The 71857-nt window shown below is 43.9% G+C and overlaps 1 protein-coding gene across 2 annotated transcripts; it reads left to right on the top strand.

Moving 5' to 3' along the window:
- The first annotated feature begins 35999 nt into the window (after positions 1–35999).
- On the top strand, positions 36000–42180 carry EOMES (eomesodermin). 2 transcript variants are annotated; one of them, XM_039242716.1, is made up of 6 exons: positions 36000–36880; positions 37911–38065; positions 38733–38854; positions 39286–39444; positions 39530–39591; positions 40341–42180. In XM_039242716.1, the coding sequence occupies exons 1-6, from the start codon at positions 36000–36002 to the stop codon at positions 41077–41079; spliced, it is 2118 nt and encodes a 705-aa protein (XP_039098647.1). In that variant the 3' UTR covers positions 41080–42180. The 2 variants fall into 2 exon arrangements, with proteins under 2 accessions (XP_039098647.1, XP_039098648.1); XM_039242717.1 differs by having other exon boundaries at positions 40398–42180.
- The last annotated feature ends 29677 nt before the right edge of the window (positions 42181–71857 follow it).

Here is a 71857-nt window from a genome sequence, read left to right on the forward strand (position 1 = left end):
TGAGATTGTGACCTGAAACAAAGTCAAGAGCCAGACAATCAGCCTACTGATCCACCCGGGGCCCCTCAAGCTCAGTACTCTTGCCCTCTCGAGCAGGCAACAGACATGTTCAGTGCCCAGTTTGTCTCCACGTCCCTGAAGGTCACAGCTCTGTATGCAGCTACTGATGCACACCACTCCCTACTCTCCCCCCATACAGTCCCCAGTTGGGAATCCAGTTAACAATGCCCTTATCTTTAGCTGCTCTTTTCTTCCTGTAGATCCAGATTCACCTAGTCCTGAGCTGCAGAGCTAATGAAACATAACTGCCAAGAAACCTAAATATACCTAAAATACACCTAAAAGCACAAAGTACTCACTTTCTTGACCCAAATTGAAAGAAGCCAAGGAATAAGAATCTGGGAGCCCCGGAGGTCTAGTAGCTCCTTGTGGCACTGGAGAAAGAAAACATCTTCTGTTTACTCATTTAGTTTTTTATAGTAGTTCTGCTGGGCACCCCTGAGTGGCTCAGTGGGGTCAGCATCTGACTTTGGCTCAGGTCATGATCTCACAGTTCATGAGTTAGAGCCCGGTGTCGGGCTCTGTGCTGACAGCTCAGAGCCTGGAGCCTGCTTTGGGTTCTGCCTCCCTTTCTCTCTGCCCCCCACCCCTGCTCCTCCTTGCTAGCCTGTCTTTCAGTTTATCTATTTCTTATTTACTCAGTAAATCCTGCAAACTTCTTCCATACAGGATTTAAGGCAAAAGAAAACACAGCAATTATTGTAGTTCTAAGTAGTTGGAGGAAGAATTGGGGTCTGGATGCACACGCACCACGTGGAAGGGAAGCTGGAACAGGTTCCCCCCACCATGTGGAAATGAGAAACTGGCAAGCCAGTTGAAGGGGGTGGGTAGGGAGTGTGGGGAGATGTTAGTCACCAAATCTCCATAAGTCATAGTTGGTAGGGGCAGCAGACCTGGAGTCATTAAAAAGAAACCAGAGCCAAGTGGATCAAACTCTTGGCACACCACAGGCTGAAGCAGAGAGGACCACGGAGCAGAGATGGAAGTCCTAGGTTCATGGGAGCAGAACGAGGCAAGGCTACCGGAAAAGGAGGGGGTGTCGTTACTTCCAGAGCTTCACAGACCAGACAAGAAATAAGAGATGCGCACCTGCCTTCATTACAGAGTTGACTTTTCCACCAAGAAGTCAGGCTTTTCTGCTCAGACAAGGCCAGGTGAAGGGTTTGTGTAGGAACAGCGGGGGTGCTGATCAAGCTTTCCTGAGCAGGAGAGAAGTGCCTGGTGGGATCACAAACAACGAAAACAGGAAAACGTTCTAAGAGACAGTTAACAAAGGTAAACGTTCAATGATGTCCTCTGAGTAGGTTTATAATGAGATGAATGGACAGCAAGCAAGAGCTGCAGGAAATGTCTGCTGAGTGGGTTTTGCATGGAGGTTGCAGTTTCCACAGTGAAGAATGATGAGCATCGTACAAGGAGAAAAGAACAGAACAATAAGGAGAAGAGTAGGAATTCAGATCTGCAGTCGAGGGAAACAAGAAGAAAGCATCCTGAGACCGTCATTACCCATCTCGGGATGGGAGGAGTGGGGAGAGGGGGAAAAGCACATTCAGATCCTTTCTGACATATGGCTGAGAAGGGAATCACCTTCATATGCTCTTCGTTCACCAGAAGTCTTTTTTCTTTGAGAACATATATATGCGGCTCTGTTGCCCCCCACTACCTCCTCCACTGTCCCTTCTCAGCCCACCCATGGCCTCTATCCAGGTCTGCTCAATAACAGAAGGAAGAGGAGGCTTCAGGAGGCAGCCCAGCCCTTTGATCTTCCAGAGACAGCACTGAGCCTCACTCCCCTGGGTGCCCATCACCTCTTCCTGCTCATTCAGAACGTTTCATTGATCTTTAACTACTACTTCCCTGTGAGAAAAATAGAGTGAATGTCTTACCATTTCCTAGATGTCAGAGCTAAGGCCCTGAGAAATTAAGCAGTTTGACACAAATGTACCCAATACATCAGTGATTCCCAAGAAGTGCAGAGCAACCGCCATATAAGATCCCAATATATTGCCCTTCTATGGAGCAACCACCATATGAAATCCCAATATATTGCCCTTCTACGGGACTACTTTTCCATAAAGAATGGTTCAGTGTCTCAGACAAAGCTCTGCTAATTCATACAAGATGGATGAGGGCAGTAAGAGCTTTACCAATAAGCTGAAAAGGGAAATCATAAATATACTGTCTGAAAGGGGAAGAAATAGCGGCAAAAACGACATGTTTGGAAAAAGAAAGAAAAAACTGGGACATGGAATTTTTCAAACAAAATAAAATATTCAGTGTCTTAATTAGATAAGATTTTGAAAGCATCCAAGTATTAATAGCACTCCGAAGCTGAGGAAAATAAATTAGGAGAGAGGGAAAGGAGGGTATAAATGTTTACCTAAGTCTGCTGAGAGCATAATTACTACCTGGAAATACCTGTGTTCATTTATTTATACTCTCCCGTTTCCAAAAACAATTTAAGGCAACTTGGAAGAAAGTATAAAATACATTAAGATAAAATAAATTGAAAACACATGAAAAAATAAAACTGGGAAGAGAAGTAGGGTAGTAAGATAGAGAAAGGGGAGAGGTTGGTATCCAAAACACCGGCCGTGTGAGGGAATGTTACAGAGTGGTTAGGAGCATTTTGCTGTCACAAAACTGGGTCTGTGTTCTTCCCCTGCTATTCTGTGACCTTGAACAAGTCCACTTAACAAGTCTCAGTTTCCTCCTCAAGAAGAAGGAGATTGAAAAGAGCACTTACTACCCAGTTCTATGAGGGATACAGAGAAAATTTTTCCTAGGGTGCTTATCACATCGTCTACCAAACAGCCTGGAAAATAAGGCCTATTGTAACCCACTCACATGGTAAAGGAAGCCCCCGCGTCCGATCTAAGCTTTCTTTATTTTTTTTTAAATAGTTTATTGTCAAGTTGGTTTCCATCCAATCTAAGCTTTCTAACAGCCACCAAGATTATAGGATTTACAGTAGACACTGTACGTTAAAACAAAGCCATTGGTACAGAAAAGTATAAAAGTTTTTTCCTGAATCTAAATCTAGACAAAGAGCTTTCTCCTATGGACCTTAACAAAGAAACACAATGAGTTACATGACCTTATGATACACACAACAATGAGCTACAGAGGTGGTTTTTTAAAAAATCTCACTTATTACGAACTCCGGTTTTATGCTGAAGCACAACTAAAAGACGGCAGTGCTTCAGAGACTCTGTAATATGTGATTCAGCTACCATGTTCTCCAACTGTCCTTTTGATACTGGGGACAGATTTTAGAGTTTCAAAAGAAATTTCCTTTCATGTTTTGTTTTGTTTTGTTTTGTTTTGTTTTGTTTTGTTTTGTTTTGTCATAGGGGCCCTGGCCTCTGATCTATGCTTAGGTTTCTGGATATGATATCGCTATGGTCAGATACAAAATCTTGTGGGAAGAGAATACAAAAATATGTGTATTTTAGGTGGTAATCCATAGCTTGCATCAGATTCTCAGTGGAGTCTGTGACCCCATACATCCAGACCCGCTTTCCTAGAGGATGGATAGAATATATTTGCTGCAAGTAGATATAATTCAATTAGTCTGGTCAACTCATATGGATAGAAAAAGCTGTGAAATAAAAGCACTTGATAGAGAGTCTGAACTGGGAATCCAAAAGCTCACTAGACTTAGCAAAATTGAGGCAGTGTATTGAATGAATGAATGTGCTGATAAAGGGTGGTTAACCAATGCAGAAAATGGAAAACTTACAGAGTCGTAGAAAATACATTTGGCAAACACTGAGGCCATGTTTATTACTGTAGAGTAATATTAAAAAATACTTAAGTTGGCTCTTACTTATATGTTACAAATAATTCTAGTGTTGCTGATGCAATTTCAAAAATTCTAAGGATTCCCAATTGAGTAGCAAAGACATATAGTATGTCACTTACACGTCCTTTTTTCCTTTCGCACTTCCGTCAGGCCATAAAGAAATCATCTTCACAATAAAGCCTTTCCTCACCTAAAATACAGCTACCTACCCATCTGACATTTTGTAGCCTTCTTAATTTTTTTCCTGACAATTTATTATTTTCTAATATCCTATGTATTTTACATTTCATCAAGATGAAACTCTTTCCCAATTAGAATAAATTCCATAAGGGCAGAAGTTTGTGCATTGTGACATTGTTGGTAATAGCTAAAATTGGAAACATCTTAGATTTCTATCAGTGGGAGAATGGAATAAATGTTGGCATGCCTATATTTGGAAACTATTTGGAAATATTGGAACTATTTCCAGATTGGAAAATATTTTACAAGAAAAACATTAAATTAGATCTAGAATACTAACAGAAAACGCTGTTTAAGAGTTAATGTTAAATGGAGGGGCACCTACCTCGGTGGCTCAGTTGGTTGAGTGTCTGACTTGGGCTCAGGTCATGATCTCGCAGTTCATGAGTTTGAGCCCCATGTCAGGTCTGTGCTGACAGCTCATAGCCTGACGCCTGCTTCAGATTCTGTCTCCCTCTCTCTCTGTCCCTCCCCTGCTCGCAGGCGCTTTCTCTCTCTCTCCTTCTCAAAATAAATATATGAAATTATAAAAAATAGTGTTTTAAAAATAGGGGATTTTCATGTGGGATTTTTATGCGGGGTAGTTAAAGAACCTTCACTTTGTGTGTACTATTTACATTTTTACAAAAACAAATTCACTTATATAATTTAAAATAGGCAAATACCTTACTTGCTGTAAATTCCAACAAAGGAGTGTTTAGGTGGCTCAGTCGGTTGAGTGGTGGACTCTTGATTTCCATTCAGGTCATGATCCCAGGGTCGTGGTATCAGCCCCTCATCAGGCTCCACAGCATGGAGACTGCTTAATATTCTCTCTCTCCCTCTGCTCCTCTCCCCGCTCTCTCTCTTTCAAAAAAAAAAAAAATCCTACAGAATCTGTCTATTTGTGTATGTATCTATGTTGATTATTTCTTACATATACAATCTGATCCCAGAGCTGGTAAGAAGTTTGTCCTTTTCTAAATCCCCACTTTGGGATGGGTTCTAAATCATACTTCACTCAACACTTTCTTATCTTGAAATACTTTTATTTACAGGTACATCTTAGGAGTACGGTGTAGTGAATATTACTTCACTTCTCAGGAAAATCAATTACTCCCCAGTAAAAATATAAATTGTGGGTTAACTCAGAAAGTGGTTGAAATCCCAAATGCAGTACCGACCATGGCTCACTCAGCCTCTGGCTCTCCTATTCCTGCCCCTTCTCTACAGCCTGGTGTCCTTCCAGTGGCAGGAGAATTCCAGGTGGCTTCTCCTGCATGGTGGCCACCTAGTTACCTCCTCTTCTTCCTACTCCTCTGGGATCCTTCCTTAATCATGCAGATCATGGCGTCGGTCTCATGGACTTCCATAATACCTGGCAATTTCCATGCCCTCAGCACTTACAACATTGAGGGGCCAGAACAACTTGTACTGAAGCACCTACTACGTGCCTTGTGCAGGACACCACACAAGAGGCTGTGGATAAAGCAGTAAATTAAGGAGATGTGTTTCCAGCCCTCATGGAGTTCACAGTGTGAGATGATTCTATCCTTGTTTGTTTCTCTTTTGATCCACTCCTCCAAATATTTTCCTCTCGCATCCAACCCAGTAACTCCATTTTAATTCATATTCCCAACAAATGTGCGATTAGATTTAAGTTTATTGGAAAAATGGGGCACCTGGGTGGTTCAGTCAGTTTTGACCGTCCAACTTCAGCTCAGGTCATGATCACAGTTTGTGGGTTTGAGCCCCACGTCAGGCTCTGTGCTGACAGCTCAGAGCCCGGAGCCTGCTCCAGATTCTGTGTCTCCCTCTCTCTGCCCCTTCCCTGCTCACACTGTCTCTCTCTCAAAAATTTTTTAAAAGTGTATTTAAGTGTATTGAAAATTTGATAAATAAATAAATGAAACCAAAAAAGCAAGAAAGCAAAGGAGGAAAAAATGATTTTTGCACTGGGTGAGAGCAATATAATATAATACTCTTTTCTAAAAGAAAAATAAATCTTGGCTTCACTCTTTGTGGTTTGGTAATTTTCTGGTCACAGTTGCCTCTTGGAGTTAACTATCTCTGGGTTACCTCAACAACCCGCTGCTTGGTGTTTCTGGCATTACCAATCTGTTACCCTCATTCCTCACAGTAAAGTCTCTTGGGGCTCCTGGCTGGCTCAGTCGGAATGTGGGACTCTTCACCTCGGGGATGTAGGTTCAAGCTCCATGTTGGATATAGAGCTTCTTTAAAAAAAAAAAAAAGTTAAAAAAAATTCTCTCTACCAACATGACCGTTGCAGTTTCTGTCTCCTCGTTTGGACCCTAAATACTATTCCAAAAAATATTTTTATACCTGAGTGAATTGAACTTAATCTCTCCGTCACTCATTTTGCCTTACATTTCTCCCACCCTTTGTCGACAAAATTAAATGTAAGCCGCCGCAGTCATCTCTTCCTGCCCTTTCTCTGGAGAAATTGCTCAAGGCAGCAATGCTTATGGAGCAAGTGAAGGAAGCCACAGAGCAAAGTGTGGGGGGGACACGTCACACAGAACCAAGACCTCGTCTTCAATCTCTAAATAGTTCCAACCCCTGAAACCATCAAACATTATTCCAGTTTTGTTCTAAAAAGTAGGCTCTTTAAGGAGAGAACTTCAATGACGTCATCCACTCAGAATAAAGCCTCGTCCCAGGCTGCTCCTTAAAGAAAATTCTCACCTACTCTTCGCTTTCCTGTTTGCGTTGCCAAAGTGATGGAAATGCAGTTTTGCTTGTTGATGCACAAGGACCGAAAGTAGTTTGAGTTAATACCAGGAGGGATTCTGATTCATAGCAGAAAACGCAGGCAATCTACAATAGGTGATATTACAGCTCCCTTTACTGCACAGGTACAGCTAACGGGAGGATCCCAATGTCAAGTTTGACATTGACCATTCTTTGCCTGCTTCCCCGAATGCAATCTCACTTATATAATATGGAAGTAAGTTTGATTTTGTTTTAAACCAGCATCTGATAGCTTAGCTATTAAAACGCCATCAGGCAGGAAATTGAAGCTAAGAATTCTAACAAGTGGCTTGTTAGCAGAAAATGTCCTGACTGAACTAAGGAGCAGGCTTGTCACTTTTTACCCCATCCTCTGAGGATAATAAGTAAGGAGGACAAAATGAGTGCAGCCCTCCTGGGTCCCCCTTTAAGAGTTTAAAAGCAAAATATTGATTTTGAGTTACCCTGCTTCAACTCAGCTTTGCTCTCATGGTATTTTTATTCCCTTGTAGATTCCTGGGTCCATTTGTTGCAGACTTTAAAAGTAAATCACTGGTGAATCTGGTGGTGTGTCCATGTAACATTTCTGCACCTAAAAATATGGTCAATTGACACCTTAAAGGTTTCTGAGCAGCTCTAACTCTTAGTGACATCTCTGGCTGCATCCTCTGGACGCTCAGAACAGATAAAGTGGATGCATTGATTTTAGTTGTATAAAACCCTTGACAAAAATCTCTTTGTGGCCATCTCTGCAGTCTCTTGATGATTTATAAAGGATTTGCTTATGACACAAATGTGATCCTTCCACTCTTTTCCATTTTGTTTTTCAACCAGGTCCACAGTGAATTTCCCGAGGCCAGTAGACCAACAGCAGAAAATGCAACCCAGTGCTAGTGGTGGAAGCTTTACTCATTTGTATTAAGAGATAACACTAGAATTGTGATTCAGAGTATCTATCAATATTATTGTCAATAGACCCTTCGACTGGACCACTTAGGATTGGTAAATTCTGGCTACTATTTTAAAATGAGCTTTCTTCTGCTGTATACAAAGATGTGTTGACTAAATTCAGACTAGTGGGAGCTGTGATGGGGGTTGGGGAAGCATATCAATGTGCATTCTAAATGAATTTAGACACTCTTGAGTTTCTTGGGTTGGGATAAAAATTACATTCTTGGGCGCCTGGGTGGCTCAGTTGGTTGAGCGTCTGACTTTCGATTCCGGGTCATGGGATCAAACCTGGTGTTGGGCTCTGCACTGAGTGTGGAGCCTGCTTGGGATGCTCTCGCTCTCTCCTTCCGCCCCTCATGCCACTTGCACTCTCTTTCTCTTTAAAATAAAACTTCTTTAAAAGGAGTTTGCATCAGGGGCATCTGGGTGGCTCAGTTGGTTGAGCGTCCAGCTTCAGCTCAGGTTGTGATCTCACCATTTGTGAGTTTGAGCCCCATGTCCGGCTCTGTGCTGACAGCTCAGAGCCTGGAGTCTGCTTTGGATTCTGTGTCTCCCTCCCTCTGCCCCTCCCCCACTTGCACTCTATCTCTCTAAAAAATAAATAAATATTTTTAAAACTTTAAGAGTTTAAAACAGAAGTCTGAATTCTGAATCTTCATTTAAACTTCTCAAAATTCCCTGACTTTATGAACAGTGGCATGTGCATCCTAAGGAATGAATGTCATTCATTCTTGGCTCGCTCCTCCCATGCAGAACCATTTCTAGCCAACAAAATGGATTGCAGCTTCTCCATCTGCAAAGGGAGGTTTGGGAAGTCTCCAAAATGGACCGGTATTAAATCCCACATGTGGAAGATTGCTCCTGGCTGTACCAGAGAGATGCCAGGCAAAGTTCATTTTATTTTCACTCCAGCTTTTTATACCTCTGGATTTCCCTCTATACAATGAGTGTCACCACTTACCCCTGAGACAAATGTGTCTCCACAGAGATGCCGCTAATGTCTTCACAAAGGTGACAATCCATGTGTTCAATAACATGTATTGAGACATCGTGATAACGAGATGAACAAGACACAGATCATGGTGAGACATAAGCAAAGAAGTCAATGATCGAAATGCAAAAGAGGTGAGGAAAAAGACAGAGGGGACTCCTCATTCAGCTGTGGGTGAGGGCTGGAGCATCAGAAGAAGCTACCAAATGAGGAGACAGTCAAACCAGAGGCTCACCAAATGTAAACAATGTGCACTGTGGTGCTAGGGCCACCATAATGACGTACCACAAACCAGGTGGCTTGGAACAATAGAAATTCATGGCCTCACAGTTCTGGAAGCTGCAAGGTGCCAGCATGGCTGTGCTCCCTCTGCGGGGGGGTGGGGGGGGTGGCTAGAGGGAGGGAACTGGGGGAGGCGCTGTCTGAGTCTGTCTCCTCACTTCTGGTGGTTCTTGTGGCTACATCACTCAATCTTCATGCAGTGCTCTGGCTGTGTGTGTGTGTGTACACGTGCACGTGTATGTGTGTGCATGAGCACATGTGTGTCCAAATTTCCCCTTTGTCCAAGGACACCAGTCATACTGGATTCGGGGCCATTGTCCTCAGGTATGGTTTCATATCTTAACTACATCTACAGTGAATCTATTTTCAAATAAAGTCACATTCTGAAGGTTGTGGGGTTAGGACTTGCACACATTAATGGGGGTGGGAGATACATTTCAACCTGTAATAGAGGGGGGAAACCAACGAGGCCAGGCAAGTTCCTGTTCAGTCAGTGAGGGAAGATTCTAAGATGAAGTTGAAGTGTATGCTGGTAAGAGTGGAAGGGCACCGGGAGAGAGCTAGGCGGTCAGATCACAGAGCGCCCTGGGGGCCGACCAAACACTTGGACTCTTATCCTGAAGATCATGGGAAGCACTGAATCAGAGGCATCACACCATCAGATGTGCACTTTAAAGTAGTTCTCTGCCATCACAACGCTTATGAACTGAAAGGGGCAAGATTGAGACAGGGAGGGTCCCTTTCACAGAAGTGGAGGGCAAGAATAGCAACTCACGACTGTTAGGAAATATTTCCTTAGTCTATTTCATTAATAACTATTACCTCATTAAAGCTAATTCCCTAGAAATTGGCTACCCTTGTAATCAGACTCACTGAGGTCCCACCAAATGCCTGGTATGTTATGGTACTAGGTTATGGGAATATATATCAGAGATTGACATAGGTATCTGTAGCGTAGGTTTCTCGTAAGTATCTAAGTCAAAATTATGAAGCACATAAGCATGTTGAGGAAGCAGTGCTACTTGAACTAAACAAAGAAAACAAAATAGATTAGAGGGAAAATAAAGGTCAACACCAGAGTAGTACATGTGGCTAAAAGTGAAAATTTTAGCAAAGCCTTCTGGAGGAAGTGGTACTTTGTACGGGTCTTAAAAAATAAGGAAAATTTAGATAAAATCAGAATGAGCAGGGTTGATGTTTTCATCTCTCATTTCAAAACAAGTTATCACTTTCATCAACCACCAGGAGATGAACTAAGAACTCCTTAACAATGATACGATCAGAGCAGAAGAATAATAGCAGGTACACATTGCAAAATGCTTTATGTAAAAGATGCTTTAAATTTTTTTAACTCCACGTGGGAAGATCTACACAGTATTAAATGCCTTGATTCTAACTTTAACACTTCAACATTAGGAACTGGCAATTCTGGGGAGATGACAAGAAATCTTCTTCCAGAAATACATACAGCATTGAATGTCAGCCTGGCAAGTAATCCGTGTCAGTGTCCTTCTGAGCCGTCCTAACTTGTTCAGAATCCAGAAAGAAAAGTGATTCATTTTTGCCCTTTAGGAAACAGGAGCAATTTTCATTTTGTGAAATCTTGGCAGCAGTTTCCTCTTCACAATAGGCGAGGGGGAAAAAAGCTGCATTAGGTGCCATCTGTCAAATATAAACCCTTCAAAACTAGCGGTGACACCAGAATAAAAAAAACGTGGTGTAAATGTGGACAATTTGTCTTACGTGCATAATCCTGTTAAGAGAGGCTGGCTTCACGTGGTTTATGATCCCTCTTTTTTAGTGACATTAAAAAACATCATAGCCTTCTATGTATCCTATTACATCCTTTGAGGGGTTATTAAGATTAACATGCTTTGATAACTTTGTAACTACTTCCTGATACATGCCATAAGCCTCACCAAAATACTAGTTAAACATTGGGAGCTAAAACACAATGGTGTGGACCGCAATATGGTTTCTTTCTTCACAATGTACCCCTAGGGGAAAACCAATATATCAGAATATGGTTTTAGTTATAAGCCATAGAACCCCAACTAAATATGGCATAAAAATTAGCCAGTATGTTAAACAAAGAGAAGTTATATTTAGGCCTCCTGCTCTCCTGTTAAAATGTGTTGGCTATGGAAACTTCCCTCTGCCCCAGGATGAAAACTCAGGCACTCAGACAATCCTGTGATTTTCCTAATAACTATGGGAGGGAGGGAGGGAGGGAGGCAGGAAGGAAGGAAGGAAGGAAGGAGGGAGGAGGAGAGAAACAGAGAGAAAGGAAAGAAAAAAGAGAAAGAGGAAAGAAAGATAAAGAAAAATCCTGTGATTTTTCTAATAACTCTGGAAGGAAAGGAGGAAGGAAGGAAAAAACTTCAAAAAAATTTATAAAATTTGAAAGTGATTTAAAAAAATTTTTTTTAGTGTTTACTTATTTTTGAGAGAGAGAGACAGAGTACGAGCTGGGGAGGGGCAGAGAGAGACACAGGATCTGAAGCAGGCTCCAGGCTCTGAGCTGTCAGCACAGAGCCTGATGCCGGGCTCCAACCCACAACTTGTCAGATCATGACCCAAGCTGACATTGGACGCTTAACCGACTGACCCACCCAGGCGCCCCTAAAATTTGAAAGTGATTTTAAGACAAAACATTCTCCTTTCCTAATTCTGAAGGCTTCTGGAGACAAGAAGTTGGGGAAGGAGGCCTGAACCTGCTCTTTCTTGCCCTTCACCCCATCTGTCCTTCCTCATGCCCCTGATCAGGGTTGCCGACTCACTACGAAAGGCAAAGCAGCTGGGAGAGAAGATGGTGACAAGGAGCAGAAAGATGTCACCGAACTGGTCCTGTCCTTGCCGTACCATGACGTGATCCAGCCAATGATGAAAGTTGATTCTCTTTCTTGGGAGCTTCCATAGTTCGTTTAGAGGCCACCAGTGGGAGCACACACTTCAAGGGTGAAGCATTTTCTCTCTTCGGCCATTCTCCCCTCTGCTGTTTGGAATTTTCCAGCAGTCCACTCCACACTCAGTTGTGGCATCATTGCCCCTACAGGTGGCCCTCCTCCGGGACAGAATTTAAAATGTCTCTCCCTTACCTTTTCCCTTCTCTTCTTACATCCAATCCTTGGGAAAGTCTCACTCTCTCTTCAGCACAGTTTCTAACATGCACCTTCAAAGATTTCAACTGAGGGGAGAGAGAGTTGTCACAGATGGACCTGAGTGAACCTTTCAGAGATGATGATCTTGAAGATGTTACTATTTACTGACCACTCACTAGTGCCCATTACCTTTAAAAACACTTTTTCTGAATGAACTCTGAATCTTCACAATAAACCTATGCAGTAGGAATTATTAATTACCTCTGGGAAACTGAGGCACAGAGAAAGTATAAAATTTGCTGAGCCACCCAGCCAGTAAATGATGCTGCATATTGAAATCTCTTTTTATTGCATTCTGTTCTCATAATTAGGTTTCCTGACTGCCTTTGGCCGCCACTCGTGCACACACCCTGTGCCAGTCCTCAGAGATGTCTTCCCAAGAGAAAAGAATTCCTAACCCCATGTTCAAACCTTAAGCAGATGTATCTTCTATATCCATGTGAAACCAAGTGGTACGGTGTCGACCCAACTCTTGCTTTCCCCAGAGCTATGCCAATTCACTCTCCAGACATCTGGCCAACACCCAGGAAAAAAAACAGAAGGCAATCCAATGAGGTCACAGGAAGAAACCCAGATGGTCTTGCTTCATTCCCACCTTGAATTTTTCTTATTATTCTTTCTGTCTTAGCTTGTTCTTTGAGAGTTAGGGAAGCAAGTAGGCTTGGCTCTTTCAGCTGGATCGTGGGCTGTCATCTTGGACAAAGTCATCCTGGCTAATAGATAAACCAAGGACTACAAGACCCCAAGCCCACAACCTCTCGGGCCAACTAGGTAATGTCCAACAGGAAACACTGGAAAACAATCAATTCCCATTTTATTCACATGAGTGAGGATTTGGTCAACTCTATAATATAAATATCTGAGGGCTGGGGTGCCTGGGTGGCTCTGTCAGTTGAGTGACCGACTTGGGCTCAGGTCATGATCTCGCGGTCTGGTCCATGAGTTTGAGCCCCGCGTCAGGCTCTGTGCCGACAGCTCAAAGCCTGGAGTCTGCTTAGGATTCTGTGCCTCCCTCTCTCTCTGCTCCTTCCTGACTCACACTCTGTGTCTCTGTCTCTCAAAAATGAATAAACATTAAAAAATAATTTTTTTAGGGGCGCCTGGGCGGCTCAGTCGGTTAAGCGTCAGACTTCAGCTCAGGTCATGATCTCACGGTTTGTGGGTTCGAGCCCCACATCGGACTCTGCTGACAGCTAGCTCAGAGCCTGGAGCCTGTTTTGAATTCTGTGTCTCCCTCTCTCTCTGACCCTCCCCTGCTCACACTGTCTCTCTCTCTCTCTCTCAGAAATAGATAAAAACATTAAAAAACAAACTTTTTAAAAATATGTGTGTTTTCAGCCATATGTTTGTGGAACATTAGAGCATTTCATCTGCAAAACCCACTAACCTGGAGATCATCAGCTATCTGATGAGAACAAATAAAGGTTGTTATGTTCTGTATAAAGATAAAAAACCTTCAGTCTCTTTTGCATGTGTCACTGGCAGATGTGAAGACAAGTCAAATCATAAGCAAATTCAGCTAGTCAGAACTTAGGCACTCCTTAATGCTGGAGATGTCTCCTGTACCTCAGTAATTGATTCATCCCAGCTATCAATTTATGAAGCTATCTGTAGGAGTTGCAAAGGCTCATTTTAAGCAAAACGAATGTATTAAAATGTGTATCACAAAAGATTAGTGTTCAATAACAAAGTTGTTAGTAACTGACTATAAGAAGGTTTTATCCATTTTAACCATCCAGTCTAAATGAATAGTTGATTTTTAAAAAGAAATGCAAATGGCAAAAGAACATAAACACTCAGCCTCATGCCTTAATTAATTTTTAAATGCAAATCAAGGCAACATACCATTGTTTAAGCTATCAGACTGAAATAACACCTTTCTCAAAGTTATGTATCCCTTTCCTGATTTTACATACATTTTACATAGATGCTCACTTTTAAATGATAAAGTCAGAAATGCGGAGAATTTCAAATCCGCAGATATTTCCACTGGATGGGCTGGAGAGGAAGTCTTGAAAAGGCCAGAAGGGTCACTGCAACAAACCTGAGTTTGTGGTGAAAGATACTAACATTGTTGTGGTCCTTGATTCCTATGGGTAAGTTTGGTTCCTAAAGGATTAAGGCCATTTACACCACCACAGTTGATCGTTTCAGCAGTGTTTATTGTTTTAAAAATGTTCATTAGGCAAAAAAGGGACTGTGAGTTTGCTTTTGTTGGTCTTGTTTTGAGTTGTGTGAATTACCAGTAATTTACATCTTTGTTTTCGAGAAGAGAAGCGGTCTTCCTTTGTGAGCATTTTTCTTCACTGTCACTTATATTCTTCCCTCATTTGACATACCATATTTGCTATGAGCATTTCTGACTCTACTGTTCTATTTCATTCTGGCTCGATGCTTTTTGAATTGTACCTTTTCTATAGCCAAATTTGTCTCTCTTTTCCTCAGTAATTATAAAAACATCTTTGCTAAGATTAGAAAATTAAGTTCACTCCAAAAACATGATATTTGGGGGTGTTTCTTATCTTAAAATTTTGTCACTTTAAAGTCACTGGGAATTAATTTTGAGATGTTACTGAAGGTATAGATTTAAAATGGAATTTCCAGGGACTCCTGAGTGGCTCAGTCAGTTAAGCGTCTGACTTCGGTTGAGGTCATGGTCTCATGGTTTATGAGTTCAAGCCCCGCCTCGACAGCCTGGAGTCTGCTTAGGGTTCTGTGTCTCCCTCTCTCTTGTGCTCTGTCTCTCTCTCAAAAATAAATAAACATTTAAAAAAAGTCTTTAATAAAAAAAATAAATAGATAAAATGAAATGAAGTTTCCTGTCCCTCACAATTGCTGAGCTGAGCCTTAAATATCATTTAAGGAAGAATTGTTCTATGTATTCATTTGTGGTGGCTGTTTCATCATATATTATTATATCCTAAAATTCCTGCAGATTTCATCAGAACTTTGCACAGAATCTAGTTCAAGTTCCATCTGTGGTCACTGTCCCACCCCAAACCCACATATTTGTCATTTACCTAATCAACAAGTCCCACGGTCTCTAATCCAAAGCATCTTGTAATCTGCTTGGTACCCACATTTACGGTAACACCTGGAGCTCAGGCTGCCAGCATCTTTGCTTGGACCAGTGCACAGGCCCTGAATTCTTTTCTATATGGCAGCCAGAGTAATAGTTTGAAAATATAGATCTTGTTTATAATCTTCGGCTGCTTATAACGCCTCTTACAGCAATTACACTAAAATGTAAAATGCTTATTGGGGGACCACAAGTTCTTGGATGATCTGGTCCTGACCACCTTTCTTGTCCCGTCTTACATCATGGTCTAGACACAGCCTCCAGAACCGTCTCCTTCCAGGTTAAGAATACCACACACTGGTTCTCACCTTGCAGCTGCTGCACATCCTGTCCCCGCCGTCCCTATGCTGAGAATACACTGCCTCCTGATTCAGGCAGTGGTTCATCATTTGGGGCTTACTGAGGGTGGGCTTCCCCGAGCCCCAATCCAGAGTAGCTCTCCCATCGGCTTTTCACACCACCCCCTTTACTTTCTCCCTCACTCATATCAGGATCTGCAATTGCCTTTCCTATTTGTTTTCCATCTCCTCTTTTATAAATACCTTGAAAGAAAAGATCTTGTGTGTCTTCTTCATTCCCATAAACTTAGCACTTAGAATAGTGAGTGTTACACAGTAAGTGTTCAGTAACTATTTCTTGAGCAGGTGGATGGCTGGGTGGATGGATAAACGGTCAATCAAGAGTCCCCTGGCGCCCTTCCCTGGCACCTCCATCCTTAGATTAATGTCTTGTGCAGTGACTTAGTGTTTATCACCCAAGTATGCGTTTCACCCTTTCCTGTTCCTTACAGCCTCATGTTTGTGAGGCTGTCTGTGTGTGTGTGTGTGTGTGTGTGTGTGTGTGTGTGTGATCCCCTCGTCCAGGAGCTGGCCCCATGTCTCTAGGCATAGAGATTGGTCCAGTGATGAGCAGGATAGGATACCTAATTCAGGCGTGAGACGAGAGGAGAAGCAGAGGTGGGGGGGAGGGAGGGGGCTTCTGGGAAAGTATCTGACTTTCTCTTCCTGGTTGTTGAGATATGATTTAGACTTGATGTAATCTCACTGAGAATCTCAGCCAGCTTTCTTTTATAGCAAAGGCAACAATAAAAGTAAGAAGTTAGGGGTGCCTGGGTGGCTCAGTCGCTTCAGCCTCCGACTTCCACTCAGGTCATGATCTCACGGTTCGTGGGTTTGAGCCCCGAGTCGGGCTCCGTGCTGACAGCTCAGAGCCTGGAGCCTGTTTCAGATTCTGTGTCTCCCTCTCTCTCTGAGCCTTCCCTGCTCATGCTGTCTCTTTCTCTCTCTCTCAGAAATAAATAAAACATTAAAAAATAATAATAAAAGGAAGAAGTTAACAAAAGTAGATGAAGATATACATGAATACATGGTTTTTCTTTTCCTAAAATATTAATTTAAATGTTTAGTTCGCTTATTTCCTCTTTTTCATTTTGTTTTGTTTTTTAATTTTTTTAATGTTTTCTTTATTTCTGAGAGAGAGAGAGAGAGCAGGGGAGGGTCAGAGAGAGAGGGGAAGACACAGAATCTGAAGAAGCAGGCTCCAGGCCCTGAGCTGTCAGCACAGAGCCCCACGCGAAGCCCAAACCCATGAACCACGAGATCATGACCTGAGCTGAAGTCGGATACTTAACCGACTGAGCCACCCAGGCTCCCCTCATTTTGTTTTATAAAATCATTTAAAGCTGGAGCCTCATAGATATTTGTCAAGCTAATTCTAATATTCATATGGAAATGTAAAGGACCTGGAACAGCTCTAGTTTGGGTTGTATCTTATTAGTGTGCGCATGTTTTCATTACTCTTTTAAATACACATTAATTCTATTCTTAATTCCTCCTTTAGTTCCAATATTGTTAGGAAAGAATGACTGCTTAGTTTCTGTGAATTCCAAAGTGGTTAGAGTTTTAAACATTCAAATTTATATTGCCAATTTATAAATTTTTTGGCAACAAAGCATATGGTAATGCAATTTCAACTAGTTTGGAGGCTAAAAGAAAGTTTGAAGTTTATTTTTTGAAAAAAATTATTTAAATTATTTTAAACATTTACTTATTTTTGAGAGACTGAGCAAGACAGAGCATGAGCAAAGGAAGGGCAGAGAGAGAGGGAGACAGAATCTGAAGCAAGCTCCAGGCTCTAAGCTCCAGGCTCTGTCAGCACAGAGCCCAATGCAGGGCTCAAACCCACAAACCATGAGATCATGGCTTGAGTTGAAGTTGGACACTTAACCGACTAAGCTACCCAAGAGCCTCGAAAAAAAAATTGTTTAATAAAATTTCTTCAAATTCTTGAAATGTCCTGCCCCATTGCTCTAAAAGTAAATACCAGCTTGAGTTTCAATCATCTAATTGCTGTATTTTGCCCTTTGTCTATTGTGAAGCTAAGAATAAAAACCACATCTTTACTCCATAGTTCTCTATGCCCTGGTGCCATCATGTCTTTGTAGAGAGAGAAGAGATAGGAGGTTAGTGGCTATTCTTTTTTTTTTTTTTTTAATATTTTTATTTATTTCTAGGAGAGAGAGAGACAGTGTGAGCAGGGGAGGGTCAGAGAGAGAGGGAGATACAGACTCTGAAACAGGCTCCAGGCTCTGAGCTGGCAGTCAGCACAGAGCCTGACGCGGGGCTCGAACCCACAAACCGCGAGATCATGACCTAAGCAAAAGTCGGATGCTTAACCGACTAAGCCGCCCAGGCGCCCCAGTTAGTGGCTATTCTTAATGAAGAAGAAATGGCTTCACTTCCCAAGCTGTCACACTCTGTCACACAAGTATCTGAGAATTTTCAACAGAAAAATAATTGGCCACTTTCCTCATGTTCAGAAAGGGGAACTCTGAGAAGAATGGCACCATTTTCATAAATATGGGACACACACTATCTTCTTCCTTACAGCCAATTGCTACAGATCATGTTGTATTAATGAGTATTCTATGAACTCCTAAATATAAGAAGGTAATTGAAAGTATACTAATGTCCTTCTTAATCAGTGTTGCTTCCTGTTTTTACTAGCACAGCCAGAGAGACTGAAGTGACGTCCATATCTTGTCTTGGGAATCACAAGTTCAAGTATTGCATTCAGCAATGGTAATACTAGATCTATAAAGACCAAGGTGTGCAAAAATCGATACGTAACAGTCAATCCATAAGTAATCACTTTCATTGAATTCAAACACCCACCCTATCTAAGTAGCATCTTAAAAATAAAAACGTTTTCTTCCATATTAAATTGTCTTCTTTTTGCTGTTGCCATTGTTTGATTCATTTTGTATTACCAGTAACCTTTGTAAGTTCACATAATAATAATAATAATAGTAACAATGTTAAAGAATTAGTAGTTTCAACAATCCTCAAAGACATAAATCTAACTTTGTAAATCTTGGCATCTTCAGGGTTAGCATGGAGCTGGGTACCTACTCAGTCCTTCAGAAATTTGGGCTAAATGAGGGTACCTGGCACTGAAAAAATGCTGTAATCATAGAAAAAGAACTATGTTGTCCAAGATAAGTCACATATCTGGAGGCAATTGGTAAGATTCCCTGACTTATTTGATACTCCACTAAAGTGTTTCTCTCCCTTCTGGAAGCTCATTTAATCAAACTAGATAGTTCATTGCTGCTAACAGTGTGTTTATAATCCCACTGAAGATGGAGGAGAACAGAAATAAGGGGGAAGGAGAAAAGAAAAGAAAAACAAGGAGACGATACAGAAATAACAAAATTATTCCACTGTATCTCTCTTATTGCTTTTTGCTCATAACGAGCCATCTAGGAAGTGGATTTGGGTCCTGGAGGGAGGGTCTATACCAGATGTTCAGACATCCCACAGTCCGCATTCAGTCACATGTTTTCTTGGCTCTAGGCAAACACTTTCTGGATTTTAAGATATTTAAATGGTTTTCAAATTTTTAAATCCAGAAAAATCAGAATACCTAAATTTGGACTTTTTTTAAAATGTTTATTTATTTTTGAGAGAGAGAGCACAAGTCAGTCAGGGAGGGGCAGAGACAGAGGGAGACACAGAATCCAAAGCAGGCTCCAGACTCTGAGCTGTCAGCACAGAGCCCGATGTGGGGCTTGAACAAACAGTGAGATCATGACCTGAGTGAAAGTTGGACGCTCAACCAACCAAGCCACCCAGGCGCCCCTAATTCTGACTTTTCTTGAATAAAAATCAGAGGAACTGACAAAGTTGGTCTCCAGGTCTTCAGATGGCAGTGGGCTGGAGCTGAATCATGACTATCCCTTTGGATGGGAGCAGGTGTACTCCAGCGTGCCATAGGCCCCCACCCTTCACCTCCAGTTCTGTCTGCAATGTCTCATGTCAGCTACATTTATGATGCTTGGTTTCAGAAAGCCGGTCAAGCACGGTGGCTCCAGGCGTGGGCTCTGGACCAGTTTGCCTGGGTTTGAATGCAGACCCCACCATTTTTGACCAGTGCTTATCCTGTGGGAAGTTACCTGATCTTTCTGGACTTCAGTCCCATATTTGCGGAATGAGATGATAACTGTTAACCAACTTTGTGAGGAGAATTAAATGATTTTGTACATGAGATACTTAGAACAGTGCCCCCACACACTACAAGCTCACCAAAGTAAACATCAATCATGGTCACCATCCTGACTGAGCTGTGTTTTCTTGTGGTAAGCTTAAGAAAACACTCAGGGGCACCTAGGTGGCTCAGTCGGTTGAGCCTCCGACTCTTGATTTTGGCCGAGGTTGTGATCCCAGGGTCGTGAGATGGAGCCCTGAGTCGGCTGTGCAGAGCTTGGAGTCTGTTTAAGATTCTCTCTCTCTGCTTCTGTCCCTCTCCTTGGTGCTCTCTCACTCTCTCTCTAAAAAAAAATTAAGTTAAATTAAATAAATAAAACTAAAAAACTAATGAATAAATAAATAATCCAGAGACAGAAAGATCTGCGACACTTTAAAAGAGAACTTGGTGAATCAACCCTGGGCTGTTACAAAACAGAAGCAGTAAGTCAAACAGAAGATGGCCCAAGGAAACCTCAGAACATCTCAAATGGAGCCCTCCTCCCATCCATCACCAGTAGGAAGAAGCTTCTTAGTCTAAAGAAGTGCTAAGGTATACAAATGAAGGTTTCAGAGATTTAAGGTATCATTCACCGTACATCAAATTCACCCCAGAGGCTCTCATAAAAAAGGCACAACTCCAGAAATTCTGATTCAGTCAGTGCTGAATAAGAAAGGATTTGGCAATACAAAAGGTTACTTATTATAGTATTGTTAGATAGCAAATGACTGGAAAAAACTAAATGGCCATTAGTGGGGGAATGTATAAATAATCATGATATAGTTTCTTCCAACCTGCTAAAAAATGAGGAAGTTCTTTATGTACTGATATAAAATCATTTTCAACATGTATTGTGAAGAGGCAGGAAAAAAGCATGATGCATAACAGTGCTATAATATGCTACCATTGGGGAAAAATATAAACATGCCTCTATTTGAATAACATATCTCCAGAAGCAACCATGAGAAACTGAGGATGTTGGTTGTGTCTGGGAAGAGCAGCCAAGCGTCTGGGAAAGAAAAGGAAATTTTTTTTCTCAAATTTTAAACCTATAAATCTATTGCTTATTTTAAATGATCAATGTCTTAGAAAATAAAATGAAAGAGAGAAAGGAAGAGAGGGAGGGAGGAAGGGAGGGAGGTTGGAAAGATGATCAGATCATAGGAAAATAGCACCTGCAAAGTTTTCCTGAGAAAATCTGTAGAATAACACAATCCAATCATGCAAGAGATTGGAAACGCAGAGGGCAGTGCATACAAAGACTGGAAATGAGCTCAGAATCCATTTAATTATAAATGATGGCAAATCATTATAACAATTGCAATTATAAAACAAATGTTAAATGCTCTCAGTTCCTGAAGGGAAAACAACATAATGTCAAATTTACAAGAATATAGGTATAACGTAGACATAATGGACTGGTGCCTACATCCCAAAGCCCGCTGTCAGAAATTCAAGATAGGAGGCAGTGACTGCATTCATTCACTCACCTGATCAATTTCTATGTATCGAACGTGTGTAGAGGATGAAATAGACAAGTACCCACTCTGTGGTGATACTTCCATTCCCCCGGTTGTCCCCATTCCCGATAGTCTATAAAAGCAGTTCTATTTCTTAGGCATAAAAAGCCATAAATATATTGTTTAAAGTCCTCATTAAGATGGTCACTAATGGGGGCGCCTGGGTGGCTTAGTCGGTTAAGCATCCGACTTTCTCTTAGGTCATGATCTCACGGTTCGTGGGTTCGGGCCCCGCGTCTGGCTCTGTGCTGACTGCCGGCTCAGAGCCTGGAGCCTGTTTCAGTCTGTGACTCCCTCTCTCTCTGACCTTCCCCTGCTCACACTGTCTCTCTCTCTCCTAGATATAAATAAAACATTTAAAAAAAATTTTAAAAAAAGATGGTCACTAATGATAGGGTTTTTTCTTTTTTTCCTGAAATACTACTGAAGTATGGAGAGGGAGAAAAAGAAGCAAAAAACATAGACTACATCATATACCAAAAAGGAGAAAACAAAAAAGGCAGCAAGCAAGAAGTAAAATCATAAAATAAAATAACAGAATTAAGGCTAAACATAAAACATGACAATATTACTATACAACGAGATGGCTATATTGTATAGCTATACTCTTTGGTATAACTCTGCTAAAATGCTTGAAAATTTAAGTACTAAATAGATGAGGGGAAATAAAAATAAAAAAGCTTTAAAGGGCATTTCCAGGTCCCTTTCATTTCAGGGGACAGTTCTTATTAAACTGATACTCGTATTTAAGTTGACCCATGGAGAATAAACAAAATCCCTAACTTATTTTTACCAAGTTAGCATATTATTGCAATCAAAACCTAATAAGGACAACACAGGCCAATTTCTCTTTTAAATATTTATGCCAGGGTTGCCTGGCCTGCTCATTTGGTAGAACATTTATTTATTTATAAATAAATAAATAAATATTTATGCAAAATTCCCAAATAATAGATTAACATGAAGAGTCTAGCAATGCATTATGGATATAAAATATGAGCATAGCCAGTTTACTCTGGGAACACAGGAGTATTAAATATTGGAATATCTCTTAGTAAAATTCACCATAAGGATAGATTTAAATAGTAAAATAGTAAAAGTAAACTAATCATCATAGAAACCAGAGTCTCCGGGGATCTGGGGGGGTGGGGGGGGTGGGGAAAGTCACTGATGACAAAGGAGCACTTCAGAATTTTTCAGGGTGATAGAAACGTCCCCTATCTCCCCCAACTATGGCCTTAGTTACACAAATGTACACATTTGTTACAAGTTACCAAACTACACTCTTCTAACATGGGTGAATTTTTATTGTATATAAAGTATACCTTAATAAACTTGACTTTAAAAATAATTCCCTGGATGGGCTAAACAGGCAAGGGGCATTAAGGGGAACACTTGTTGGGATGAGCACTGGATATTGCATGTAGGCAGTGAATCACTGGATTCTACTCCTGAAATCATTATTGCGCTGTATGCTAACTAACTTGGATGGAAAGTATTAAACAAACAAATGAATAAATAATTTAAAAAATAAGTTGCTTGAAGGGCATCTGAGTGGTTCAGTCGGTTAAGCGTCTGACTCTTGATTTCAGCTCAGGTCAGGATCTCACAGTTCTTCAGATCAAGCCCTGCATCGGGTCCAAGCTAGCAGCACATAGCCTGCTTGGGATTCTCTCTTCCTCTCTTTCTCTCTGCCCCTCCACCCCTCAAAATAAGTAAATAAACTTAAAAAAAGAAAGATACTCGCTTTTCTGTGTAGAATATATCATCATAAACTAAGCTGTATGATAAAATAGGGAGAAATATTTGCAACACTTCACAAAATAGGGTATATATGATATCTAAAGACCTTTACTAAAATATGATGCACAAATTCATTAATCATTTCACAAATGCAAATTAATATGTTCCCTTACCAGAATGACAAAGACTAGAAGAGTAAGTAATAGCTGGTGTTGGTGAGGATGAGGAGAAATAAATGCTCTCAAACATTTTTATTGGGAATGTAACAACTTACACACAAAAATCCTATTAATGCATATCAAAATTATATAAAATATATTTGAACTAGGGGCGCCTGGGTGGGTGGGTTAAGTGCCCGACTCTGGCTCAGGTCATGATCTCACAGTTCGTGAATTTGAGCCCTGTGTCGGGTTCTGCGCTGACAGCTCACAGCCTGGAGCCTGCTTCAGATTCTGTGTCTCCCTCCCCTGCTCATGCTCTGTCTCTCTCCATCTATCAAAAATAAATAAACACGTTAAAAAATAGAAGTTCAAATAATACTGGATTTCTTAACGAGGATGTTGGTTATACAAGTGTATTCAATTTGGGAAATTTTATTGAGCTGTGTTTTTGGGAAATGTGTGCTTTTCATTGTGCACTATACTTGAGTTTATTTAAAAAATATGGCCTGAAATATGTAGATTATCATTTCTTTATAAGTTGTTTTAATGGATAACATGAATGCTTTTGGCTGTATAGTGTTGTTTGGCCAGGTGAGTCTTTTCTACCCCTACACGGTTATAAAACTGAGGACCAGGGGCCCCTAGGGGGCTCAGTTGGTTGAGTGTTTGACTCTTAATTTCAGTTCTCTCTCTCTCTGCCCATCCCCCATTTGTTCATGTGTGCGTTCTCCCTCTCTCTCTCTCTCTCTGTCTCTCTCTCTCTTCCTTTCAAAAATAAGTAAACTCTGGGGCGCCTGGGTGGCTTAGTCGGTTAAGCGTCCGACTTTCGCTTGGGTCATGATCTCGCGGTTCGTGGGTTCGAGCCCCGCGTCGGGCTCTGTGCTGACTGCCAGCTCAGAGCCTGGAGCCTGTTTCAGTCTGTGACTCCCTCTCTCTCTGACCCTCCCCTGCTCATGCTGTCTCTATCTCTCTCCTAGAAATAAATAAAACATTAAAAAAAAAAATAAGTAAACTTTAACCTTAAAAAAAAAAAGCCCCTAAGTCCAAATGAAATGGAGATCCCACTCTCCCACTTAACTGGGCTCTGAAGTCCTCTCTCCCTCCCTCACCCCTATCTATTCTCCTTTTAACCCTTCTGAGTTTCAGTGGATTCAACTGGAAAATCTTCTCAGCTCTTTGTGGTGATTAAAACCATTGTGAGTTTACATCCTATTTCTTCAACTTGGTAGTGGTCTGACTTAAAAGTAAGTTACCTTTCAGTACCTCAGTTTTCTCATTGATAAAATGTTGTTAACAAAACTAGTTCCTAGCTCATCCAATTGTTGTGAGGATGAAATGAACTAAAATAGGTAAAGCATCAGGGCACATGGATGTTACAGTCAGTTAAGCACCTGACTCTCGATTTCTGCCCAGGTCATGATCTCATAGTTCATGGTTTCAAGACCCGAGTTGGGCTCTGAGCTGAGGCAGTAGGGCCTGCTTGGGATTCTCTCCCTCTGCCCCTTTCCCACTATCTCTCTCTCTCTCAAAAAGAAAGAAAGAAAGAAAGAAAGAAAGAAAGAAAGAAAGAAAGAAAGAAAGAAAGAAAGAAAGAAAGAAAGAAGAAAGAAAGAAAAGATGTAAAGCATTGGGAGTCGGGAGCTCACTGGATAAGGCTGGTTTGCATAAATTCTAGGACACACCTTTTAATCTCTGGAAATCCAAAGGCATTCTACAACCAACGATGTTTTAAAAATCACTGTTGGTCAGGTGACAGTTGTGACATGGCTGTCATTGCCTGGGTTTCCAGCTTTTATTTCCTTTTATGTATGTACGAGTGAAATATGAAAATAACACTTTGCCTATAAAAGCAGTTCTTTAAAAAAATTTTTAATCCAAAGACAATTCATCTTTATTAAATGTTTTGATCTTCATATGAGAATATGTGTTCTTTTTTTAAAAATTGTTTTAGGTTTATTTATTATTGAGACAGAGAAACAGAACATGAGTGGGGGAGGGGCAGAGAGAGACGGAGACACAGAGTCTGCAGCAGGCTCCAGGCTCCAAGCTGTCAGCACAGAGCCCGACTCGGGGCTTGAACCCACAAACCGTGAGATCATGACCTAAGCCAAGGTTGGATGCTTAACCAACTGAGCCACCCAGGCGCCCCTATGTGCTCTTTTTAAATGTTTGTTTACTTATTTATTTTGATAGAGAGGGAATGAGAGTGTGTGTGCCGGGAAGGGCAAAAAGAGAGAGAATCCCAAGCTGGCTTCTTGTCAGCGTGGACGGAGCTCAACCTGAGGCTCAATGTCAGGAACTGTGAGATCATGACCTGAGCTGAAATCGACAGTCAGCATTTAACTGACTGAGCCACCCAGATACCCCTACAAAAGCTGTTCTTTCAACAAGCACAAAATAAAAATTTCAGAAGCTCGCTTTTTCTTTCTTAGTGACAACCAAAATAATGTCAATAGATGTCATCTTAGATTTCATGAAATGTCCTCATGAAATATGTCATGAAGAAGCATTTAGTCATTATTCTATTTTAAAAATATGTCCATCCTTTATTTGATTTTTAAGTTATGTTTTAAAATCAATCACTTTAAATGAGGTATTTTCCAGTGATCTTTAAAGCTTCCCTAGGACCTGGGTATTTGAAAGACTTCCCAAGGATGCAGAGCACTGTGACCAGATGCTCAGCAATCAGTTGCTTCCCCCATCTCCATTTCCAATCCCGGAGCACCAGCAAGCACAGGAGAAGGAAACAGGGTGTTCCTTCAGGTCTTCTCCCCCCTTCCCTTCCGAGTTCAAATGTCAATTCTTCAGAAAGACCACCATCAACCCCCAACTCCTAAACCCAGTGGTTCTCCAACTTTGCCACATATTGAAATCATTTAGAAAACTTTCAGTAATACCGATGTGTGGGTCTCACTCTCAGATTCTCTGATTTAATCCTTCCTGGGATGCTTCTGGAGAATTGGGATTTTTTAAGAATTCTCCCAGGTGATTCTGCCAAGATTGGAAACCACTCCATCACCCTGTTTGGTGATTTTCTGGAAATTTCTTTAAAAAAAAATTTAGGGGCACCTGGGTGGCTCAGTCGGTTAAGCCTCGACTCGGGCTCAGGTCATGATCTCACAGTTCGGTTGGTTCGAGCCCCATGTAGGGCTCTGTGCTGACAGCTGGCTCAAAGCCTGGAGCCTGCTTCAGATTCTGTGTCTCCCTCTCTCTGATCCTCCCCTGCTCATGCTGTCTCTCTCTCTCTCTCTCCCTCTCTCAGAAATAAATAAAACATTAAAAAATTTTTTAATTAAAATTTTTTTTTAATTTTAATGTTTATTTATTTTTGAAGGAGAGAGACACAGAGGGTGAGTGGGGGAGAAGCAGAGAGAGAGGGAGACACAGAATCTGAAGGAGGCTCCAGGCAGTCAACACAGCCTGATGCGGGGCTCCAACTCACAAACCTGAGCTGAAGTCAGACGCTTAACCGACTGAGCCACCCAGGTGCCCCTCTGAAATTTTCTTAATTGCTTACTGATGTTGGCATCTTCCACCAGCTTCGGAAGACTTGGAAGTTTATCCTTGTCAACATTGTTCAGGCTTGCACCCGAGCACCCTGCTAGAGCTGAGCTTCATAGCGTGCCTTCTAAGGAGAAGCATAGAGAGCTTGCCCCTAAGCCTCAGGAAAAGTAGGAAGTAATTCAGATTAGGTCCTTCCTTGGGCCTTAGGCAACAGGCGATTTCTGGCCCGCGTCGGGCCAACGTCATCCCCGCCCTCAGCAGCCCAGCTAAGCGGGATGTTAATAGGACCGACGGTCCCCTCCGGGTCCTCCTCTTTGATCAGCGTCGGGACTGTCTAGCAGATCGCTCCCCCCGCCCCGAGCCCCCGGAGCACCGGGCGGGGTCCGAGAGCTTGTTTACCGGCTTCTGGGGTCTGAGAGTGCAAACGATGAGGGGTCTCAGAGGCAAGAAAACTCCCCCAGCTAGGCGCTGGCTGGGTTCCGCGCGCGCGGAGCAAGGGGGCGCTGCGCCCCCGAGGTGCACATCTCTCCTCCCGCCGCGCTTCCCGGGGCGCAGAGCCTCCGAGGGGATCTCGGCGTGGGAAAGCCTCCCCAACACCAGTAGAGCGTATTTAAGCCTTTCGGGCCCGTTGTGCCCCGGGATGTGTGGAGCTAGCAAAAACTCTGACCTCTCCAGGAACTAACCTGAAGGGTATTTTAAGTGAAAAAAGCAAGCTGTTGCGCACGAAAGCATGCAGATGGAGATGCATACACATACCTGCTGGTGCAAACATGTAATAAGCCCCGGAAATACACACAAGATATTAGTCGTGGTTGCCGTGAGGTCGAGGCGCGAGACGCTACAACCTGGTGGTTTTCTGAGTTTTTAAAAAGCCTTATGCAAGTGTTTATATATATATATATAGTATTACGTATTGTATGGTGTTGTATATAACGTATTCTGTTGTTGTGAAAGAATACATTTATTATATATAACACCATACAATATGTTATCTAATACACATATGCATTTGTCTCTAGTTGGCGGAATCAAAGAAGTCAAAATTTTCCTCTGCTTTTCAGGCTTCGCTAACATGAAGAAAGAAAGGCTCGCGGAGAGAAAAGGCAAAGAAGGAAGATCAGAAATATATGGGACACCCGCATAACTTTTCACGCAAGACGCCCGGGTGGCTGTGGGGAAAAGGACAGGGGGAAACTGAGGCACTCGGCTACCCGAATGCAACCCTGAATGCATGGAGTTCCAAGCCTGTGGCGAGGCAGGAGCTGAGAACCCACGCTTGGGACGCAGAAGCCTGGGGTTCCGGGCGCGCCTGGAACTGATTCCCCGCCCCCCACCCCCGCGCTGGCCCCATACGGGGGGGCGGGTGGCATCTCTCTTGCTTCACTACTGGGCGCTCGCCGCGGGCTCCGAGCTCGAAGAGACTCCCTCGGCTTCTCTGACTGCGGGGCTCGGTCCCGGGACTGCGGGTGGCCAGGCTGGCGGGGGGGGGGGGGGGCCTGCAGATGCCGGGCGCCCCAGGGAGAGAGACCCAAGAGGCAGCCCGACTTTCCCGCCCATCTGCAACTGAAACGCTCCGAGCGTCCGCCAGATCGGCAAGCAAGGTCCCCAACGACCTGCAAATCTCAACCCTGGAGAGCGTGGGATGGGCGCTTGGCTCGGCGCTCCGCGTCTGGGAAGGCGAAGGGAAGAGGAAACGTGACTGGCGGGGGTCGGGAACTGCTTGGCTGTATTCTTCGCCGCCGCCCCCTCCGGGGATAGCTCCTTTGTCAAAGCTTGTGCCCAGCGACCTCTGTCAGACAAAGCTTGTGCCCAGGCACCCCAGTTTTCTATGAAAGGTTTCAGACTTCCAGGGAAAGAGCACCGCCTTGCCAGCTTCCAGGTCCGCTGGAGCGGCTACTCACAAATTGTATGCCCCCAGGCAAGTTTTCTTGACTACTCTCAGCCTCGGTGTTCCTCTCTGTAAAATGGGGATGACAAAAGTACCTACCTCTATAGGGTGGTGGCTAGGGGGTTAAATGGAATACTATAGGCCAAGAGCTTGGGTCAGCTCCAGGGCCCACCCCTGCCGTGGTTATCCCAACAAGAATGACCAGCCCGAAGCCAGGATTGGGAGTTACCGGTCCAGCTTCCTCCAAAAAGACTCCTACAGATCCAGGGGCTAAGGTGCGCGCCCAGAGCTGTCCACTTGCTTCCCTGAAGCCACACAGTATCTCCATTACAACACCTACCTGGAAACCTTCCCCCTCAAAGAAAACAACGCCCCAAACCCAGCACCATTCACACATCCTTAACTCCTCCACTGGGAGGCCCTCAGTGTAGACTGCCAGGATTCAGATTCCCCGGCTACCATTTTTAGCTGTGCGCCTGTGCACAAGGGCCTTCATCTCGCCAAGGGTTGCTTTACCCGTCTGAAAAATGGGTTGTTAAAAACGTTTTAAGGTGCTGATTTTAAAAGGTCGCAGAGACAAAGCAGAGTCTGGCCTATGGTCACCTGCCGCTGCTTTTCTTATTTCCCTCCTTTGGCTGTGGGTTGGAAGATAAACTATTCTAGGAAAGTCAGCCCCAAACGGATGGAGAAATGATGCCGGCTGCTCTGTGCTCCCCCTAGAAACCGCTTTCCTATGGACCCCTTGTAATCTGTGGCTGCTCTGTGCTCCCCCTAGAAACTGCTTTCCTATGGACCCCTTGTAATCTGTGGGAGGTGGGCGTTTGACCAAGTTTCCTGGACCCTGCCGGGTGGTTTAGCAGCTGCGCGGCCAGGACTTGGGGGCGTCCTCAACAGCAGCCCCCTGTGGTTGGTCTTGCTTTGCCCTTGGCCTCTCGATTTGCAGATGCCGCCACTGAGGTCCGCGCTTTGGGAACCCCCAGTTCAGGGTGCCTTCTCCAGGACCCCTGCGGGAGGCATCCGACCGTGCACTCTGCTCCCTCGTCGTCGGACGTTTAACCAAGTATTGGAAAACAATACCTAAACTACCTCACCTAAATACCACCCCCCCCCCTTTTTAATTTTCTTTGACAAATAATCAGCCCGAACGGCAAGATCCCGGCGGGAGGCGGGAGGCGGAGGAGGCCTGGGAAAAACAGAATGCTAATTGCGGCCTGGAGGGGGCGGAAGGCGCACCCCTGCTCGGGCGCCCCGGCCGCCGGCCTTTGAAGTGCACCTTTCCAGCCGCGCTCCAGGGGAGTGCGCTGGATTCCACCGCCCTCCCCCACCCCTCCTTCCCCGCACTGTTCTTGAATGAAGTTTGGGGAACAGTTGGGGACTCTCCTCTCCGATTCTGACTGCCTCACTCCTGCTTCCTGCTTGGAGTTCACGTTGTCTTTGACCTGTTTGTTCCTGGCCTCCAGCCGTCAGACTGGGAATCTCTGGAAGGAAGAGACTGTGGTTCGTGCATCCTCATTTGGCCCCAGTGTGTAGTGAGAAGAGGCAAAAAGTGAACTCCGTGTAAACGTGACGGGGGCTAATAGGAAAGCCTTTAGACCTTCCTAGATGCCAGGTGCTGTTCTGATGGCTTTACATTCTGCATCCTATTATTACAAGTAGGAGCTGGGAATGGGAACGTTAAGATTGCCCAGACTCACAAAGCTAGTAAAAGGTAAAGTCACACATATATGCAATTCTGCACACAGCTTTCTGCTTTTCTCTTAGTTTATGGAGCGACCTCTTTGGTTTCCTTATTCTGTTGCCCTTCTTTCTCCCTCCCTCTCACCCAATCTTTCTTGGTTACCTTACCGGCTTACTGCGGTTCTGCAGAATGCATTCTGGCGCCTCCCAATCAAGACGCCCCCTCTCCCCATTTCTCACAGGAGGCCTGGATGGGGGATTCCAGCTGCCCCTGTCATATTGAAACTTGGTCAACAGGATGGGATTCTGCAGACTTGTTGTGTAGACATCCTGCCACACCTGTACCATCGAGGTGCCTTCTGTTGAAATGTCAAGTTCCAAAGGCTGTGCCAGCTCCCTGAGTGATATGTGAGTGATTTATGTTCAGGATACTTCTCCTTGGCTGCAATGTTGTGGCTCCCATTAATAGCTGTTCTGCAATCCCACCACTAACTTTTCCGTTTTCCTGTGGAAGCCCATCAACACTGACATACATGTGGAAAGCCCTGTGATAATATGAAGAACTTTGGATTAGGAAAGTTCTAGAAAAGAATTTTTTAGATCTTAAAAAATCTGAAAAAGATGAAACTGCCAGGTCCACTCATTTAGGAAGACCTGTGTTATCCTTTTTCTTTGGGAATAAAAAGCATTTTCACTTTAGTCTTCGTGGTTCTAAAGCCTGAAACCCGGCATTGTCCTTGGGCTGTTTTATCTGCTCTAGTTTACAGATTTAGTAACTCTTTTCTTTCAGTTAACAGATGAGCACCTACTGAGTGTCAGGACTTTCCAGGTGGAAAAGTAAGCAAGACAGGCAGATTCCTGTATAACTCTTTCATATTTTAATGTAGGAGTAATTAGCCAAACACTCCCTTAATTTATTTCTGAGAGCATTTTGCTTTATTTACTTTGCAGTATATGACTTTCCTGCTATTGATGTGAATCTATGTATTCTATAAATGTGAATACAATAATAATAAAGCAGCACTGAAATCCAGGAATTCATTTGGAGTTTAAAAAATACTTTCATTAAAAAAATTCTCGATTCAATGTTTAACAATGGATCACTTGTTTTTTGTAATAAGAGACCTTGGGTATGTTTCTTAACTTTCTCTCCAGGATTCTCCTACCTCCTCATATTTTAACAGTGAACTACAATTGCACTTAGCAATCTAAATGCACAGATTGATGGCTAAGATAATAGTTTAAATTCATCATGTTTATTTGAAAAAATACAGGGAGTTCAATGTAACCCTTTGCCTCACACATTTGTGGACCTGGAGAATTCTTGTTTGGTTTTGTTTTTGGTTTTGTTTTTTGGGGTGGTTTTTTTTTTTTTTTTGGTTGTTAAGCAAGTGATCAGTCTATTTCAGCATCGTGGTGAAATACAAATTCTTATAAAACTGAAACTGTTGGGGAGGGTATCTTGCTGTTGTCAACAGAATCAAAACTACTTGTCCTTGCCAAAATGTTTTATCTTACAAGGCGTTTTCTTTAAAAGAAAAAAAAAAGTGAAACCTGCATAACCTTACGGTGATGAAAGCTCCCTCCCCCTTCGGAAAAGCTCAGGGGAGGTGGCAGATCTGGCCAGCAGAGAACAAAGGCCCAAAGAGTTAACCTGAGATGGTGAAATAAAATGTAACATCAACAAAGAAAAGGCCATAGATAAATAGTAAAAGGACCAGCTCACCACAAAACACCCATTGACGTTTTCCCAGAGTCCAGGCAAAGCGCTGGTGACCGGGTAATGTTGGAATGTTTTCCTAGGGTTAAAAGGAGAACCGGCAGCAAGCCTGCTCAGAATTTACAAAGTGTTTGAATAACACGGACGGTGTTTTGATAACACATTTTTAGTGGGGGTGAAAATAATAGAATTTATTGGGACATTTATATGGGCCCCCTTGGTTGTGTGTAGAGGGGGGGGCAGGGCAGGAGAAAAGCCATATATCATTGCACTCATCTATAAGTCACTCCTGTTACTTATTCCTATTGATGTGTAACCGTCCTGTTATCAACAAATGCTGCCTCGCATTGCTGCTTTTAAAAGATCAATGCACTGGTAGCAGTTACCTTTAAGGGGGGAGAAGTGGGTAAAGATGTCACCTGACCAGGTTGGCAATAACTTTGTGTTATCAGGATGAGATGGTGGTGTGGCATTGGTATGATTGCTTGTAGAGCCTAAGATCTCACACGTAGACTTGGCCTTGGCTTCCCTGTAGCCTTCAAAGGTCCTCCTTGCTCCATCTCAGGCTGAAAGGTGCAAGCTTTGAGTTAATCCAGCCGGCATTTGGGTCTGGGTTCCAAAGGGTTTCCTCCCCTGTGTTGATGTTTTTGTTCAATGTATTCCAGTATACTGTCAGTTGAGCCACATAAAACCAGGCACCTTTCAATAAATGTCTCATTTGGATTTCATGAAGCTTGGGGTGTAATTGAAATCAAACAGCAAACAGGCTCGAAGGCGCTGTTATTTGCCCACCCAATCTAAGGAGGGTGCTGCCTGACACGTTCACTGAACCCCCTGCCTTAGCTTTCTTTTCTCTTCCTACTTCTGGCAAAGGAAAGAGTGCTTGGATTTTGAAGTTTGGCTGGGATAAGTGAAAATATTTTTTTATGTCTCCTTCTCTGATTATGAGTGAAATTGAGCCAGCAAAATAAAATTCCTTCCACGTCAGGAAACCCCAGGTTTGCTCATCTGTAAGTCTCCAGGCTTTTAGACTAGTATATTCCATATGTAATAATAATCACGCAATTAGCTAATCAATACAGGAAAACCATCCAATGAGATTTCTTTGTCTCTAAGTTGTCAGAAAAAAATCGTCTTTAGCTGAAACAGCATTTTCATTATATTTAAAAAAGAATTTGTAATGTACATTTATAAATATAAATTATGTATTTGTTTTCTATGTTCCCCAAAATCCCAGGTCCTGGAGCAGTTTTGTGGAGCCTGAATTTTGATTCTCTTTGCATTCCTCTTTCTCCATCTGTGAAGTGTGTTAAAGTTTGAGTAAAATAATAGATGGATTGGGGAGGTGGGGAGATATAAACGGCAATGTCCTGCCCCAAGAGTCAACACTAATCTTGATCACACATACTGTGTATATATTTAATAGGTAGGTAGCCCTGAGAATGAACCCACGCGCTTTCAAAAGCTTGCTCTGGGGCTGGAATAAAATCAGCCCTTTCTGATGTGGCGCGGGGGACAGCTGGCCCGCGTTATTTGCGCCAGAGTGGGTCGGAACGATGCCTGTTGCCTGCGATGGCGCTTTGCCACGCGCAGCCCTTCCCTGGCCGCCTCGAAAGCAATGTGAGGGGACACAGAGGCCCGCTTTCTCTCTGCGATAAAGCGCAAAACTGACACCTACCCCAGCCACCCCATCTCCAAATAATGTGGGATTCGATCTCGCCTCTGTTTTCCCCCTGCAAACATCCTGCAGCTCCGCTGAAGGCCAACGGTAACGCGGAGAAGCCCTTGGGTGGTAACCAGCTTCCCCAACCCTCAGCTGGGTCGCCAAGCCGCCCAGATCGCGAAGCCCCTTCCTTCCCCGTTCTCGCGTCCCCCTCACGGTATCTCCACTTTGAAAATCATGAAGTCTTCAAAAGCATAAAGTACTTGAAAAATTCAATTCTTCAAGACTTCGCTGGGTCAAAATAAAACCAAAGCCGGGAGGTGGGAGTGGACGGAGGGATGGCCAGAACAGAGAGCCACACCAAACCCGAATTCAACTAGCGGGACGAAGTGCTAGGAGCGCTGGCCTGAGCGCGCTCTGGGCCGGCTTTCCAGGGACCTGTTCCCGAGCCGCTCTGCCCCGGACCTGCGGGCCACCGCCCTGGCCAACGTGCTCCATTCCCACTGGCTGTGTCCCGACCCTGAAAACCTTCTCACGCCCCCGGGTTTCACCACCAAGAAAAATTGGTAAATTCCCTGGAGCGTCCGGGTGTATCACGGACAGTCTCGCTCTCTAACCCAGACGTGCGGAAGTTGGTGCTGCTGTGGTTTGAACCCAGGCTGGAAAGCTTCGGGCCACTCTGCGCTGGCGTGTGCGCGCTCAACAAATCCCGCCTCATCTGTTGTGGGTTCAGAGTTTCCCGTGTGATCGCGTTCGGTTGGGGAAGCAGAGTCCCCACATCTCAGCCGGAAAATGCGCTCCCGGAGCGATTACAAGCCGCGTCTGTAATTGCTTATTAACAGCGAATATTCATGCTTCTCCCTTTCCGCAATGAAACGTGCCTCCCCCCTCTTTGGTAATAAAACAATAAAATAAGACGGCACCACTCTTGACTCTACTGTCTGCGGAAACGCAAGGGAGAAACAGGCAGCTGGGGCAAAAGGGCTTAATTCAATATCAAACTGATTATTTCACTAATTATTCTCCCTTCTGTGTTGCGCCGCAGAGCAGAGGCGCAGGGAATCTCGACCGCGCTGCTGCTGGGGAACCTTTGTTTCTCGGTGCCAGGCCAACTGAAGATGGTGGGGGAATCGAGGATTCAGGGAAACGGAGTTGTGTGGATTTTAAATTGTGGGCAGTAAAAGAGCTTGGCGTGCGGTGAGGGTGTCCCCAGTACCCACGCCCCTCCCACCAGGGTGTCTGATTCGTAAGCTGGTCATCGAGGACCGCACTGCGCTCTCGCCGTCCGCAGATTCCCAAAAGCGGAGCTCAAGGTTCCTCTTCACAAACCGTTCCCAACGAGTAAAAGGTTGGACCCAACACAAAGTGGTTCCTGTGTGTTGAAGGCCCGGAAACCCTCCACCATCTGGAGGAAGGTATGCCTGAAGCTGCAGCCCCTGACGAGGAGAGAGACTTCGCTTCGGCCTCTCTCCGACTCGCCACAGATCCACACCCTCAGGGACAGCTGCCTCCCTGCCAGCCATCCGCTTGCACAGCCTTTCTGGTGCCAGCCTCTCAAACCTGCTCCCGCCCCCCGCATCCTCCGCTCTCAGTGCTGAGATGACTTCTATGCCTAGAGTGGACCCGCTACGCTACGGAGCCCCCAAACTCTGTTCCCCTAAACTCCAGCAAAATATGGGCACAACGATTGATTCTTAGAGGAGGACAGAGTCTCGGGGGGAGGGGGAAGACTAAAGGAAAAGAAAGTCGCACTCGACTTGATCCAATTAGTAAATGCCTAATTGAATTAGTGTCACCTCCACCAGCCAATAGGAGGGTCCTGGGGCTGTGGGGCCGGGAAGCCCCTCCCTGGCCGCACGTATATAAAGCAGCCAATGACAGCCTGCAAGTTTCCAAGTGGTTAACTTGACCGACAGTTGGGCAGTCGAGAAGGGCAGAAAGGCTAGCGCTGGTGGGTGGTTGGGGCAGAGGTATTAGTCAGCTTCTTTCTTGGGTGTGAGTGTGGAGGAGGACGGGGTCCAGAGAGGCAAGAAGGACAGGGAAGGAAAAGGAGAGCGCTTTTCGGTCAATTTCCACGGCCTGCCTTCAAACTCAGCTTTCCTTTCGGAAAGTACGCTGGGTTCAAGGCGCGCGAGCGGGCGCCCTAGCCGCCCGCGTGCAGCCAGGTGGGTAGCCCCAGCACCGGAGGAAGGGGAAGTTACCTTCCCCTCGGAAGAGGGCGCTGGCTCCCCCATCCTGCCTTTATATTAAGGCCGCGGGAGGAGAGGAAGCAGCCAGCTGCCGTCTGCGCTCTGCAAAGCATGCAGTTAGGGGAGCAGCTCTTGGTGAGCTCGGTGAACCTGCCCGGCGCTCACTTCTACCCGCTAGAGAGTGCGCGAGGCGGGGGCAGCGGGAGCGCAGGCCACCTCCCCGGTGCGGCCCCCTCGCCTCAGAGGCTGGACTTGGACAAAGCGCCCAAGAAGTTCCCTGGCAGCCTCTCGTGCGAGACTGGGAGCGGGGAACCCACAGCAGCCAACGCGGGGGCCCCCGTGGCCATGCTCAGTGACGCCGACGCCGGGGACGCCTTCGCCAGCGGCGCGGCAGTGGCCAAGCCCGGGCCCCCGGACGGCCGCAAGGGCTCCCCCTGCGGGGAGGAAGAGCTGCCCTCTGCCGCCGCCGCCGCCGCGGCCGCCGCGGCCGCCGCCGCCGCCGCCACCGCGCGCTACTCCATGGACACCTTGAGCTCGGAGCGCTACTACCTCCAGTCCCCCGGGCCCCAGGGCTCCGAACTGGCCGCGCCCTGCTCGCTCTTCCCCTACCAGGCTGCGGCCGGGGCGCCCCATGGATCTGTGTACCCTGCTCCCAACGGGGCGCGCTACCCCTACGGCTCCATGCTGCCCCCCGGCGGCTTCCCCGCGGCTGTGTGCCCACCTGGGAGGGCGCAGTTCGGCCCGGGAGCCGGCGCCAGTGGTGGCGCGGGCGGCGGCGGCGGCGGGGCAGGCGGCCCCGGCGCCTATCAATACAGCCAGGGGGCTCCGCTCTACGGGCCGTACCCTGGGGCCGCAGCCGCGGGATCCTGCGGAGGATTGGGGTTGGGGGTTCCTGGTTCCGGCTTCCGTGCCCACGTCTACCTGTGCAACCGGCCTCTGTGGCTCAAATTCCACCGCCACCAAACCGAGATGATCATTACGAAACAGGGCAGGTGAGCGCAGCGCGGAGCCCCCCCCCCCCTCCGAAGTGAATGACAATTGAGTGACTGTGTGGTTCTGGGGAAAGCTTGGCGTGAGAGAGCTGTGCCCAGCCGTTCCGCGCTTTGCTTGGAGAGTGTTTTTCCGCGCGCGTCTGCAATCCGGTGTCCCTGCGGGTCTGCGCGCACCGGTTTGTGCGCGGTGCTAACGTTACACCTGTTTCCCCACCTCCGCCCTCGCCTCCGGTCACCCTCACCTGGACGGCCGAGAAGGAGGCGGAAATGGAAATTGGGACTTGTCCACAAAGCTGGATTTACTAGATCCTCCCGCTCGGCATGCCGAGCGGTTCCCTGCATACGCGCGAAGAGCCGCGGACGGGGAAGGGGCTCAGGGGTAGGCTTCCTGAGCGCGGGAGGTGGCTCCCGCAGGTTCAGGCGCCAGGGGCTCCGTGGGGCGCCCGGGGGATTTGGGCGTTGGAGGGTGTGGGTTGGCCCTGGGGTGGTTGGTTAGGCGGGCCCTGGAGCCAGACCTGATGGGGTTCCGGGCGTGAGAAAGTTCTGATGCACGTCCAAGGGCTAATAGTGGGGATTGACGGGGAAAGTGAGGCGTGGGTGCTGGGAGAGGGGCGCTCAACGGGGAACTTTTAGCCTGACAAGTAGAACTGAACATTTTTAACGAGTAGAACTGAAAATTTTTAACAAGAGCAACTGACTGTTGTTCTCTGGTACTTGTACGTAGAAAAGTGAGAGACGTTTCACATCCTGGAAGAAACACTAAGGACCTGAGTGGGGAGAGGGAAATTAGGAAATACTGACTTTGGGGTAAATTGTGTCAGAAAAGAGATGTTCCAAGAGTCGGCGACTCAGAAATATTTTGAAGAGTAAGGGCCACTTTATGTGGCGGTATTCTGTTCTTGCTGTGGACTTCTAAATGCCCTGCGCCGACCTCCCTACCCCCCAGGTCCTTGCAAACCTGGCCTAGAATGGGCCTGCTCTGCGGAGCCCGGAGTTAAACTGCTTTTCCTGGTTCTCTTCCCTTGCACAGGCGCATGTTTCCTTTCTTGAGCTTCAACATAAACGGACTCAATCCCACTGCCCACTACAACGTGTTTGTAGAGGTGGTACTGGCGGACCCCAATCACTGGCGATTCCAGGGGGGCAAGTGGGTGACCTGCGGCAAAGCGGACAATAACATGCAGGGTGAGCAGAGAGGAGGCCCAGGCAGGGAGGAGCGGGCCAGCGGGGAACCCTAGACTCAGACAACTCACATTTAAATCGAGTGCTTGCCCCTGGTCTGGGGCCTAGAGGTGTCAGTGTGAGTTTCTTAATATTGATTGTTTAAATCGAGAGAGAGAGAGAGAGAGAGAGAGAGAGAGAGAGAGAGAGAGAATTGCCAAGCAAGGTTTCTTGCCTACCAGTATAAACTTTGGTACTTTTACCATGTTCTTACTCCTGCGGGCCCCCACCCCCCCAATTCCTACTAAGTCCAAGCACTCCAGTCTTCGTCACTTGAGGAAGCCCTGCCAAGGTCGAGTCCACCTATGAAAACCCAGCCACTTTCCATCAGGCATTGCCCTTCCAGCTTTAGAAGGCCCCCAAATGACCTTCCAGAGACACCTTTTGGTGGCTCCATGTGTATATTTTGAGCTAGCATTAAGATGACTGCCTAGTCCAGGGAAGGCTGGAGGCCCAGGGCCCCTGGGAAGGCTGACGGTAGAGTCTAGCCTGGGAGCTAGCAACTGAGAAAGCTCAGGCTTGAAGAGGAGCTCTTAAATCTTGCCCCCGAGGTAACGACACCCCTCCCTTTTGTCCACTGGTAATCAGCCCTGTATGCTTGGGTTTTGTGTTTTGTTTCGTTTTCTCTTAGGCAACAAAATGTATGTTCACCCCGAGTCTCCTAATACTGGTTCCCACTGGATGAGACAGGAGATTTCTTTTGGGAAATTAAAACTCACCAATAACAAAGGCGCAAATAACAACAGCACCCAGGTAGAGTGAACAGATGACGGGGTGTCTACTGGTGGTAGTTCACTTTTCTAACGAGTTTCCATGTTTTTCACTGTATTTGTCAGATGTGCATTGTTCGCCGTTTGCTCGCCTACTTCTAACCTTTTTTTTTTTTCTTTTGACCTTTCTCATTTTCACTAGATTTCAGTAACAGTGAATTGGCTGTTAGGAAAAGAAATGCTAAAAGCTTTTGGGGACTTCGTAAACTAAGAGGAAAGAGTGTTTATCAAAAACGCACACGCGGCTGTGTTTTAAGTTTCAAAAGCAGCAAGGATATAAGATCTGAAAAGTGACAATAGAAAAATGTAGCGTTGGTGGGAAGCAAGTGGGAGCCCCATTGCAAAATGTGTAGTTTGTCAAGATTTACTTTGGCGGAGGCTCTAAGAGACTTTATGGATCTGTACCATTTCCAGATGATAGTCTTACAGTCTTTACACAAGTACCAACCCCGGCTGCACATTGTTGAAGTTACCGAGGACGGCGTGGAGGACTTGAATGAACCCTCAAAGACTCAGACCTTTACCTTCTCGGAAACGCAGTTTATTGCAGTGACTGCCTACCAAAACACTGATGTGAGTGTCCCCAATGTCCCAAGAAGCTCTGCAGCCAGGTCCAGTGTGATAAAGCACTCAACAACTATTTTTCTCCCCTATCTAGATAACTCAACTAAAGATTGATCATAACCCCTTTGCAAAAGGCTTCAGGGACAACTATGATTCGTAAGTGCAGCTTTTATTCACATTTGCATGGTCATCTTTGAACAGGACATACATAACTAGACACCTTCAGAGAAAATCCTAGGAAGGGCCTTCATCTTTGGGATTTTTTATCTATTTTTATTTCTGCATATTTTCCCCTTGGCTAATCTTGCTCTAGAATTTTCACAGAAGGGTTTTGTTAATTTCTAAAGAAATGCTAAGGGCTGAAAAACGAGGAGCTTTTTTCTTTTAACATTTGAGTGGAGATTTGAAATTTTCATAATCTGCATTTCCTTTTCATGTGAGCCAACTTTTTTTTATCCTCTACGGAACAGGTATTATTACTCCCCTTCTTTTATTATTATTATTTTTTTTTTACATAAGAAAACCCAAAAACTAAGAGGATGTAATTTTCACATTAAACAGCAAGGCCCCACAATACCTTTTAAATTTGAGATTTCTAACACCGAGGCAGCCAGCACCCCACCCCTGACATTGACAAAGGAGAGTTGCAGTTCTTTAAGTTCTAGCCCATACAAAGGTGGATTCTCTATAGTTCAAATCCTTAAATGTTTGGGAGGAAACTTTTCTCCCATGAGCCGAGAGTCCAGCTGAAATGGACCAATGAACTCCTACCTCTGTCCCTCCACTCCAGCAGACCATCGCTCCCAGTACAGCCCACTAAGTGAGCCTTTTTGACTTCTGGGAGGTGGTTATTTGGGGCAACATTAGGGTTTTTTTTTTTTTAAGTGTTTCTCTTTATATTGTAGCATGTACACCGCTTCAGAAAATGACAGGTTAACTCCATCTCCCACGGATTCTCCTAGATCCCATCAGATTGTCCCTGGAGGTCGGTACGGCGTTCAGTCCTTCTTCCCGGAGCCCTTTGTCAACACTTTACCTCAAGCCCGATATTATAATGGCGAGAGAACCGTGCCACAGACCAACGGCCTCCTTTCACCCCAACAGAGCGAAGAGGTGGCCAACCCTCCCCAGCGGTGGCTTGTCACGCCTGTCCAGCAACCTGGGACCAACAAACTAGACATCGGTTCCTATGAGTCTGAATATACTTCCAGCACCTTGCTCCCGTATGGTATTAAATCCTTGCCCCTCCAGACGTCCCACGCCTTGGGGTATTACCCTGACCCAACCTTCCCTGCCATGGCTGGGTGGGGAGGTCGAGGCTCTTACCAGAGGAAGATGGCCACCGGACTCCCATGGACCTCCAGAACAAGTCCCCCTGTGTTCTCTGAAGATCAGCTCTCCAAGGAGAAAGTCAAAGAAGAAATTAGCTCTTCTTGGATAGAGACGCCCCCTTCCATCAAGTCTCTCGATTCCAATGATTCTGGGGTATACACCAGTGCTTGTAAGCGAAGGCGGCTGTCTCCTAGCACCTCGAGTAATGAAAATTCTCCCTCCATCAAGTGTGAGGACATTAACGCCGAAGAGTACAGTAAAGACACCTCAAAAGGCATGGGGGGGTATTATGCCTTTTACACAACTCCCTAAAGAGTTATCTTAACTTCGTAAAAATGAGCTAACTTTTTGCAGATGGACTTGGTGGTGTCTTTTGTTGTCTTCTTTGCCTAGGTTTGCCAAAAAGACGTTTGCATTCCACCTTGATGCATCCTGTTTTGTGCAATCCTCTAAAAGAAGGTGCCAAAGCTTTTTGATTGCTGCAGGTAACTGAAACAAGCCTGGCAATTTTTTGTTAAATAAAATTAACGAAGGACTTTAAAGTGTTTTAAAATTCCAAGGTTATCCGAGGTTCTGGATTTATTTATTGGAGGCACTAACCATTCAGAGAATCGGGCTGTGAAGACTGAGTGCTGAGCGCTATCCAATGAGCTGGCAAGCTTTGGTTCTCATTTCTATTTGTAAATCTGTACGCAAAGAGAATCCCAGAACGGTAAGATGTTTTGCTTCTGGAAGAAAAGGGCTGGGCCTTAAGCTTCAACGGGGGGACCTTTTGCTGTTACTTTCTGCTGGGGACAAATGATGCTAGGCCTGCGAGATGAGAAAAACTTCCATGAAGGTGCTGGTGTTACCTAACTTGAATTCCTCCTGGGCTTTGGAAACAAGCCATGTTTGCCCTTAGTTCGGGATCGCCTCACTTGCCAGGCCTCTGCTGTGTGCCCGAGTGGCCAGTAGGACTCAGGAGAGGGCAGGCGTGAGGGAGTCGCCACAAAGGAAAAAAAAAGAGAATTTTAAAGTGTACAGTTCTGTGTGTGCTTAGATACACCGTAGAATACGTGGGATATATTGTACAAATAGTCTACGTACGTGTCTGAGATTATGTAAAATTGGTGCTTTGGCTTTGTACAGAATTTCCAGATCACCTGACAGTCGCATGGGCAGGAGGATTGGTTCTCTCATCATGCCTGACATTTGGGAATATTCTGTTTACTTCTTAGATAGTTAAGAATGTATTCAGCTACTCTGTACTAACTTGAAATGTGTCCGAGGAAAACTATTTCACCCTCTTGCCATCCCCACTCCCCAACTCGGTAATGTGAAGAAGCTAAACCCTGACGCCACAGCTCCTATAGGCTTTTTAGAGATCTTGGGTTTTTATGTACAGTCTTAGTCATTTTTAATAAATGTGGTTCATTAAGGGAACGGGCATAGCTCTGTCTTCTGTACGACGAGTTTTCCTTTTTGCTTCCAAGACCTTATTTTAATGCTTCCTCCTCCACTCTTCTCCAGCATGGACACTGTCCCCTGCCGCCCCTCCCCCCAAGGTTCTAGAATCTGTAAGTGGACACAGTAGTCATGAGGGGGTGGGGTTGCTTTTGTTTATCTTCTTTTTTTTTTCTTGAAGATGAATGGGGTGATTTCCTCACCCCACTGGGAAGTCTGGACAATGGGTATTGGGCCCGTGGGGATGGGGAAGAGGGGAGGTGTGGAGACGCTGGATTGCCTATGCTAGGCCCCGGCCTGGAAAGCCTCAGCCCCCAGCCCTTGGATTCCCAGGCCAGTGAGCGATCACTTCGTTCTCAAGGCCTTTTCTTAGGTTTTCTTGGGGCCACCCCTCCCTGGACCCACGTGTGCTCCCCGGGAACCCCCAAGGCCCCTTGAGCGCCCACGAGTTACTGGTCCCCGAAGCGCGGCGGGAAGCGGGCCGCCCACAGCCCCGCTTCAGCTCCAACCTGCGGCTTTTGTTTTTTTTTCCCCCTACGAGGAGCTCCGGGCGCTCCCGGCGGCCGCGGGCCGCTCGCCTCGGCGGCAGCGGCTGGCTGGGGCGCTTTGCGGGCGGCCGAACTTGGCCGGAGACCCAGGGGCCGCTGCGGCCGCGGCGCGGGCTCGGGGCTCGCGCGCCGCTTCCAAACCAGAGTGCACGGGTCCCGTGCAGCGCCTCTCTCTCAACAGGGGCCTGGGAGCCCTGCGCCCAGGGTTTAGCTCCGATTCTTGGCCTCTCGTTCCCCAGGAGGGCGAAGACCACCCCATCCCCTGGCTGAGCCTTGGGCCCGCGAAAAAGGTCCACCCCGGAGTGGGGCGGAGGGCTCTTTGTCCCCCCGCCAGACGTCCCGCCAGGATTATCAGCAGACGGCTTCTGGCCCAGCTTGCAAACCTTTCCAGCCCCTTCCTGACCCTCCCGGGGTAAAGGTCTGGCCGGGAGGGTCATTTTGCTAAACTGCGTGGCGCGGAAATGCAGCTGCTAAGAGGATTAGACGCTGGGAGGCGAGCAATCAGCCGGGACCTCCTCCCCTTCCGCGCCCAATTAAGGCCGCCAGAAGCCTCCCCCCACTTTACCATTCCCTGCACCCTTCGTGGGCCTGAGTTCTTCCCGCGCCGCCCGGGGCCTTGGGGACCCGGACTCCACAGCCCCGCGTCGACGATGGGGCTTGTTCAAAACGCTTTCGCCAAAGCCACCCGGAGTTTTACGACGCTAGAAAAGCAAGCTTGAAATCTGTTTTATGTGTATTAATTGCGGATGACGGATTCAGACTCTGGCGGGAGGACTCGCAGCCCCCCCCCCACTTGGTTAGCGCCCCCCGCCCCACCTCGAGGAACCACCACGCATTGGGAGATGCGACGAGTTGCGAGAAACAGGGCTCTGCCCTGTAGAAAGCCGGAAAATGCTCATCACCGCCAGGATAACGCCGACTCTGGCCCCCGTCTATTTCGAGTCCTGTATATTTTTGCACCGTACAGTAAAAAGGACCTGGTACTTGTGAAAAGTCCCTCACAGTGTTTAATAGAAACGTAAGTGGCTGAGTGGCCCCAATTAACACCTTGTGATAAGGCATTCCTAAGATGGAGTGTCAGACACCAAATTGTGAAGAGATGTATCTAATTAATCCTCCTGGGATGACACCGATAAACAAGCCTCTATTTAAATAAAGATCAAGGGCTCGGCGCCCCGTGTGTTTACATTCGCTGCCAGGGTCCCCGCGTTTGCACCCGGGCGGGCGGCGTTCCCGGCGCAGGGTGGAGGCCCTGGCCTGGGGGGGGGGAGGGGGGGTCTGCCGCTTCGCCGGGGCTCGCTTCACCTCCGTTCCCGCCCCCAAACAAGAGCCCTCAGTAAAGCGACCAACCGACGCCCCAGAGGGAGACGAAGTGCAAAAAAGGACCCGACTCCGAGATGGAAATGCTGTTGTTTGTGCCATTTTCCACGCTGTGCTTTACATAGTCAGGTTTGGGTGGCTCGAGTTAAAAAAAAAAAAAAAAAAAAAAAAGGCAAACCAACTAACAAATATCCCCCTCTTCGCCCCTGGAAGCCTTCTCTGTTCTGGGAAGAACTTGGGGCAGGACCTTCCTCCGCTCGCCACTCAGCACGGGCACGCGTTCTCTCTCCGTGGTCCCAGGGCCCTTCTCTTGGGTGCCGAAGCTGCGACATGCCAGCACCTGGGGGAGCCGTCCTGGGGGTGGGGTGGGGCAGCCGCCCCCTGGGAAAGGCCGGAAGAGTAAGTACGAAAAGAAGTACGCGGCGGCGGAAGCTGCGGGCGGGCCGGGGCTCGGAGCCCGTTCCGAGTCCGCAGCAAAGCGCCTCCAGCTCCGGAACGCAGAGTTTCAAGCTCCGGAGCTTTTGATCCTAGCCTCCTGCTTCTCCAGACACCTTTGATTCGCTTTAAACCCGGGTGTAAAGGCAGACTCACAGTTTTCCCCTGTCCTCTGCAGTCTCTTCCTTCTTTCTGAACCAAACGAGGAGGGGGGAGGGGGCGATCATCCAGGTAAAAAGAAAATTGCAGGTGTCACAAAAACGCACAGGAGTAAAAACGTTCTCGCATGCCCCTTGGGTTTAATCGAAATCGAGGGGCAGAAATTAAGGGCGCTCGCTGTCCATTGGCCTGCACGCCGGCTGCATCCTGTCTCTCGTGTTCGCGCCGCAAGGTCCCCCACTCCGTTGCACGCCGACTCCAGAAGTTTGGCTTTCACCTCGCGGAGATGTCGGCATCATCGGGAGGCGCTTTCAAGACAATTTGCAAAACAGCTGGTGAGCCCGATTGAGTCCCCTTCCATACCTTCCATACCTTCCATAAGATCTCCATCCTTCCGTTCCCCACCCTTCAAGTTTAGGATTTCAAGTAGGCGATCTCGGGCCCGGGTGGACTCAAACGCGCCGACTCTGTCCACCTGTGTCCATTCGCGTCGGGGTCGCACTCCAGCCGGCGACTCGAAGAGGCCTGGGCCCAGTACACACTGTTGGCGTTCTCCACCCCCCGCCCCCCAACCTGAAAGCGCCTGAAGTTACGGGCATTTTTTTTTTTTTAAACATGATGGGGACTCTCACCATGTTTACACAATTTCCCCTTATTACGGCTTAAAAGGAAAATAAACTTTCTATCCTGGAGATCCATTTACCTCTTCCCTCTTTCTCCTTGGGCCCTAGGAGTCCTTTGCGCTTGGCCAAAGAAACGCATCAAGGTCCCCAAGGGAAGGATTTAGCCGCGCCACATACGGAGCAGGCCCTCGGCGATGTTCCCCAAAGTGCTCGGGGCTTCTAAGAGACCCCTGACCAACCCAGGAGGGCGAGTCACTGTTTATTTTAGGCAGCAGGGCGTGCAACCCCCCACTTTAATCCCCTCACGCCCGGGTCTCCTTAAAAAGCCCTAAACGTGCTTCCATAAGTAAGCTTGTGGAGGCAGCAGGACTCCCATAGCAGCTTCCGTAACTTTAGGCTCGCCCAGTGTTTCCGCGCCGCGTCGGAGCGCCTTGCCCTTGGCCTTGGAGTCTCGCCGTAGTTTCCGCGCAGAGATGCGGGAGCGGTTCTCCCGTGGGCGGCGAGCAGCCTTCGCCCTCTGGTGGCCACGGAGAGTATCTGCCCGGGCGCCCAGGGCTTCCATCCACTCCAGGAGCCGCTGTTTCCTCAGGTCTGTGAAAAATTCTTTTCTTTATCCCATTCCCAATCTACCTTTCTAAAGCTCTGAGTTCTAGTTCTGGTCTCTGGCTTCCTGGTGGCAGTTGTCCTGGACTAACTTGAGCTTCATTCATTTCTGCGAAGTGGGGACTGGAATAACACCCATCTCGCCTGGTAGTACCCAGGAGGAAGAAAGATGATAAATTAGCTGCTTTGTAAACTGGTAAGTAACTCCGAGTATTAGCCGGCATCATTGATTACGGCTTTTATACATGATATGTGTTGGTAAACTCAAATGCATTGGCAAATGGAAGATTCTATATTAGTTCAAAAAAAACCACAGAAAATTTCAAACATACACCAAAACTGAGAACAATGGGCCCTCATTTATCTGTCTTCCAGCTAGTTTCGTCCTATAATCCTCACCTCATTCACAAATTCCAGAAATTCTGACACCTAGCCCACAACTATTTCCATACATAGCCTTAAAACATGAGGATTCTTAAAAAATATGTATGTATGTATATAAATATATAATTTAAAACCTACAGAATCAACAATTTCTTAATATCATGAGACAGCCAAACATGTGTCCTTTTTGGCCTCATAGTTTTTGTTGTTGTTCTTTTGGTTTGTTTGTTTGTTTTTTTACAGCTGGTTTGTTTGAGTCAGGATCCAAACAAGTCCGACACATCTGGTTGATGTGTCACTTGATTCTCTTAATCAGGAAGTTTTCCCCTTCCTCTCTTCTTTTAGTTTTCCCTACGATGCATTGAAAAAGTCTGAGTGTTCATTCTGTCTAATTGTCCCCATTCTGGGTTTTGCTGACTGCATTCTCGTGGTGATAACATGATCCTCTGACCCTTGTGTTTGCAACCACGTGGTAATTAAATATGCAGACTTGATCTGATTCAAGTGCTATTTGTGATAGTATTCCACTAGGTGGCTGGGGGTGTCTGGGTTGTCTTTCCTTGGGGTATTCCATTGTCCATTGATTACTGTCCACTACATCCATTAATTCATGAAGGGCTTGACAAAGGAAATAAATTTCAGTGTATCTATTATCATTAACTATATATGCATAGAAAGTTTAATTCAGTGACACTATTTTAACATGTATTTTTTCCATTTTTATTGGGATAGAATTGACATAGAACATTGTGTAAGTTTAAGGAGTACAACCTGATGATTTAATACATGTATATATTGTGAAATGATTACCATAATAAGGTTAGTTAACATTTCCATCACATGACATAGTAACCACTTCTTTGTGTATAGTGACAACATTTAAGATATACTCTCTCAGCAACTCTCAAGTATGTAATACAGTATGGTTAACTATAGTCACTAGGCCATATCTTAGATCTTCAGAACTTATTCATCTTATAACTGGACCTTTATCATCTTCTACCCTTTGACCAACATCTCCCCATTCTTCTTGTGTCTGCGCCCCAGGCCCTATTTCTATGAGTTTGGCTTTTTTAGATTCCACATGTAAGTGAGATAATACGGTCTTTGTCTTTCCTCTATCTGACTTATCTCCCTTAGCATAACACCCTCAAGGTCAATCCATGTTGTCACAAAAGGCAAGATTTTCTTCTTTTTCTAGTGTTATACCATATATATAAAAATATATACATATTTATATTTATATATATATCATAGATAGATATCTCCATTCATCTATCAATGTACACTTAGGCTGTTTCCATGTTTTAGCTGTTGTGAATGATGTTGCAGTGAATGTGGGGGTGCAAGTATCTCTTTGGGATAGTGATTCTCAATGATACTTTGAATGTAGCAAGCAAAGTAAGCCAAGAAGCCGAGGTCTCTGCTCTTTATATATCATCACAAGAAAACAGCTGTGGCCTTCTGGGGAACATAGGCCATAGAAAATTTAATGAGTGGGGTGCCTGTGTGGCTCAGTCAGTGTCTGACTTCAGCTCTGGTCATGGTCTCACGGTTCATGAGTTCAAACCCCTCATTGGGCTCTCTGCTGTCAGCACAGAGCCTGCTTCAGATCGTCTGTCCTCTCCCTCTGCCCCTCCCCCAAGCATGCACACTCTGTCTCTCAAAAATAAACATTAAAAAAAGAGAGAAAAATTGAGTGACAAAATGGACAAAGTGCACAAATTGGTAAGATTTAGCAGATGACATACATTTATTGAAACAGTTTGCTAAACACAAGTTGCTAAGAAATCATATAAAACCAGTGCATAACAAACTGATAAAATATGTTTTTATTTGCTTTTGTACTCCCAGGGTAAACTGTCAATCTCCTAATTCCCTCACAGGTATATTTCAAGGATTCATAAGATGTAACATCATATGTGGATCATTAAATGATAAAAAGGACTGTCAAAAAACTTGATGGTTGTTAAGGGAGGTGATGATTTCATCCATGACAAGAAAAGAAAAGTGGTTTCTACCATTTCATTTGGAGTGAAAGCAAGGTTTCAGGAGGGGATGTAAGGGAGGAGGTGGGGGGGAGATCTCGTCCATGGGGCCGCCAGGGGACTACACACATTCACAGTCCAGAATTTCTGGAACTGAGATGGAAGTGGTAACTGAGAATATCATGGTGATTCTCAAAAGAACAAGCATAGATTCTAACATGGAGATGCCATTGCTATGCTCCTATCCCCCTCCACATCCCAGATGCAGTATTGGAGCCTATGCTATAGGCTGCCAGGCAGGCTACCACAGTCTGTCTCTGATCGTCACCATTTCTTTTCATAATGCCCAATTTTAATGCCCTGAGAATATGACCTCTGTGAAATAGGAACTCTTCCTAAGTCCCCAAACCAATCGTCAGTCCGTGAGTCACTGAACTGGAGAGGTGGGAGGCATCTCGGAGGCCTGCCCTATCCATCCCGTCACACAGAGCACAAGCAAGGGTCACAGTGCTCGGGGGCGTGCCATGCCCCCGAAGGGGTCCATGAGCTGTGCAGGACACTGTGAGCTGGACACTATACTTTAAACATAAAATATTTCAGGAAAATATTATAGTAATGAAAAGTAAATGTAAAATATTTAGTAATGAAATTGAAAGCATAGTTTTCATTATCGTTTTTGTTGCTTTTCAGGGAATGAACATGATTTGAAATCTAAACGGATCAGTAATTAATCTTTCTTCTTTATTTTTTCTAAAATCTAAGCTGGTCATGAAGTAGTGTCTATTTCTTCTTGCACTTTGACGTATACTCAGTTCAGGGTAGAGAAGCCACAGAATATACATCCTCTATCCTACATCTTTGCCTATATTCTTAATCTTGGCAAGAAGGTTTTATCTTTCTCTTATAAATCTAAAATCCAAGAACATTCTTGGGCATTTGACTTCTCCCAGGATCCAGTTTTTTCCTGTGCAAAGAAAAGATGATTGCTGATCTAGTGAATCTACTAATTAGACTGTGTTCTAATTCATCACTAAATACACAGAAGGCTGCAAATAGAGGGGGGCCTGGGTGGCTCAGTTGGTTAAGCATCTGATTCTTGATTTCAGCTCAGGTCATGATCTCGCGGCTTGTGAAATCAAACCCTGTGTCAGCTCTGCGCTTGAGATCCTCTCTCTCCTAGCTCTCTGCACCTTTCCCCTCCCCCCTGAAAATAAATAAATAACATTTAAAAACATGGTTTAAAAAAGAAGGCTGCAGATAGAGACCACATAGCTGCCACAGGAAAGCACAGGGAAATGTGAGTTGAGGTAGCATGCAAAAATGCACGTGCATGCTTTTATGTGGGAGTGTGTATTTGTGCTCCAGAGCAAAATATCGTTAAGCTGAGATTACAGAATACAAAATATGATTAGAATAGAACGATTTGGTGACATCTAATATTTCCTTTAGGGATTCTACTGCTCAGAGCTGTCAAAACAGATTGTCGAACTAGACTATACCGAGAAAGGGAATCCTAGTCATATTGATGAAACACTCTTCTGAAAGATGGAACGTGAAACAGAAGAGGGTGTCTGGGAATACAGACAGCTAAATCCTGATCTGGAGGTGGATGCCTTAAATAACTCCTTCCCATTACTCTTTCCCTTTCAGCCAAGAGAATTTAGCTTGGCTCTGAGGAAGAAAGGTTCCTGCGGGAGTCTCTAGAGTCAGGGCAATAATGTCCACCAAGTATTCCATTGGTTTCTCTACCTTTCTTTGCCCCCTTGTACTTAAGCAGGGTCACTGGGACCCCCGAGAGAGAGAGTATGTACGGATAAGGCCATTTTCCAAAAGCTGTAGCCTGACAGAGAAGGGCTTGGCCAAACTGCATTGAGCCAGCAAAGAGGAAGCCAGGCTCTTGTCTCACATCCCCCCTCCCTGACCCCTTGCCAGTGTGCATGATAGCCTGAACCCACTGAGAAGCCAGAGAGCCAGGCAATCTTTTGATGCAGTCATACAGGTCAGCCTCCTGGGGACGGGGAAGGATGGAGAAGGATGGAGAAGAAGAGAGAGTGCAAATGGGAGCAGTGAGGAAGGTGTGCAGCCCAGCTCCTACCCTCACCAACCTACCCCCAATGCCTTGATCACTAAAAGTTAGGGGTGCCTGGGTGGCTCAGTCAGTTAAGCGGCCAACTTCGGCTCAACTCATCATCTCACGGTTCGTGGGTTTGAGCCCCACATCGGGCTCTGTGCTGACAACTCAGAGCCTGGAGCCTGTTTCAGATTCTGTATCTCCCTCTCTCTCTGACCCTCCCGTGCTCACGTTGTCTCTGTCTCTCTCTCAAAAATAAATAAAACATTTAAAAAAAAAAATAAAAGTTATATTCCTAAATACCCTAGAAGTGATTTGAGATATTTCTGGAAAATATATTTCAAGAAGAGCTGGAAATCTGGATTCTTATATGAAAACTCCATTATTGTTCAGGATCAACAACCTATTTGAAAACATTAAACAACCAAACACTCTTGAAAAAGATTCAGCTATGGAACAGCTAGCTTTTGATCCCTGATCTAGATTTAATTCTAAATTAAGAAAAATATTTTTTAATGTTTATTTTATTTTATTTGAGCAGGGGAAGAGGTGGAGAGGGAGGGAGTCACAAAATCTGAAGCAGGCTCCAGGCTCTGAGCTGTCAGCACAGAGCCCGACGTGGGCCTGGAACCCATGAACTGCAAGATCTGTTCTGAGCCAAACTCAGACACTTAACAGATTAAGCCACCCAGGTGCCCCAAGATGTAATCCTAATTGAATCTCAAAAATATCAAAAGCAGGGTTTCTGCTCCAAGACAAGATGGAGTAACAAGGATATGATTTATCTTTAAACCTGGAAAAAATTTTTAACTGAAAACCAGGCAAAATATCAGAAAAAAAATGGCTCCTGAGACACTGAACATCAGGCAATGTAGAATAAGCATCCATTGGGGAAGAGAAACAAGTGAGGAAAGCCTTCGGTTGTGCCAACTTACAGCCTGGAGGTGTTTCAGGCTGCAGTTCAGGGTCCGGTTGGGGCCCAAGCAAAGTCCAGCAGTCTCCTCGAGCTGAGGCTGAGGTACCCAGATGGCTAGAGGTCTGAGAGCAGAGTTCCAGAGAGCAGACTGTCACACAGAGATGTAGCGGAGGGCTGAGCAGGGTGCCCTTGAACTCTCAGAGTGCTGATCAGCACACACATGTGAGAAAACTACCCAAAGCTCACCCAGGGGGAAAACTACCAAGATGACTAGGCAGGGTTTCTCAACCTCAACGCTACATTGGGACAGTTATTTCTTTATTTGAGGGCTGCATTATAGGCTGGCTTCCTGGCTTCTCCTGACTACAGGTCAACAGCAACACCCTCTTCCCCAGTTGTGAAAACCGAAAATGTCTCCAGACACTGCCAAGTGTCCTCTGAGGGGAATATTGCCTCCACTGAGAACCACTGGCCCTTAGCATTCCCTCTGACTGGAATAGTTCCTGTTCCCAGTAGCCAGAGTACAAAACCTCACGACTCATGAGGTGTTGGGAAGAGTACTTGAAAAGGTCCTGTCTCAGTCTGGGGCTAATGTAGCCCTAGACTAACTGCTGCTTTGGTCTCATCTAATAAAGCCAAAAAGGAAAAACTGAAACTTAACTACATCCTAGAAGAAAGTTCAACTATATTGATAGTATAAATGTGACAATTAGCACATAACAAAAAAATAAAATAAAATAAAATAAAATAAAATAAAATAAAATAAAACTTGTGGCATTTAGGGGCACCTGGATGGCTCAGTCAGTTAAGCATCCAACTCTTTACTTTGGCTCAAGTCATGATCCCATGGTTTGTGAGTTTGAGCCCCACATGGGGCTCCACACTGACAGACCTGCTTGGGATTCTCTCTCTCCTTCTCTCTCTCTCTCTCTGTCCCTCCCCTCTCTCTCTCTCAAAACAAATAAATAAACTTTAAAAAATTGTGGCATCTAAAGAAAAATACCAAACATGCACAAAAATATGATCCAGAAGAAAGAGAAAACAAAAACTATCAAAACCAACACAAAATGATACAGATGATGTAATTAGTAGGTAAGAATATTAGTTATTATTATTATAATTTATGCCATATGTTCAAGAAGCTAAAAAAGAAAACGAGCATGGCAAGTAAAGACAAAAATGATACCAAAAAAACACCAAATTGAACTTATAGAGGTAAACTGTAGTGTCTAAAATGAAAAATACCCTGGAGATTAGTGTAGTTAGTGTATTATGCATTGCAGAAGAATAGATTAGTGAATCTGAAGACATAGCAATAAAAACTACAAAATGAAACATAGAAAGAAAAAAGACTGCGTTGGTGGAAATTTAGTCTTGGAAACTGGAAAACAGTTTGCAGGGTCCTCAAAAAAGTAAAAATAGAAATACCATATGATCCAGCCAATCCCACGTTGGGGTATATATCTGAAAATAAAATATTAAAGTGATACCTACACCCCATGTTCATTGCAGCATTGTTCACAATAGTCAACACATGGACGCAACCTAAGTGTCCATTAATGGATAAATGTATAAACAAGATATGAGATACATACACACACACACACATACACCCATACATACATACACACTATGGACTATTATTTAGCCACAAGAAAGAAAGAAATCCTGCTATTTGTGACAAACGGATGGATCTGGAGGGCATTATGCTAAATGAAATAAGCTAGACAGAGAAAGACAAATACTACATGATAGTACTTAAATGTGGAATCAAAGAAAGAAAGGAAAAAGATAAAAAAAGAAAGAAAGAAAGAAAGAAAGAAAGAAAGAAAGAAAGAAAGAAAGAAAGAAAGAAAGAAAGAAAGAGAAAAGAAAGAGAAGGAGGGAGGGAAGGAGGAAGGAGGAGAGGAGAGGAGAGTAAGGATAAAGTAAATCTTGTAGAAACAGAGAGTAGAAACGTGGTTGGCAGAGGCTGACAGGGAAAATAGAAAAAGGTTTATAAAAGGATACAAACTTTCAGCTGTAAGATGAATAAGTTCTGAGGATCTATTGTGAAGCATGCTGACTATAGTTGATACCATTGTATTGTATAATTAAATTTGCTAAGGGGCACCTGGGTGGCTCAGTCAATTAAGCTTCTGACTTCAGCTCAGGTCACGATCTTGTGGTTTGTGAGTTTGAGCCCCGAATTGGGCTCTCTGCTGTCAGTGTGCAGAGCCTGCTTCAGATCCTCAGGCTCCCTCTCTCTCTCTCTGCACATCTCCCGCTTGCTCTTTCTCTCTCTCAAAATAAATAAACATTTTTTAAAATGTTAAAAGAAATGCTTCAGGTAGAAGGAAACTGACACCAGATGGAAACCTGGGATCTAAAAAAAGGAATTAAGACCCTTAGGACTGGTAACTACCTAAGTAAATTTAGAAGACTTGTTTTCTTATTTCCAAAGTCTCTTTAAAAGAAAATCAATTGTTTAAATGGAAAATACGATATTGTTGTCTTTGGGTGCCTGGGTGGCTCAGATGGGTAATGGTCCGACTCTTGATTTCAGCTCAAGTCATGATCTCACAGTTGGTAAGATCGAGGCCCATGTAGGGCTTCCTGCTGACAGCACAGCCTGCTTGAATTTCTCTCCCTCTCTCTCTGCCTCTCCCCTCCCTGCACTCTCTCTCTGTCTCTCAAAAAAAAAAAAAAAAAACAACAAAAAAAAAACCTAAAAAAAGAAAAGATATTGTATTTATAACATATGGTAGTAAAATATATGACAATTATATCACAAAGGCTGGGAGGAGAGAACTGAAGTATATTATTATGAGTACAAAAGTGGTATAATATCTGTATAGTATAAGATAGTATCTGTAAAACAAATGATATAACATTTGTACAGTATAACATAGTATCCATACAAGTGATGTAATATCACTTGAGGGTAATTTGAGAAGTTAAAGATATTTACTAAAAATCCTAAGGCAACCATTAAAATAACACAATAAAGAATTATAGCAGGTACCTGGGTGGCTGAGTCAGTTAAGCATCTGACTTTGGTTCAGGTCATGATCTCACGGTTCATGAGTTCAGGTCCTGCATTAGGTGAACTCAGGCCCTGCTTTGGGTGATCCCTGCTTCTCTCTCTCTCTCTCTCTCTCTGCCTCTGGTGGGATTCTCTCTCTCTCTCTCATGCTCTCCCCCTTGCTCACTTGTGTCCTCTATCGCTCTCTCTCAAAAAAAAAAAAAAAAGAATTATAGCTAACAAGCCAACAAAAGAGATAAAATGGAATCATAAAAAGTATTTCATTAATCCATGGGGCACTTGGATGGCTCGGTTGGTTAGGCGTCCGACTTCAGCTTCATGAGTTTGAGTCCCATGTTGGGCTCTGTGCTGACAGCTAACTCAGAGCCTGGAGCCTGCTTCAGATTTTGTGTCTCCCTCTCTCTGCAACCCCCCCTCCATTTGCACCTTGTCTCTCTCTCTTAAACATAAATAAACATTAAAAATATGTATTTCATTAATCCAAAGAAGCCACAAAAAGAAGAAAAAGGAAACAAAGAATAAATTGGACAAACAGAAAACAACAATGTGGTAGGTTTAAACCCAAAATATCAATAATCACATTCAATGTAAATGGTTTAACCACCCATTTAAAATTCAGCGGTTGTCGTATTGGATTACAAAGCAGGACATAACTATATGGTGGCTTATAAGAAATATAAAGACATACATAAGTTAAAATTTAAAAGATTAAAATATATCCATGCTAATACTAATAAAAAATCTAGAGTGGCTATATTAATATCAAAGTGGATTTTATTTTCAAAAAACTTTTAATTTTATTTTTAGAAAGAGAGAGAAGATAAATACGAGTGGGGGGGCAAAGGGAGAGAGAGAGAGAGAGAGAAGAGAGAATCTGAAGCAGGCTCTAAGCTTAGCATGGAGCTGGACCCCAGGCTCGATCCCATACCCCTGGGATCATGATCTGAGCCAAAATCAAGAGTTGGATGCTTCACAGACTGAGCCACTCAGGCATCCCTCAAAGTAGACTTTAAAGATTTAAACAGGTTATTCAATAAAGATAATGAAATAAATTTATCAGTAGGTCATAATACTCCTAAGTGTTTATAAATCGAATAACACATATTTATCCCAGGTTTATGTAATGTTAAAAAATTAATGAAATTCACAATGTATATAGACTAAAAATGAAAAATTATGATGACCTCTGTAGAAGCAGAAAAAGCATTTGATAAACTCCAACATTTATTCCTGGAAAAACCGCTTAGCAATCTTGAAATAGAACTGAATTTCCTCAACCTGCTATAGGGCATCCGTGAAAAACCTAGAACTAACATCAGACTTGATAGTGAAAAGTGGAATGTTTTCTTCTCTAGACCGGGAACAAGGTGAGGATGTGTTCTCTCACTGTCCGTACTGAACATGACATTGAGGGTCTAGCCTGTGAAGAAAGAGAGAAAAATTCATCTAAGCCTCCCAGATTAGAAAGGTTGAAGTAAAACTATCTTTGTTTGCAGGTAACATGATCATATACAGGCAAAAATTCTATAAAGAAGCCATTAAAACTAAGAAATCGCTTTAGTTGAGTTGTAGGAGAAATGTAAATGATCAATGCATAACAAGTTTATTGTATTTCTTACATGCCAGCAACAAACCATCAGAAATTGAATTTTAAGTGTTCCCTAAAGCTAATATCAAAAATGTGAAATTCATAGGAGGAGACCTGCCAAAATATGTAGAAGATCAAAGCTCTAAGAACTATAAAACGTCAATGAGAAAAATTAAAGAAGACCTAAATAAACAGGGAGTTATATTGTGTTCCTACATCAAAAGACTCCATTTTATTAAAAAGTCACTTCTTCCCAAATTGATACATAAATTCAGCAGGACTTTTTTTTCTTTTTTTCTGGTAGAAATTGACAAGCTGATCCTAACATTCCCTTGGAACTGGAAAAGACTTAGAATAGCCATACACAAAAATAAAACCTTTGAAAAGGAAGGATACTGTCTTCAAGACTTACTATAAAGCTGCACTAACCAAGACAGGATAGGTATAGTTGATATAAAGACAGACAAACAGAACAATGGAACTCAGTAGGGTGTCTAAATGTAGACCCTCAGCAACCATGCAAAACAATTCAGTGGAGAAAGAATAATCTTTTTAACAAAAAGTAGTAGGATACCTGATAATCATATGCAAGCTACACCTCACATTGTATTCAAATACTTCACATTGTATTCAAATATCAGTCCACAATGGGTGATAGACTTAACTATAAAACCTAATATTACAGACTTTATAGAAGAAAACGTAGGAGAAAACTTTGTGATCTTGGTCAAGCAAAGATTTCTTAGGTCTGACATCAAATTACAATGCATAGGAGAAAATATTGATAAATTGGATTTTATCAAAAATAAGTAAGAATGTCTGCTCTTTGAAAGGCATGGTTAAGAGAATGAAAAGACAAACCATGGAACTGCGGAGATATTAATCTTTAAAAGTTTTACACTTTTCTCCTTACTTATCTGATGGAAGAAAATGGGTTGTGATTTTTGTGGTATTAATTTGGATCAAATTTATATTTTTGAGATATTAAGGCTTTCTATCCAAGATGATATATCTACTTACTGAAGTCTTATTTTGTATCTTTTAATAATATGTTATGCTTTTCCTTTGTAGATCCTAAATTGTTTTTTAAGCGGTTTTTAAAAAAATATTTTTAAAGTTTTTAAAAAACGTTTATTTAATTTTGAAAGAAAGAGAGAGAGAGCATGAACAGGGAGGGGCAGAGAGAGAGGGAGACACAGAATCTGAAACAGGCTCCAGGCTCTGAGCTGTCGGCACAGAGCCCGATGTGGGGCCCAAACCTGTGAACTGTTGAGATCATGAGATCATGACCTGAGTGAAAGTCTGACGCTTACTGGACTGAACCACTGAGGCACCCCTTAAGGTTTTTTTGATTTATTTTGAGAGACACAGATAGAGCATGAGCAGGGAAGGGGCAGAGAGAGAAGGAGAGAGGGAAAAATCCCAAGCAGGCTCCATGAGGTCAGTGCATGAAGCCCAAGGTGAGACCATCCCATCAACTGTGAGATCATGACCTGAACCTAAGTCAAGAGTTGGATGCTTAATGGGCTGAGTCACCTAAGCACCCCTAAAGGTTATTTTTGAAAGCATGGAAATAGTACTCGTGGGCAGAAAGAGCTGCCTAGATCCTAATTTGTTGTTGCAGATTTGTTCCTATGTATTATATGAATTAATCACGAATGAGGAATTTTTTATTTTCATTTTAAAATTTATCAGTGATATTTTAAAAGCTCTTGATTTTTCGTTATATAACTGTGTTCATCTCTCTTACCACATTCCCTAGTTTACACGTTAACCATTCTGACAAGAGTGAAGTGATTTCTTTCTGTAGTTTAGATTTGCATTTTCCTGATGATCAGTGATACTGAGCATCTTTTCATTTGTCTGTTGACTGTCTGTATATCTTCTTTGGAAAAATGTCTTTTCATGTCTTCTGCCCATTTTTAAATTGGATTGTTCATTTTGAGAGTGTTGAGTTTTCTAAGTACTTTATAGATTTTGTATCCCGACCCTTTACCAGATACGTTATTTGCAAATATCTTCTCCCATTCAGTAGTTGCCTTTTAGTTTTGTTGATTATTTCCTTGGCTGTGCAGCTTTTTTTTTTTTTTATGAAGTTCCAATAGTTTATTTTTGCTTTTGTTTCCCTTGCCTCAGAAGACATATCTAGAAAGGTATTGCTTCAGCCAGTCTCAAAGAGCTTATTGCCCATATTTTACTCTAGGATTTTGATGCTTTCAGGTCTCACATTTAGGTCTTTAATCCATTTTGAATTTATTTTTGTGTATGATGTAAGAAAGTGGTCCTGTTTCATTCTTTTACACATTGTTGTACAGTTTTCCCCACACCATTTGTTGAACACTCTCTTTTTCTCATTGGATATTCTTTCCCGTTTTGTGGAAGATTAACTGAGCATGTAGTATGGGTTCATTTCTGGGTTTTCTATTCTGTGCTATTGATCTATGATCACCACTTTGTAATATAACTTGAACTCTGAAATTGTGATGCCTCCAACTTTGCATTTCTTTTTTCAAGGTTGCTTTGGCTTTTGGGGGTCTTTTTTGGTCCCATACAAAATTTTTTTTTTTAATGTTTTATCTATTTCTAGGAGAGAGAGAGAGACAGCGTGAGCAGGGGAGGGTCAGAGAGAGAGGGAGTCACAGACTGAAACAGGCTCCAGGCTCCGAGCTGGCAGTCAGCACAGAGCCCGACGCGGGGCTCGAACCCACGAACCGCGAGATCATGACCCAAGCGAAAGTCGGAAAGTCGGACGCTTAACCGACTAAGCCACCCAGGCGCCCGGTCCCATACAAATTTTATTTGTTCTAGGATTGTTGGTTCTAGCTCTGTGAAAAATGCCAGGGGCATTTTGATAGGTGTTGCATTAAATGTGTAGGTTGTTTTGAGTAGCATAGATTTTTTTTTAAAAAAGTATTTGTTCTACCAATCCACGAGCACAAATGTTTTTCCATTTCTTCGTGTCATCTTCAGTTTCTTTCATCAGTGTCTTATAGTTTTCAGAGTACAGGTCTTTCACTTCTTAGGTTAGGTTTATTCCTAGGTATTTTATTGGTTTTGGTGCAATTGTAAATGGGATCGATTCCTAAATTTCTCTTTCTGCTGCTTCATTATTGGTATGTAGAAAGGCAACAGATTTCTGTATATTGATTTCTATATTTTGTATCTTGTGACTTTACTGAATTCGTGTATCAGTTCTGGCAGTTTTTTGGTGGAATCTTTTGGATTTTCTATATATAGTATCATGTCATCTGCAGATAGAGTTTTTTACTCCTTCCTTACCAATTTAGATGCCTTTTATTCCTTTGGGTTGTCTGATTGTTGTGGCTGGGATTTCTAGGACTTTGCTAAATAACGGTGGTGAGAGTGGACAGCACTGTCCTGTTCTTGACTTTAAAGGAAAAGCTCTCAGTTTTTCCCCCCATTGAGGATGATGTTGGCTGTGGGTTTTTCATATGTGGCCTTTATTATGTTGAGGTCTGTTCCCTCTACGTCTACACTGTTGAAGACTTTTATCATGAATGGATGTTGTACTTTGTCAAACACTCTTTCTGCATCTGTTGAAAAGATCATATGGTTCTTATCCTTTCTTTTATGAATGTGGTGAATCAATCACATTGATTGATTTGAACCATTTCTGCAACCTAGGATTAAATCCCACTTGATGATAGTGAATGATTTTTTTTAGCATATTGTTGGGTTCAGTTTGCTGGTATTTTATTGAGAATTTTTGTAGCCATGTTCATCAGAAGATATTGGCCCGTAGTTCTCTTTTATTGATGGAGTCTTTATCTGGTTTTGGTATCCGGAAAGTGCTATTTTTGTATGTAAAATGGAATGAGGTCCTAGGCTCAGGTTGTTATATATAAAAAGGGTGTTCTCTTGCAGGTAGTGTGATATGGTAAGGGAGGTGCTGACCAATCAGATGGAGACCAGCTTTAGAGCTGGTGGCCTGCCACTGTCCTAGCCGTTAACGCTTTGATGATGGATTGTGCGTGTGTGCGTGCGCGTGTGTGTGTTGGAGGGTTTCTAGGGGGTCCCTAGGGAAGAGGCTGTGGCAGTTGGGGACATCTGGGAGACACTGGCGATTTACCAAACAGCCTGTTTGTGTACTATTCTTTTAAAAATTATTTTAAAATGTTTACTGCTCTTTGGGTTTATTCTAGTGATATTTTACTAAAAATCATTCATTTCTTTCCCTATTCCCTTATAACCATTTTATATTCAGACATGCCTGTGTTTATAGTTTTTTTTATAATTTCTAATATTGTGTGTTTTTAATTTTTCCCTGTTTTCCCATGGTTTTCAGAGTTTTACATGCATACAATCTTTTTTTTATAAATCAGGGTTTGGTTTTTCTCTATATAATTAAGTCCTAATTTTATTTTTTATTAAATTCACCTAATTGGGGAATTATAAATGCTATTCATAAATTCTTATGCCTACTTTGTTCATTTATTTTCACTTTTTAATTTTTACTGATAAAAGCACTTAAGGCTACATATTTTCTTACCAGTATTTGATTGTCTTAAATATTTTTTAACCTTTGTTCTAGACTCAGCTAAATTTCTACATTTTAATTTGTTGATGTCTCTCAAGTTTCTTTTCCATTTTTTAAATGTTTCTTTATTTTGAGAGAGACAGACAGCATGCAAGCAGGGGAAGGACAGAGAGAGAGAGGAAGGGAGAGAGAGAATCCCAAGCAGGCTCTGCACTGTTAGTGCAGAGCCCGATGCAGGGCTCAATCTCATGAACTGAGCCAAAATCAAAGGTGGGAAGCTTAACCAACTGAGCCACTCCGGCACCCTAAGTTTCTTTTTTTTTTAAACCAACTTTACTGAAGTGAAACTTATATAAATAAAACGAACACATTTCAAGTGTGCAGTCAAATGGATCTTAACAAATGTATAAACAAATGTTTCATGGGCCCATGAAACATTCCTCGGACCTCAGAAAATTTCTTTGTGTTTTTTACCAGTGGAGCTCAAGGTGTTCCATCCTTTTATCTTTCCACAGTCTCACATAAATGAATCTATCAGTGTGTGTTGTATTGTATCTAGCTGCTGTTTAACATCAATATTAGACAAGGAAATACATAGTTCTGAGCCTGTCATGTTGTAAGTGCTTAATAAATCCTTGCTATTTTTACTCTTATTCCCCAGTTAGATAATAAGCAGTTTTGTATCTGTAACTCTGTGCTGTGCACTAACAGGTGGTCAACATACACTTCTTAGTTTAATGGTAGGATATGATGAATTTTTAAAAAGTATTTGCGGGGTGCCTGGGTGGCTCAGTTGGTTAAGCGTCCAACTTCGGCTCAGGTCATGATCTCACAGTTCGTGGATTCGGGCCCCGCGTCGGGCTCTGTGCTGATAGCTCAGAGTCTGGAGCCTGTTTCAGATTCTGTGTCTTCCTCTCTCTCTGACCCTCCCCTGCTCACACTCTCTCTCTCTTCTCTCTCTCTCTCTCTGAGAAATAAATAAAACATTAAAAAAAGAATTTAAAAAAAGTGCAAATATTGTGTTGGATAACTGTTAAAACCACATTGCAAATATTGATTCACTAATTGCTCACAGTGACCCTATGAGGAAAGCATGTTATTCTCAGTGAGCAGCGGGAACTGATGTACAGAGAGCAGAAATCACACCCAGATCATACATCTAGCAGATGGCAGAGCCTAATTTCAACCCAGGCAGTCAGGCTGCTGAATGTAGGTGCTTAAACACTGTGCTATGGGGTGAGTCCATGAAATTCAACCTTAGCACAAATAATGCACCCCAGAATGTCCTTGATTCTCATGAGATAGCTACCATTATCCCAATTTGACAGGCAAGATAGCTGATGTCTGAATGACCTGAAAGTCACATGACTTCGATGCCCTGCAAAGCTAACTCCAAACCTGATGATTTCCCGCTTCTCGATTCCACGTCTGTACTCTCCCACAAACACTCCATTTATAGAGTAACAACTCAACTTCTGGTAGACGCGGTCTGCATACTAAGTCTGAGCAGTACTGGCAAAATCTTGATCTGCTGGTCAGTTTTGGGGAATGCGGTAAAATCTCAAGCATCGCACTGCTCCTGGAGCTCACTTCCCCCCATGCTTTACATTCTTCTCACTGCCCACTAGAGGGAAGACTTGTGCCACCTCTTTCTCTTCTGAGAGAGGAAAATGATGCCCAGCCAAGCAGGCAGAACCACAAGCGGAGGGCAGACATTGCTCTGCAAATGTGGGTGATCTCACCTCTTTGGTAGGCGAATGATGAGATGGAAGGTCAGTAAAAAAATCTTAGGTGTGTTTTTAGAGCACGTCATGCCCTGTGATCACTTTCTTCCTTCTGCGGAAAGTGAAGGAAATGATGATTTGGGAATACCCGTGTCTGCTTCCTTACTCGTGGGGACATCTCCCGCCACTAGGGTAAGGACCAGGACACATGGGAGTCAGGAGCCAGGAACAGAAGGCTTGGGAAAGCAGGGTGAGTTCTTCCGCTGGCTTAGCGTTCCCGAGCCTGGTGCTCAGAATGAGAAGGCCATGTGCTGCTGTAAGTGTGCACCTGTGCTCAAGTGCACAGGAAGGCGATCTGGTCCCAGCCAAGTTCCAAGGAGAGCTGTGGGGCAGGCGTCTGTGGCCTAGCTCGCTGAGTGTGCCCCGCAGGCAGCTGGAGCCCCAACGAGCCCCAACAGGATAAGGCAAGGGCCCATGTCTGTGTCACTGTCAGTCTGGCAGGCCCTGGTTCCTATTATAAGCTACTTGGATTTGGGAGGGGAGGGGGAGGAGAGAGGGATGATCCAGCCACACGAGCTGCCTTTCTGAAGGCGCCAGAAGCCTGGAGCTTCTCTCTCTCACAGGCTTTTCTTTTTTCTTTTCTTTTTTTTTTTTTAATATTTTTATTTATTTCTAGGAGAGAGAGAGAGAGAGACAGCATGAGCAGGGGAGGGCAGAGAGAGAGGGAGATACAGACTCTGAAATAGGCTCCAGGCTCTGAGCTGGCAGTCAGCACAGGGCCCGATGCGGGGCTCGAACCCACGAACCGCGAGATCATGACCTAAGCGAAAGTCAGATGCTTAACCAACTAAGCCACCCAGGCGCCCCTCTCACAGGCTTTTCTAAGTGGCTTATAGCTGAACCGATTACAAGGTCCCCAAGTACAGTCAGGGTAAATGCAAGGGCATCATTCTCTTCTTCAGAACTGGAAGCAGAAACAGTTTAGGGAAAACAAAATTAAGAGCAAAGCCAAAATCACCGTCTTGGGGGACTAAAGGTCTATATATTTAGGCAGAAAGAATGGATGTCTCTTTTTTGGCTCCATTCCCAAGCAGAGGTGCTCTTCGCAGCTTCTTTCGGGCAGTGGAACCTGGGCTCACCTCTGTCATTTGAATGTATGTGACCTTCTTCTGATTGTGTTTGTTCCAAGCACCCTGCTCTCGGAGCTCAATTCCTTATGTCTGATGGCCTGCCCGGTACCGTCATCTGCTTAAATACAAAAGTTATCAGTGGAAACAACAGGCGGCTCACGGCACGTGCCATGCAAAGAGGACCAAAGGTTCCAGAGCTGGGAATTTAGGCTGCTCTTGTAAAGTCACCCAAAGGCCATTACTAACAGTTGGGGTCCTTAGGAACTAGGACTTTTGTCATCGTAAGCTGCCAAGAAAGGATGGAGTACAAGGATCCCGAGTTCCAGGACTGTTTAAGTCTCTAACAGCTGCTTGCTCTCTCTAAGCCTCAGTCTTCCCATCTGTAAAATGGGAATTTTGTAATGACCTAAGGGATACTTAAGGAGAGGGCTGAGTGAAAGGACATTTGTAAAGTGCTTAGTGTGGTGCTTGGCATCATTCTCAGAGAGGGGTGGCTATTGTGTTGTGCCTTGTGACATTCTGCGGTCAGTGACTTCTAGACCTTGAAGGTGCCCACTCATTAACTGTTTTCTTGAAAACGTTTTAACTAATTTATTTATTAACTAATGGTTTTAATCTTTTTTGGAAGTATACTTGGCTTCTCTCCCAACATGGAGCCCAATGAGGGGCTTAACCCCACGACCCTGAGATCAAGACCTGAGCTGAGATCCAGAGTCGGACGCTTCTGACAAAGCCACCCAGGCGCCTCCTTTAAACCATTGTTAAAACTCCCTGTCTCTATGTGGTAGAGGTTGCCTTAAGTGCCTTTCACAGCGCTGACAGAGAAGCTGGAAGAAAGGGAAGGAAAACATGCCTACCTCCACACATGCTCCCCGGCAGGCGTGATGACGAAACCAAGGTCAGAGAGTTGGAAATGCCAGTGGGGCAGAGCCAAGACCTGAGTCATATTTTGTGTGGCTATTAAAATTCTCACCCACCCGGATCCTGTTCCTTACAAGTCCTGTATAATTTATTTCAGGGCCTGTGCCTGCTGAATCTACGTATTTGCTCTAACATGCACTTATGATGCAGCAGATCTTCGTTTCGCCATTGCTCCTCAGGAGCCGTTTCACAGCCCTCCTTTGGGTTGGGTATTACTCACGCAGCTTCTCCTTTCTCTTCAGCTTGTTCTTTCCCTCCTCGCTAGTGGGGACTGGGGTAGAGAAACCCAAGACTTCTGTTATGGTGGTCAAGCCCTCACTGAATTGTGAGGGGCTCGGGTGCTAAAGTTGTCCTCTCCCAGACAGGCCTTCGAGGCAATCCACAAGGTAGAGTGCAGTCTGCCTCAGCGACTTCGAAATATGTGCACATTTGGGGGTACATGTGTGCGGTATATACATGTTTGGCTAGGGGTATGTGTGTTTGTTGGGGGCACTTGAGACGAAACAATAAAGCTGGATCATGGATATGCAGTCCTTTATGTGTATCATCAGCAAACATTTATTTAGGCCTTAACCTGCACAAATCACTGAGTGAAGGAGGCGCACTACATTTGGCTCTTAACCTTGAGATCCATCCCAATCAATATGGAGGGAGAGGACATGTGACTATATGAGAAACAAACACGGATAATAATTGACAGTAACAAGTACTTCAGGAACTCAGATGAGGAAGGATTCACGAAGGCCTGGTGGGATTCTAGGAGGCTTAGAATAAGGATAAAGCATTATTTTAACTGGAATCTGAAGACAAATTAGGAATCGGATAAGCTGCATGAAAGTGCAGTGTCTGCGCAGGCTTGGTGCACAAGACACTAAGTATACTGTGCTCCTGGCGTTATCAGTCAAAATTCTTTCGGCTGCCAGTGACCAGAACTCCACTCAAATTACAAACAAAACCAAAATAACCCATATAAGCTGACGAGTTCAAGGCATCGCGACTTCAGTTCTCAGCACTGCCGCCAGGATACTGCCGCCATCCCTTTGGCCCTGTTCTTCCAAGTGTCGGCTTTATTTTCAGGTGGACACCCTTTGTAGACAGGGCTACTTGGGCTCCGGAATTTAATTCTCCTGGTTCAATGTACACATCTTTTCCCCAGCAGCACTAGCAGAACTTTCAGGATTCTCGTTAGTCTGGCTTGCATCAGCCATCCATCCATGAGTCAATTACCACGGCCAGGGGCATGGAATTAATTCTCCGATGGCCAGATATGAGTCTTGTGCTCATTCCTAGAGCCAGGTGGTGGGAATAGTCCAGCCTGTACCTCATGGCCTGAGAGTGGGAGAGGGAAAATCGGGATGGCACTGCCAGGAGAAAGGAATGGTATCTGGGCAGACGAAAACAACAGATGTCCCCTGTCATCTCGTCCATTAGCAATCTGTTGGCAATGGTCTATATCGACTCCTTTCTTGAATTTCATCATTCCTTTATGCGAATATCAGAGGTTCCTGAACACGACTTGTCCCCAGTATTTGACTCTAGATCTCAGACAACAAGGGTCTGTTCTACTGTTTTATTGCTAGGAGATCCATCTGATGATTCGTTCAGGCCCTCAGAGAAAGGAGCGTCAGAAAATTCTCGTTCATGAAATTAGGACCGCACTATTTCCTTCTAACTATGAATGCTTGTTTGACCAAATGACTGAGATAGAGTAATACTTTGGCAATCACTGTGTATCCCAGGGGGGAAACCTCCTAAGAGGTCACCCAGTAGGAGTGTTCAACCCAGTAGGAAATGGGAATCTATGTATATTTCTGGATATTTTTGTCCCTAAGGATGGTAGCGACCAAAATCATAACACTCTCTGACCAAGGGACAATGTCATTGTTCTATTATTTCTTAATCAATAAACACTCAGGATCAAGATAGAAGTACAAATGAGCTGAATTGTGCTTGCAAATTGGGATTTGGCAAATGTATTTTGGCAATGAGCCTTGTTCTTTTTTATTCTGAAGGCTTGGCATTGATGAGAGATGCCTAAAGCTACACTCAGCATCTGTATCGTTAGGGTCTTGGAAGCTTAGCAAATGCTGTTTTAGACCCCAAGCAATTGGTTCCTCGAGACATTAAGACTCAAGCCTTTAGCTGAACTAATATCTATCGTATAGACCCAAAACGATATCAGGATTGAAGGGAACATCATGTTTATTTTTGTTTTGTTTTCAGCCTTTGTTTTGAACAGAAAATATTTTGGACGTCTTTACTATCTCGACCAGACAGTGGCAGGTAAGTGCTAGGTATGTGCAAATGTAGACACGATGTTCTTAATGTTCCTTTTGGTCCCAGGCCATACCTACAAAATGCCACCACATTGAAGTTTCTTGAATGAATCAGAGGTTTTGACCTATTTAACAAGCTTTTCTTTTCTTGAAAGAATAATTTAAATTTGGGGTCCTGGGTTGGCTCAGTCGGTTAAGCATCCAACTCTTGATTTCCACTCAGGTCACGAACTCACGGTTTGTGGGATAGAACCTCATGTTAGGCTCTGCACCCACAGCACAGAACCTGCTTGGGATTCTCTCTCTCCCTCTCTCTCCCTGCCCCTCCCTCGCTTGCTCTCCCACAGGCACTCATGCACTGTATCTCAAAATAATTATTTAAAAAAATAATTTAAATTTGATGCCCTGCATGAATACATTTTCCTTTTTAAAAAAAATCAACCATTGTAAATAAAGCTAAAATTCTCTTTCCTCTCCCACCCGTAACACCCCGTCCTGGTATTTTACCCCACCTTCTCCCCAGTCAACTCTGTTCCCACTTGTGGAGTATGCCCTTCCACAGCCATGTGCACACGCATATACATGTCCATATATCCATAGAAACTCGAGAGTATTATTCAATGAACATTCACATCAATGATATTTTACTAAATGTGTCTATATCCAACCTGCTATTTCTGTATGCCGTATGCCTTTTAGATCTGCTGATATTTTTACAACATATACATTTAGCCAGTCTTCAGTTTATGGACATATGGGCTGTTTCTAATTTTTCACCATTATAAACAAAGCTGTTGCAAATATCCATGAACATATCTCCTCGGGTATGTGCGTAAACTTCTGTAGATAGATATGGACAGTGTCTAAGTCATAGGGAGTGTTCATTTTAGGTTTTAACAGACACCAGTAAACTGCCATAAAAAAAATAGCTGTGATAATTTTTCCCAACTAGAGTCCCAATTCTCGACACATTGCTAATAGTTTACATGCTGTCAATCAAGTATGGATTTGTCAATGTGAAATGCCATCTCACTGCTCTGATTCAGATGTCCTCAGGTGTTAGTGAGCGTGTCTCTAAGATACAATTGTCACCTGGAGACATTAAGGGGCTTCCTATGGTGCCATTAATAGCCAAGTTAGCAAGATGGCTTCTGCGGTAGCCGTCCATTTACTTAAAAGGAACTCACCTCAGATGCCCTAATATACTATGTTTAGTGTTGCAGATGTATAAGAAAGCAATATTTCATAATTACCTACACAGAAAAGCAAGTTCCATAGAGATGCAATTTCGAAACCCACAGGCAAGACTATTATTGACTAACATCTTTCTTAGTCCATTTCTATTTGTAAGAAACCAATGGATTCTTTATATGGAGTCAAAAGGCTAGATTTGAAAATCTGTGTGACTGCCACCTGTAAATAATTTGTTTTTGTCTTGCCCATGGGACAATGTGTCCCATTATTTTGAAGGATTTCCAGGAAACAATAATATTGAATCTAGAGTTGGTGACATGTACTGAGCCCTTTGAAAGGAAACATTGAAAAATGATGAGCTTTCTCCTGATGGCGTCTCTAACCGACCAACATCCCCCTTTCTTTAATCTTTGACAATCCCATTCCAACCCAGACCACCCCCAAAGATAGATATTTGAAGGCCATCAGGAATCTGCAGTGGTCAAATCAGTCACCTCTTAAGGCTTATTTTTCTTTGCTGCTTGCTACCATTTGACTTTGTTGACTACTTATCTCCTGGAAACTGTTTCTGCTGATGCTTGCTGTGATGTTCTGTGAGGAAAAGCACTGTTTAGGAAATCACAGCACCCAGGTTTTGATCCCACATCTGCCACTTGCAAGCTAGAATGTACCCTCTAGGAAATTCTCTTTATCTGCAAATTGGAAAATGTTTGCTAGATAATCTACAACAGTCTTCCAGGCACTAAAATTCCATGGTCCAAGATTCTATTTTTTTTCCCTGTTTTCTTTTGATGCTCTGTTTGTCCCCCTACCCACTGCCTATTTAAGTTTCTAGACTCGTCCCTGGCTAATATCATCTACTTCAAATGAGAGCTTCCAAGTCTCCAGTATCGATGGCTCTTCCAAATGCTGGTGTTGTATCTCGAGCTGTATGCAGGGTCCCTATTTTCCCATAGGATAAAGTCTGAGCCTCTTAGCCTGCCATTCAGGGCACCACAATCTGGTCTCAGTCTCCCCTATATGTCCTTAACCTCCATGTCTTCCTTGTACATGCCACATGGTCTCCTTTCCCTCTCCCAGATGCAATTTCCATTTCCTTTGCCAGGCTATTTTTCTTACATGACTCATTCATCCTGCTCATCTCTTACTCCAAAATCCCTCTCATTCTTTAAACGCCAACCTCAATTCTGCCCCCATAGGAGTCTTCCATGATAGCCCGGGATTCTCTTCTGTCTTGAAATTTTTCCTCTCCTACATTTAAGCAATTATAAGGAGCACTTTTTTCTCTCACATTTCAACGCTTCTGGAATTTAGACTCATGTTACAATCACTATTGGCCGTGTAGCACTCATCATACAGTTATGTCTGTCTGGGTGTGTGCATCAAAGTTTGCAGATGAGTTTTCAATGTCTCGGAAGAAACTTCTGGAAACATCAGTGGAACACTGTCCAAAATTGCCGTATCACCAAAGCCTTTGATAGCACAAAGGACAATACTGTGTAAAAGATTTGGAGGAGTTGGACTGGAATAAAAAAAGTTTTAAGAATTATTTAACAAATTTATTTCACTTTTTCTTGACCATCATATATCATGCTATATGATAAATATCAATGTATAGATGAGTATCTATAAGAAGTCTTTCATTAAGTACAAAGTGAAAATTCTCAATGAAAAGGAAACATCATGCCATTATTTAATTGGCCACATTCTTTCTTTTCCTAGTGGTATATCATATAATTTGTGACTTAAAATTAATGGTGTTTTAGATTTGGTGAAACGTGGTGTATCAGTGAGATGGTAGTTTCACCACTATGTTATGACTACTGGTAACCTTCTATCTCATCAGCTGGGTTAGAAACTCCTAGAAAGTGGAGTTGTGTGGTGATCAAAGCTCTCTGCATATAATAAGCGTTTTACATTTATTTGTCTTTTTTCCATTTTTAAAAAATGTTTTATTTATTTTTGAGAGGGAAAGAGTGCTAGTGGGGAGAAGCGGGGGATGGGGGCCGATGGTCCCAATAAGGCTCTGCACTGATAGCAGTGAGGCCAATGCAGGGCCCGAACTCAGTGAACTGTGAGATCATGACCTCAGCCGAAGTCTGAGTGACTCAACCGACTGAGCCACCCAGCTGTCACTATTTATTTGTTTTTAAATGGAAATACATTAGGGGTGCCTGGCTGGCTCAGTCAGTTCAATGCTGGCTCGGGTCATGATCTCCTAGTTACGAGATCAAACCCTGTGTCAGGCTCTGTGCTGAGCATGGAGCCTGTTTGGGATTCAATCTCTCTCTCTTCCCCTCTCTCTCTCTGTCCCTCTCTGCTTGTGCTCTCTCTTAAAATAAATAAATATTAAAAAAAATCTTTAAATAGAAATTCATTAAGCATCGTTCAAAAATCAAACATAAAAAGTATTGCAGAGAAAAGTGTTTCTTCCACTACTTTGCCCGTCTGCCCAATTTTCTTCCTAGCTTAAATGAGGAAATGACTGTTATTAGTTTATTTCCAAAGAGTTTTGACATGTACGCATGCAAATAAGATCGGTGTCTTTTGTCCCTTTTCTTTTCGATGTATTTATTTGTTTATTTTGTTTAAATATGTACTATACCCAACACGGGGCTTGAACCCATTACCCCAATATCAAGAGTCCCATGCTCTACTGACTGAAGCAGCCAGATGCCCCTCCTTTTCTTTCCTGTGTAAATGGAGGTTGGGCCTTCATACTGTTCTATATGGTGCTTTAAAAATACAACAGTCTTGGGTCGCCTGGGGGGCTCAGTCGGTTAAGCGTCTGACTCGGTTTCGGCTCAGATCTTAATCTCACAGTTGGTGAGTTTGAGCCACACATCCGGCTCTGCACTGACAGCCTGGAGCCTGCTTGGGATTCTCTGTCTCTGTCTTTCCCCCTCCCACCCACACACTCACACTCACTCCTAAATGTGTCCTCACCCTCTCTCTCAAAATGAATAAACTTAAAAAATAAAAAATAGGGGCGCCTGGGTGGCTCAGTTGGTTGGGTGGCCGACTTCGGCTCTGGTCATGATCTCACAGTTCGTGGGTTCGAGCCCCATGTCAGGCTCTGTGCTGACAACCAGCTCAGAACCTGGGGCCTGTTTCAGATTCTGTGTCTCCCTCTCTCTGACCCTCCCCTCCTCATGCTGTCTCTCTCCCTCTCTCAGAAATAAATAAAATGTTAAAAAAAACCTTAAAAAGATAATAAAAATTTAGCAGTCTTAAAAATCTATCTGTATCAATTCATTGAAGGTTTCTCATTCTTTTTTTTTTTTTTTCTTTTTGGAAACTGCATTTCTTTACATAGATATACTTAACTAGTTCCTCAATGATGAAAATTTGGGTCATTTCTTATCTTTTTCTATTGTAATCAATCTTGCACAGAATACTCGTGTGTATATGTTATGTCACTTACAGGATACTTTCTTAAAATTGGAATTTCTGGGATCAGTAATCATATCACATTGTATAATTTTGATAGAATTTTCCAAATTATTTTCTGTAAGATTCTAGCAGTTATTACTCCTGCTGGCTATGTATGAGAACCTTCAATAAAGATGTATGAATGATAAAGAAGGGGTGAATATGAAGTCACATACTCATTTGGGGACCATAACATTTTCCTTTCAGGCCACAAAGATCTCACATAGTAGACAAAAATCTCCCCAATATGTAATTAATTTTTCTTTCTCTTTTCAAAATTTATTTTATTTTGAGCAAGTGTGAGAGAAATGCTTTGCACCTGTGTTTGCCACAGAATCTGCTATATCACTGTAGTCCTTAAAATTCAGACAATCAAGCTATTCTTTATGCAAACAGACAAACAGACAATAAGATGGGAGAAAGTAGGCAAGAGTGGCTTTGACTTCATGGAGTTTACTGAAGATGCACATAAGGCAAATACAACGTATTCTGAGAACATAACATGTTAAAATTCAGATTTCTTATCTGGACCAGTACAATCACAGAGAATGATGCTAAGAATTCCTGCAGACACTCCTCTAATATCCATGCACGAAGGATCACAAAGAAATTGTGGCAAAAAATTCTGAAGTCTTATCCAGCATTGATGAGATGGCTGTGGACTAAATTGTGGGTCCCTTGTCACAGGGGTATCTTAGGTCAGGTCCCCTAGAATCAGGGCTCCTGCAAGTTTAATTAAGGCAGTTTTCTCAGGAGAAGGGAAGGGAGAGAAGCAGGTGGGAGTGTTACTCCTTCATTCCACCCAAATTTAT

This window comes from Hyaena hyaena, unplaced genomic scaffold (genome assembly GCF_003009895.1).
Source record: "Hyaena hyaena isolate Hyena2069 unplaced genomic scaffold, ASM300989v1 scaffold_216, whole genome shotgun sequence".
NCBI lineage: Eukaryota > Metazoa > Chordata > Mammalia > Carnivora > Hyaenidae > Hyaena > Hyaena hyaena.

Bases quoted from the DNA above. Each gene is read 5' to 3' on its own strand.
- EOMES (XM_039242716.1), top strand. From the start codon at position 36,000: ATGCAGTTAGGGGAGCAGCTCTTGGTGAGCTCGGTGAACCTGCCCGGC. The intron at 38,066-38,732 runs GTGAGCAGAGAG...GTTTTCTCTTAG, and splicing joins AGCGGACAATAACATGCAGG to GCAACAAAATGTATGTTCAC. The intron at 38,855-39,285 runs GTAGAGTGAACA...TACCATTTCCAG, and splicing joins CAAATAACAACAGCACCCAG to ATGATAGTCTTACAGTCTTT.